Raw genomic sequence first — 71,416 nt, 5'->3', positions numbered from 1 at the left:
AAATCCTTCCCTGGAAGAAGATGAGGAGGAAGAAAAAAGATTTTTTCTCAATTTCAAAACCTGAACTTTTGATTAAAAATTTAGAGGGGAAAAAAGATTTTTCAAAAAATTCTTGCAGAAAACAATCATTTTCAAAAGGCCCTAGTTTGTATCAGGCCCCTGTGGTGATGTGGGTGCCCTCTGGTGGAATGTTACCCGGGTTTAAAGGAACCCAAAGCAGTGGTAACTAACTGTTTCTCTCCAGCCAGCGTCAGGAATAAATCAATGGGGGAACAGCTCCTCTGGCTGATAGATGATTGATGCAAACCAGAGTGCTTTCACCTAAAACTACACACACATGCTGTAGCAGTAGGTTCAGAGCATCTTAAATCTTTATATTTACCAAATTTAAGATGGTTTTGAGGAATCAGCAGCCAGGCTTCTGCTGGGGGAGGAGGAGGCACCTTCCATCTAGTTGCTGGGGAACTTAGGTGTCAGATCCTTGCCTGACGAAAAGTTCCTTCAGACTGCTACAAAGCACACTTTCTAACTAAACTTTTTACACATTTTCTCTCAACAAAGCACATAACTCATAATAGCTCCCAATAGGCTAACAATTTCCCTAGCAAGAGCCCGTAACAATTCACTATTCTCCTTATCAACAAAACATTTCTAATCATAACAACAATAAACCTTACATGTCAGAGGTGCCTAAAACCAAGGCCAGCTGTCCAAACATTCTTTCTGTTTTCAGGGAACCGCAATCCCCTGTCATAGAATCATAGAATATCAGGGTTAGAAGGGACTTCAGGAGGTCATCTAGTCCAACCCCCTGCTCAAAGCGGACCAATCCCCAACTAAATCAACCCAGCCAGGGCTTTGTCAAGCCTGACCTTAAAAATATCTAAGGAAGGAGATTCCACCACCTCCCTAGGCAACGCATTCCAGTGCTTCACCACCCTCCTAGTGAAAAAGTTTTTCCTAATAGCCAACCTAAACCTCCCACACTGCAACTTGAGACCATTACTCCTCGTTTTGTCATCTGCTACCACTGAGAACAGTCTAGATCCATCCTCTTTGGAATGCCCTTTCAGGTAGTTGAAAGCAGCTATCAAATCCCCCCTCATTCTTCTCTTCCGCAGACTAAACAATCCCAGTTCCCTCAGCCTCTCCTCATAAGTCATGTGTTCCAGTCCTCTAATCATTTTTGTTGCCCTCCGCTGGACTTTTTCCAATTTTTCCACATCCTTCTTATAGTGTGGGGCCCAAAACTGGACACAGTAATCCAGATGAGGCCTCACCAATGTCGAATAGAGGGGAACGATCACATCCATCGATCTGCTGGCTATGCCCCTACGTATACATCCCAAAATGCCATGGCCTTCTTGGCAACAAGGGCACACTGTTGAGTCATATCCAGCTTCTCGTCCACTGTAACCCCTAGCTCCTTTTCTGCAGAACTGCTGCCGAGCCATTTGGTCCTTAGTCTGTAGCGGTACATGGGATTCTTCCATCCTAAGTGCAGGACTCTGCACTTGTCCTTGTTGAACCTCATCAGATTTCTTTTGGCCCAATCCTCTAATTTGTCTAGGGCCCTCTGTATCCTATCCCTACCCTCCAATGTATCTACCTCTCCTCCCAGTTTAGTGTCATCTGCAAACTTGCTGAGGGTGCAATCCACACCATCCTCCAGATCATTTATGAAGATATTGAACAAAACCGGCCCCAGGACCAACCCCTGGGGCACTCCACTTGATACCGGCTGCCAACTAGACATGGAGCCATTGATCACTACCCATTGAGCCCGACAATCTAGCCAACTTTCTATCCACCTTATAGTCCATTCATCCAGCCCATACTTCTTTCACTTGCTGGAAAGAATACTGTGGGACACCGTGTCAAAAGCTTTGCTAACGTCAAGGAACAACACGTCCACCACTTTCCCCTCATCCACAGATCCAGTAATCTCGTCATAGAAGGCAATTAGATTAGTCAGGCATGACTTGCCCTTGGTGAATCCACGCTGACTGTTCCTGATCACTTTCCTCTCCTCTAAGTGCTTCAGAATTGATTCCTTGAACACCTGCTCCATGATTTTTCCAGGGACTGAGGTGAGGCTGACTGGCCTGTAGTTCCCAGGATCCTCCTCCTTCCCTTTTTTAAAGATGGGCACTACATTAGCCTTTTTCCAGTCATCCGGGACTTCCCCCGATCGCCATGAGTTTTCAAAGATAATGGCCAATGGCTCTGCAATCACATCCGCCAACTCCTTTAGCACTCTTGGATGCAGCGCATCCGGCCCCATGGACTTGTGCTTGTCCAGCTTTTCTAAATAGTCCCGAACCACTTCTTTCTCCAGAGAGGGCTGGTCACCTCCTCCCCATGCTGTACTGTCCAGTGCAGTAGTCTGTCCCAACCTCCCAGTCTGATTGGCAGAGCTGCAAATGTGCAGCTGCATGGCCTTGCCCCTCAGGGTCCTAAAACTATTTCTAGCTGTGTCTAGTCCTTAGCCGGTATCAAGCAGAGTGCCCCAAGGGTCGGTCCTGGGGCTGGTTTTGTTCAATATCTTCATTAATGATCTGGAGGATGGCGTGGACTGCACCCTCAGCAAGTTTGCAGATGACACCAAACAGGGAGGAGTGGTAGATACACTGGAGGGTAGGGGTAGGATACAGAGGGACCTAGACAAATTAGAGGATTGGGCCAAAAGAAATCTGATGAGGTTCAACAAAGACAAGTGCAGAGTCCTGCACTTAGGACGGAAGAATCCCATGCACAGCTACAGACTAGGGGCTGAATGGCTAGGCAGCAGTTCTGCAGAAAAGGAGCTAGGGGTTACAGTGGACGAGAAGCTGGATATGAGTCAACAGTGTGCCCTTGTTGCCAAGAAAGCTAACGACATTTTGGGCTGTATAAGTAGGAGCATTTCCAGGAGATCGAGTGACATGGTCGTTCCCCTCTATTCGGCATTGGTGAGGCCCCATCTGGAGTACTATGACCAGTTTTGGGCCCCACAGTACAAGAAGGATGTGGAAAAATTGGAAAGAGTCCAGCAGAGGGCAACAAAAATGATTAGGGGGCTGGAGCACAGTATTTACGACGAGAGGCTGAGGGAACTGGGATTATTTATTCTGCAGAGGAGAAGAATGAGGGGGACATTTGATAGCTGCTTTCAGCTACCTGAAAGGGGGTTTCAAAGAGGATCAATCTAAACTGTTCTCAGTGGTAGCAGATGACAAAAAGAGGAGTAATGGTCTCAAGTTGCAGTGTGGGAGGTTTAGGTTGGCTATTAGGAAAAACTTTTTCATTAGGAGGGTGGTGAAGCACTGCAATGCGTTACCTACGGAGGTGGTGGAATCTCCTTCCTTTGAGACTTCTAAGGTCAGGCTTGACAAAGCCCTGGCTAGGATGATTTAGTTGGGGATTGGTTCTGCTTTGAGCAGGGGGTTGGACTAGATGACCTCCTGAGGTCCCTTCCAACCCTGATATTCTATGATTCTATGATGTTTGGGTTTCATCTGGCAGTGGTTGAACACACTGTGAGAGGTTCCCCGGGGTGCAACCTGGAACTGGGGTACCGCTGAGCCCTTTGCCTCACCATCTTGGGCTCCCTCTCACACTGTGATGCTGTGAGAAGCTGCAAATCTTTCCAGGTTCTCACTTGTACAGACATCCACAGGCAGGGACACACCCAGCTGAGTTAAATGAATGCTTCTCATGAAACAACAATAGAGAGGCTCCAGCCAATTCCCCCAGCTCCCCAGCCTAAGACCCCAGAGCTGTATCGTCTTGCCCTGGTCAGAAGCCTGAGCATGGTAAATGTATTACCTAGTCTGTCCCTCCCTTAATGTGGAGAGGACAATGCACTAGCTTTTGTTCCTGAGCAGATTCCCCAATCACTTCAAGCAAAACACACCGTTTAAGGTAAAATATAAAACAGATTTATTAACTACGGAAAGATAGATTTTAAGTGATTGTAAGTAATAATAGCACAGATCAAAGTTGGTCACCTAAGAAATAAAAGTAAAATCTCAATCTGACTTCTAAAACTAGACAGGATTTGAATCAAGCAGTGTCTCACCCTGATGGTGTAGCTCCTTCATACACAGGCTGGGATTCCTCTTTTCAGCCTGGGACCCCCCCCATTCAAAGTCTTTGTTCTCCAGACATGTTTCCAGGTGTCGAGTTGTGAGGGGAGTGAGAACAAGCGATGATGTCACTTGCCCCTTTTATAGCTTCTTCCAGCTTGCTGAAAAGATCTTTTGCTATGAGGTGAGTTAAGCAGTCTCCATTGTCTATGTGCTCTCTCTGAGACGTCTCCATTGTACACAGTTCCTGGGGTAGTCATTGTGAGTGTGTAGTCCCCTTAATGGGACATCATCAGTGTCTGCCTGCCCCACTGTTGTACCTGAAAAGCTGGTTGTGGGTGTTCCCAACCTTACAACACATTTCAGTAACACACACATAGCAAAACTTCATAACTTCCCATCCAATGACAGCATATCAATCCAACAGATCAAGATTTTTAAAATAATAGAATCATAGAATATCCGGGTTGGAAGGGACCTCAGGAGGTCATCTAGTCCAACCCGCTGCTCAAAGCAGGACCAATCCCCAATTTTTGCCCCAAATGGCCCCCTCAAGGATTGAACTCACAACCCTGGGTTTAGCAGGCCAATGCTCAAACCACTGAGCTATCCCTCCCCCCGAAAACAAATCATAATCATATCACCATGGTAAATGTGGGGTGCCAGGGTGTTGCTTTGGGGTACAAAGTGTCACATACAAAACAGCTGATGCAGTACTGTCAAATTCTGGGGTACATGCAGAAATGTCAAATTAGGTGCCTACAGCAGAACCCTGCATGGTCCATTACTTTGTCTTTCACCAACGGCTACCTGGCCTACTCCCACAGCTTCTGACAGCGATAATTCAACCAATCATCATAATTCCTCATTTGTTAATTTACATGCCTCAATTCTATTGGTTAAAGTGAGACAGTGGACTGAGAGACCCTGTACGCACCCACGATGTGATCACAGGAAGATGACTTACTTGATTGTCTTGACATAAAATGCCCTGGGATGTCTTCAGAGTTTGAGGAAAGGGGAAATAATCTTTAGTCTCCTGAAGCGGAGAGGCTAGCAACAGCAGAATGCAGGGAACTTTGCTTCCTTCTCCCCCTCCTCCCCCACCCCGCCCCCAACACACAGGCACCATGGGGTAGACAGCTGGATGCTCATAGCTACACAGGATGCAAGTGATAGACTCTTCTCCAGGGTAACAGAATGTTTTTGATCAAAATGGGGAGGAGGAAATGAAGCTAAATTTAGAGGGATGGGGAGGAATCACACTTTACTTTAGGGTATACAGGTCTGCAAATTCTGGCCTCTTTAAGTGAGCACAAAGAGACAAGCAAGCGTAAAGATTCTATGTTCTATGATTCTAAAGGGAGACGTTCAAACAGCTGACAACTCATTCCATGGGAACACACTTTGCAACAAAAGAGATATATTTGCAAAGTAGGGTTTGTAGATGACAGCATTTCAACAAGCTGCCTCAATAATAACGCATGCTTCTCTTGTGAAAGATTTCCTTTTTACAACCGGCTAATTAAACACTTGCACACAGGAAACCATATGAGCAGAAATGTTATCCTGCCATATGAGCAGAAATGTTATCCTGAACACTAGCTCCTTAAATGTAAGTGGCTAAAGACATTAGAATTGCCAGGTATGCTGATATTTATGTCTGCCACCTTTCATCAGAGAACATGCCACATATAAGCAAAAAGCTAGGAAATTCAAAGGAAAAACAAAATATCCCCCCTCCAATCCCCCCACGCCCTATATTGTGAGAAAGCTGCGGGCTGCTAACCCCTCAGTACACCCCAAAGAGGAATGTTAAAAACTAGGGAAGTGAACATCAGACCAGACTGACAGTAGAAATCTCAGACCTCCTGACAGCACAAATTCCCTATGGCTCTGCAAGACAACAGTGGACAGAAATCACAACCTTAACACCAAACAACAGTGGCATGGAGGAGGCACAACTGTGGTCTACTTAAAGAGATACAATGTACTGCAGCCTGCGGGCAGATGTCCCCCTCAAGTGGCCAGTCCATGCTAAAAGCTGCATGTTTCTCCTAAATCAGGGGTAGGCAAACTTTTTGGCCCGAGGACCACATCGGGGTTGCGCAACTGGATGGCCCCCCTGGCTCCTTGACCCCGACTGCCCCCTCCCAGGACCCTCTGCCCTAACTGCCCCCAGGACCCCACCCCCTATCCAACTCCCCCTGCTCCCTGTCCCCTGACTGCCCCTGAGGACCCCCTGCCCCTTATCCAACCCCCCCACTCCCCACCCCCTTACTATGCCGGAGTCAGCCATGCCGCCGCGCTGCCCAACAGGAGTGGCGGGCTAGAGCTCTGCCCGTGTGGCGGTGTGGCTTCAGGGGAGGGGCCGGGGGCTAGCCTCCCTGGCCAGGAGCTCAGAGGCCAGGCAGGATGATCTCGCCTGCTGGATGTGGCCCATGGGCTGTAGTTTGCCCACCTCTGTGCTAAATGCAAACAATATGTGACTCAACCCTTCTAATGATCCCTGGGCCTCTAACACAAATGGTCAACATCTGCTAATAATTTATTAACCCTTTCTAAGCTATTAATAAATGGAAATGTAATATGAATTTTTTTGCAAGTCTACAACAAAAGCAGATCCAGGTGGCAAAGCTGCTGTCTACAGCTCGCACCTGATGAGCAGCCAGCCATAGGTTTGACAAGACAAGAATGTCTCTAAAGTTTGGTCTACACTAGACCTTACTTTGGAATAATGTACATCACACCCCTGAGCGACATAAGTTACACTGACCTAAGCGCCAGTGTGGATGCACTACGTTGGCAGGAGAGCTTCTCCCACCGACATAGCTCCCCCTCTCACCTAGGTGGATTTCTTATGCTGCCGACGGGAGACAGCTCTCCCATCGGCATAGAGCATCTTCACCTGATGCGCTACATCTGGATCAATGCAGCTGCGCTGATGTATCACTTCTAGTGTAGACAAGCCCTAAGTCTGTTGCCGACCTGGAGAAGATCTCTGTGTAGCTCAAAAGCTTGTCTCTCTCATCAGCAGAAGTTGGTCCAGTAAAAGGTATCCCCTCCCCCACCTTGTTGCTCTGATATCCAGGGGCCAACATGGCTACAACACTGCATGTGGCAAGTCCTCCAAGCAGCTTATGAGTCTGCATTAGAAAAGCAGCTAAGGGATTTATGTAGCCTCCATTACTGCAAAATCTGAGCATCTCACCATATTTAACAGATTTATCCTCACACCGCCTGCGAAGCAAGACAGGGCTGTTATCTCCATTGTACAGATGGAAGAAACTGAGGCACAAAGCAGCGAAGTACCTTACTCACGCTCCCACAGGAGAGCTGTGGCAAAGCAGGGATTTGAACCATGGTCTCCCTAGTCCTATGCTAGAGCCTCTCTGAGTCTGTCATCAATTTATAAATGCCATGGAGTCCAACCAGGATGTTTGCCTGGTAAATTGCTGCCCGCAGATGAAGGGATTAAACCTGTCCTCTGGCACCCAGCACCCTCTGAAACCCAAGACACCCCAGAGCTCATGGCCATTGGAGGGGACAGTGCCTCTTGCTGGGATATTTCTGTCTCTCCCCACGCCCCTCCCCCACCCGCCGCCCCCCATTGCCTGGCCTCTCTGGAAGCACCAGGCACATGGTAACATGCTGGCTGTGTGAGCGAGTGGCTGGCCCACAGGCCGATCAAGGGAAGGCGGATCTCCCTAGCTCCAAGGGCCAAGGCCTCATTCCAGCCTCCTGTGGGCGTTGGGAGAACTTGTGATTTGACACAGGAACACCAGGCAGTGTCTGCAGCCGGGTGTCGTTACTCACCAGCAGGGCAGCCTGCTTAGCCTTTGGTTTGCTGGTTCCTTTCGCAGCTGCCTGGACCCGGGAAGGGGATTCTCAGGCCCCGCGTGCCCTCCTCCGACCTGCAATGCCAGAGGAGCAGGGTGAGTGAGACAGACTCCCACAGATGCTTCCCCTGCGAATAGGGAGGCTATTGGTAAGACAGAGCTGGGACTCCCCCGGGGAGGCACTGCCCAGCCAAGCCCTTGGGATCTTGGGTGCCAGGGTTGGGGAAGGGTGGCAGGATGCCAGGGGGGCCAGGGAGCCAGGCTGGATTTAGCGTGGGGGGCAGCTGGGCTGGGAGAGCGGCGTGTTGACAAGATGTCTCCTCTGCCCTTTCCAGAGCCAGCAGCCCCACGGCAGGACACAGCCACATTGCTGGGGGGTCGGGGGGAGCTACCTGCACAGGAATGCATGGGAGCTAGCTCCTCCCGGAGGCCATGAGTCTGCAGCACTTCCATGTCTGAGTTCATACTAAAGGCTGGGGCATGTGAGAATTCTCTGTGCAGGGGAAACTAGTGGATTTTAATAAAAACAATTATTTGCTGGTTGGAATAATAACTTGGGTGGTTGGAGATCCCTGAGGCCCAGAGTTGTTATCCCCTGGTTTAAACACAGAGTCAGTGGACAGAACAAGAGAAATTTTCAAAAATAAACTTGTTTTATATTCAAAAAGATATTCAAAAAGAAAACTGTTTTATCAATACAACAATATGTTTATTTTGCATATCACCTGGTCATAGCACTCATCCATTTGAAAAACACCTTACAGTCCAAATACTATTTGGGGTAACACCCCCACAGCTCCCCCCCCATAGTCTGGTGGTTAGGAACCCCCCCAACCCCACAGCTTGGTGGTCAGGACACTCATCTAGGATACCAGAGACCCAGGTTATTGCTCATCTCTAAGGCTCCGTGATTGTCACAGAGGTCACAGAAGTCACGGATTCCGTGACTTTCTGTGACCTCCGTGACTTCTGCAGCGGCTGGTGCAGCTGGCCTGGGGGCAGTCTGCTGGGGCAGTCTTGGCCTCCCTGCCCCACAGCAGCAGGAGTTTGGGGGTGTGTGTGGTCGGGGGGCTCAGGGCTGGGGGTTGGGCTGCCGGATGGTGCTTACCTGCAGGGAGCTCCCGACAAGCGCTCCCCTCCCTCATCTCCTAGCTCCACGGGCTGCCTCCTCCCACAGGCACCACCCCCGCAGCTCCCATTGGTAACGGTTCCCAGCCAATGGGAGCTGCAGAACCAGGGCCTGGGGCAGAGCAGAGGCAGCCGTGGCGCTAGGAGCTGCCGTAGTGTTGCCAACTTAGCGACTTTGTCACTACATTTAGTGACTTTTTGGTTTCCTCAGCGAGCAAAGAAGTGTCCAAGTGACCAGCGACAAATCTAGCGACTTTCACTGCCAATGACAGTGACGTTCAGAGAAAGTCGTCACCAACAGGCGTAGTCACCAAATCATTCACAAGCAGCTCAATAGTGTTAATAAAATCCATTCCATGCTCTTCTTACTATGTTCTGTTGCACCCAAAGTCAGTGTCATTATGTCTCAACTGAGCACGTCCTCGGAAGGAATCACATTCCAGGGCCGCTTGCGCTGAGATCACTCGAATCTGCAGGCGAGGAAATGAAGTTTGTGGAGACTAATTAAATATGTTGCTAAAGCCAGGCGCACATTGGAGAGAGCAGCACATTAGCCAGGGCTTGTTTTTACCCAGAGGTGTTCTTTGTTGCTGCTCCGTAGTACTGTAGGTAGCCCAGCCTGTGATGCAGGGGAAGATGGCTAATGAAGCAGGCTGGGTGTGGGAGGCAGGTTAGCCAACAAGGAGAGCTGCATGGATGGAAGATAAATTCATGGAGGTTAAGTCCATTAATGGCTATTAGCCAGGATGGGTAGAAGGGCTTGGCTACACTTGTGAGGTAGAGCACATTAAAGCAGCCCCGGGCGCCCTAGCTCACTCCCCGTCCACACTGGCAAGGCATGTAGAGTGCTCGGACTCCACGGCTCGAGCGCCGCTGGTACTCCACCTCGGCGAGAAGATTAACGCTTGTTGCGCCTCGGCTGAAACGCCCGGGTGTCAGTGTGAACGAGGTGTTGCATTACTGCACTCTGATCAGCCTCCGGAAACGTCCCATAATCCCCTTAAGTCACGTGGCCACTCTTGTCATTGTTTAGACTTCGCCTAGGAATGTGGATATGCCCTTTGAAAGCTCCGTTTCTGACAGCCGGCTCCGAGACGAAGCAAGCCGTTACTGTGGAATGCTGTGTGTGAGAGAGAGGGGGGAGCAGGGGGGTCTGCTGCTGTCTGAACTTACAAGACAGCATGCTGACGTGTTTCAGCCCCCCCAAAACCCACTCTCTCTCCCCCAACGTACACACAACACACTCCCTGTCACACTCCACCCCCATTTGAAAAGCACGTTGCAGTCAATTGCATGCTGGGATAGCTGCCCACAATGCACCGCTCCCAATACTGCTGCAAGTGCTGCAAATGTGGCCATGCCAGTGCACTTGCAGCTGTCAGTGTGGACAGGCTGCAGCACTTTCCCTGCTGCGCTCTCCGAAGGCTGGTTTAACTCACAGCGCTCTACATCTGCAAGTGTAGCCATACTCTAAGGAACGGTGTCCCTAGCCTCTGTCTGTCAGAGGGTGGAGATGGATGGCAGGAGAGAGATCACTGATCATTACCTGTTAGGTTCACCCCCTCTGGGGCACCTGGCATTGGCCACTGTCGGTAGACAGGATACATGTGCCCAGTGGGGCGGGGGGCACCAGGCCTCCAGGGATGAAGCCTTACTACAGGATCAAAGGTGGAGCTAGCTTGATTTCAGTTCCCCTTAACTCCTTTCCCTGGCTTGGACTGGGGTTAGCTGCCCAGAAAATGAAACCCTGGAAGTGGGGGGAAGGGGTCCAGCTAGTGGATTTTTGTTTTTAAATCTACTTTCTTGGCTCCCTGCAGCGCCGAGCTCAGGTCAGGTGGATGTCCGCTTCCCCCCGGCTCCGGGCTCCCCCTTTCACTCACCAGTCGGCTCAAATCCAGACGGGCAAGAAAGGGAGGCTGGGCTGAAATGAACCAACCCCAGCTGTACTGGGCTGCCCTGGACAGAGCACCCTGCCCAAAGCGCAGAGGGCGCCCTCCTGATGAGGACAGCGTCCTGGTGTAGTTGCTTCTGATGCGCAACAGAACATAGTAAGAAGAGCATGGAATGGATTTTATCGACACTATTGATCAGCTTGTGAATAATTTTGTGACTATACTCGCCTGTGTGTGTGTGTGTGTGTGTGTAATTCTCTGTTGAATTCTCTGGAAATTTTGTTCAGTGACATTTCTGACTCCTTTTAAGTGCTTAAACAGCTGCATGTAGTGACTTTTCAGGGTTTGACTGGTGACTTCCTGCTATGTAGAGTCGCGGCTCCCCAGGAGCCGGGTAGGGAACCTGTCCCAGCCCCACCACCACCACCCCCAGTCCCAGCACCTGCGGCGCCCCCCAAGCCGTGCCCCGCCCCACCACCTGCGGCGCCCCCCGAGCCACGCTTCCCCAAGCACTTGCGATGCTTCCCCGGCCGCGCCCCTCATCAGCACCCGCAGCATCCCCTGGGCTGCCCTCCCAGCAACCATGGCACCCTCCCATCTATCCAACTTTTAGTCAGGGGTATATAGTAAAAGTCATGGACAGGTCCTGGGCCATGAATTTTTGTTTACTGCCCCTGACCTGTCCATGACTTTTACTAAAAATACCCGTGACTAAACCGTAGCCTTACTCATATCACATTTGCAGCAAACTAAAATATGAGATTCCAAAATAAATAACTGCAAAATTAATTAAAATTAAATAATTAAAATAAAACATAGCCAAACAATACATTAAATGAATGTAAAAGTAAAGTAATTACACTGAATTGAATTAATTTGAAGCTAACAAACCATAGATAAAGGATTCAGATTCCACATTTCTTGTAATAGCTAACTTGGTTTCACATTTTATTCATGTGCTTTGTTGTATCGCCATGTGGCCTCCTTTGCTGGTTTTATAACTTCCTTTGGTGGCTCAAACTTGAAACGTGGCTCAGGATTTGCCAGCTTCACTTGCATAATAGAGCACAGTGTCCCGCTTCGTCCAGGGCTGGGCTGAAAGGTGTCTCTCGAACAAGACAGAACACTCTTCTCCTGCATTGGAGAGGGGTAACGCTAAGACAAGCCTGGCACCCCTGGACAGGAATGGGAACTTGAGACGACCATGAGGGCTTTTGACATTGCTCAGACATGCCCACACCGTGGCCATCCTGCACTGCACAGCAGCGTTGGCTCTCAGTAGTGCTGCTGTGACGTCATGAAGGTAAACCAGCATCTCATTGACAGGTGACAGGGCCAGAAAGGGTTAATGAGCTCCCCGACTGCCCTGACCCAGGGCCGGACTGCAGAGACGGGTTAGGAGAGATGGACAAGGAGAGCAGCCGGCATGGTGAGTGACAGACGGGGAGCTGTGTGCTCAGGTCTTGTGACGTCAGCACACACGTCTTGTCTATGGCCGTAGCTTTGATTCAAAGATCAAAAAGGGATATTAACATAGACTCGAGTGACACAGGTTTACGTCTCTGGCTCTTTGAAGGTTGTGATACCCTGTATCCAGGGGCAGCTCGTGGTGCCCGGGCTCCAGCAATATTCAGTGCCCGGGTGCCCGGCTCCACAATGTTTGGGGCCGGGTCTCTCCCCCAGCCCTGCCGCCCCACCCCTGCACCTCCCCTGAGTGTCCCCCGGCCCCCACTTGCTGCCCCGCTCACCTCCCCCGGCCCCGAGCCTGCAGCTCACCCTGACTCTGCTCTGCTGGCTCCCCGCATCAACTGCTGCTGCAGCATCTTAGTGCCCCCCTTTCACTAATGGCGGGGCAGGCTGCCCTTACCCTGCCCTTCCGCCCTAGCCCTGAGCCTCTCCAACGCCCCAACCCCCTCAGCCCCAGCCCCAGCCAGAGCCCTCATCCCCCCGCACCCTAATCCTCTGTTCCAGCTCTGAGCCTCTTCCCACACCCCAAACCTCTCGTCCTCAGCCCCACAGCCCTCACCCCTGCACCCCCTCCTATCCCCAAACTCCCTCCCAGAGCCTGCACCCCCTCCCCCTTCCCACACACCCCCTCCTGCCCCCAAACTCCCTCCCAGAGCCTGCTCCCCTCACCCCTCCTACACCCCCACCCCCTGCCCCAGCACCCAAACTCCATCCCAGAGCCTGTATCCCAGACCCCCTCCCCCACCCAAATTCCCTCCCAGAGCCTGCACCTGCACCCCTCCTGCACCCTAATCCCCAGCCCAGGGCCTGCACCCCAGACCTCCTCCCCCCACCCAAACTCCCTCCCAGAGCCTTAGGCAGATGGGGGGTGGAGTTTGGGGGCGGGGGCAGGTTCTGGGCACCACCAAAATTTCTACAAACTTGCCACCCCTTCCTATATCTGAACTGTTTAATGGATAAATTTTCCTGTGCTAATTGCCATGATGTCTGGAAGAAGGAAAGTTAAGCCTATTGTTTTCTCAGGCCAAGAGGCTGCAGGAAATGTATAAAACTTTGGGACACGATCCTTCTTCATCTCAGATCTGCTTTGGGTTTCAAGAGGGGGAAACCTTAAGCCATAAGGATTGAGATCCCCAGTCACTGACTAAAGTCACCCTGAATATGGACATTGGACTATAACCTGTGGACTATTTCTGAAAGGACTTTTGGCAACTACAAGCTCAGCTCTGCTCTGTTTCTGAACCTCAAGAATTGAATTCAAGTCTGTCTGTATATTGATCTTTTAACCAACTCTCTCTCTTTTCTTTTTTAATAAATTTTATCTTAGATAACAAGAATTGGCCATAAGCGTATATTTGGGGTAAGATCTGAGTTATCATTTGACCTGGGTCTGGGGCTTGGTCCTTTGGGGTCAGGAGAACCTTTTCTTTTCTATCATGAAATAAGATTTTCAGAATTTATCATCCTATGTTTGACGTGTGTGTCTGGAGGGAGGCCGGAGACTGGGCACTTTAAGGGAACTGCATTATTTGGACATCTGAGTACCCAGGGAGGTGCTACAGAAGCTGGTTTGGGCTAGCTGGGCAAATCTCAGTACTGGAATAGCCACCAGCGTGTGGGGTTTGTCTGCCCCGCTCTGTCTGCAGTTCACCCTGATTGAGTGACCTCAGCTGGCTCCCACAGTCAGCACCGTCACAGCTGCCTCATCCCATACACACGGAGGGCTAGCTGATTGCTGCTGCAACTGGTAATCAACAAACTCCTCTTGCAGCTTCTCTATCTCAGGTGGGGAGAGATTGAACCTGTGCTGGAATCTGCCAGCAAACTGCTCAACCTGTTTAAAAGTGCCATTCCCCCTAATCTCAAAGGTCACAAACGCTGCCATCTAGAACAGTTCCAAGGGAGCGGAGCATCTCCCAGGCAGCCCTGGCGACACAGAAGAATGTCCGGTTAGCAGCACCGATGCCCCTGGCTCTTCCCACTTCCGTGCACCCTGGTTTGTGTCCAAACCTACAAACACTGTTTGGCTCTTGCAGCACCAGAGCACAAATAATGTAAAGCTTTATGGACCCTGGACTTCAGGAAAGCAGACTTTGACAACCTCAGGGAACTGAGGGGCAGGATCCCCTGGGAGAATAACATGAGGGGGAAAGGAGTGCAGGAGAGCTGGCTGTATTGTAAAGAATCCTTATTGAGGTTACAGGGACAAACCATCCCGATGTGTAGAAAGAATAGTAAATATGGCAGGCGACCAGCTTGGCTTCACAGTGAAATCCTTGCTGATCTTAAACACAAAAAAGAAGCTTACAAGAAGTGGAAGTTTGGACAAATGACCAGGGAAGAGTATAAAAATATTTCTCAGGCATGCAGGAGTGAAATCAGGAAGGCCAAATCACACCTGGAGTTGCAGCTAGCAAGAGATGTTAAGAGTAACAAGAAGGGTTTCTTCAGGTATGTTAGCAACAAGAAGAAAGTCAAGGAAAGTGTGGGCCCCTGACAGAATGAGGGAGGCAACCTAGTGACAGAGGATGTGGAAAAAGCTAATGTACTCAATGCTTTTTTTGCCTCTGTCTTCACGAACAAGGTTAGCTCCCAGACTACTGCACTGGGCAACACAGCATGGGGAGGAGGTGACCAGCCCTCTGTGGAGAAAGAAGTGGTTCGGGACTATTTAGAAAAGCTGGACGAGCGCAAGTCCATGGGACCGGATGCGCTGCATCTGAGAGTGCTAAAGGAGTTGGCAGATGTGATTGCAGAGCCATTGGCCATTATCTTTGAAAACTCATGGCGATCGGGGGAGGCCCCACATGACGGGAAAAAGGCTAATGTAGTGCCCATCTTTAAAAAAGGGAAGAAGGAGGATCCTGGGAACTACAGGCCAGTCAGCCTCACCTCAGTCCCTGGAAAAATCATGGAGCAGGTGTTCAAGGAATCAATTCTGAAGCACTTAGAGGAGAGGAAAGTGATCAGGAACAGCCAGCATGGATTCACCAAGGGCAAGTCATGCCTGACTAATCTAACTGCCTTCTATGACGAGATTACTGGATCTGTGGATGAGGGGAAAGCAGTGGACGTGTTGTTCCTTGACTTTAGCAAAGCTTTTGACACGGTCTCCCACCGTATTCTTGCCAGCAAGTTAAAGAAGTATGGGCTGGATGAATGGACGATAAGGTGGATAGAAAGCTGGCTAGATTGTCAGGCTCATCAGGTAGAGATCAATGGCTCCATGTCTAGCTGGCAGGCGGTATCAAGTGGAGTGCCCCAAGGGTCGGTTCTGGGACCGGTTTTCTTCAATATCTTCATGAATGATCTGGAGGATGGTGTGGATTGCACTCTCAGCAAGTTTGCAGATGACACTAAACTGGGAGGAGAGGTAGATATGCTGGAGGGTAGGGATAGGATACAGAGGGCCCTAGACAAATTAGAGGATCGGGCCAAAAGAAATCTGATGAGGTTCAACAAGGACAAGTGCAGAGTCCTGCCTTTAGGACGGAAGAATCCCATGTATCGCTACAGACTAGGGACCGAATGGCTAGGCAGCAGTTCTGCAGAAAAGGAGCTAGGGGTTACAGTGGACGAGAAGCTGGATATGAGTCAACAGTGTGGCCTTGTGGCCAAGAAGGCCAATGGCATTTTGGGCTGTGTAAGTAGGAGCATTGCCAGGAGATCGAGTGACGTGATCGTTCCCCTCTATTTGGCATTGGTGAGTTTTTAAGGTCAGACTTGACAAAGCCGTGGCTGGGATGATTTAGTTGGGGATTGGTCCTGCTTTGAGCAGGGGGTTGGACTAGATGACCTCCTGAGGTCCTTTCCAACCCTGATATTCTATGATTCTGTGATTCACTGCAAATGAGTGAGCTGAATTTAGGAATGAGAGTGGGAGTGAGATAGCAGGCTGAGGAGTGAGTCTCGCACCCAGTGAGACCTGACATGGTTGGGCATCAGGAAGGCAAGCAGCTGGGGCAACAGGGGGAGCTCAGTCTTTGGGTCTGTGCCCAGGGAGGGAGAAAGGGGGCCAGCTGCACTGTGGACATTAGGACACTGGAAACGAGGCTGAGCACCCTGCCATGGCCACCTTACACACCTCACCCAACAGTCACCAAATGCCAGAAGAATCCCACATCTTCCAGGTGCCTTGGCCAGGGAGTGGCAGAAGCAGGGAAGGGAGTGCAGGGGGCTTGAGAAATTGGTGAATAATTCCATCACCACTGGAGGGCACTCCACAGGGCCCAGGGAAGAGCACCCGCGAGGCTGATGGGCACCTTGGCTGCCAGCTCAGGGTGTTCCAGGCCAGGACATGCTGCTGGCAAGCTCATGGGGATGGCACTGAAATGTATCTGTGCCCCCTTCACACCAGCTGCCCCTGCAGAAATGTGGATCCCCCCCAGGAAAATAATGTACTGGTGATTAAACGATGCTGCCTGGGCCCCCCATTCCCCTCCTGGCAGTGAGAGCAGCACCATTATCATCTGTTTATAAAGCAAACAGGGCAGCATGGTGCACAGGCCTCCCCACGCCAGCACTGCTGATAGCCAGCCAGGGCATAGGGCTCTGGCACGCACAGGTGTGGCTGGTATTCACCAGCAGCAACTCTACCCCATGCTTCCAGTGAGCCCCTCCCCACCCAGGGCAAAACTGCCCCAGGCAGCACAGGGCCATCAGTGGTTAAACAGCACCATGGCCCAGGGCTGGGCCCTCTGCTGAGGGGTGAGTGTCACTCCCTGTATTTCCTCCCCATTAATCCCTGGGCATCGCTCCCCTTTTGCCCACCCTGCAGGCATGTCTGAGCTCCCTCCAATTCACCCCCTCCTTGGCTTCTTCTGCCAGCACCAGGGTCAGTGGGGCAGGACACGCCAGACACAGCCCTGACTTAGGGCATCTGGCCTGAGCTGCTGTGGAACTGCTACTGGCCTGTGGTGCGAGGAGGCAGCTTTGCTCAGACGCTCCGGGCTCATCCGCATGAGAAAGCTGCAGTTTGGACACCCACTGGGGCAGCCCCACGCAGGCCCCTGGGCACAGGGATTTCAGGCAGGGTGGGGCTTGGGGCTTGCTGGAAAACAACAATTCCACTGCAGGAAAACATTGGAGGTTTCAAACTCTGGTGTAATTCCACATCAGATCAAATCCCACTGGCTTGACATTTTTCCTGAAAAGCAGGACACTCCTCCCCAACCTGATCCTCCTGGCCGCCCGGTGGTCAGGACAACCGCCAAGGCCAGGGCACCCTCCCCAGCCTGGTGGTCAGGACAACCCTCCAAGGCCAGGGCACACCTCCATGCCCAGGACACTCACCTAGGATACTAGAGACCCAGTGTGACATTCTATATCTTGGGGGAGCATCCTGGAACCCCCATAGTCCTCATTTTATATAATCGTGATTTTACATATAAAACATGCCTTGTAAGGTATCGGGGAAAGGTTATGAACTGCTGAAAGTCATTTCTCTATCCATATATGTATAGCAGGAGTATTGTATGTATTAGCAGGAGTGTTGTAAGCAAGACACAAGAAGTAATTTTTCCACTCTACTCCATGCTGACGAGGCCTCATCTGGAGTATTTTGTCCAGTTCTGGGCACCACATTTCAGGAAAGATGTGGACAAATTGGAGAAAGTCCAGAGAAGAGCAACAAAAATTATTAAAGTTCTAGAAAACATGACCGATGAGGGAAGATTGAAAAAATTGGGTTTGTTTAGCCTGGAGAAGAGAAGACTGAGAGGGGACATGATAACAGTTTTCAAGTATGTAAAAGGTTGTTACAAGGAGGAGGGAGAAAAATTGTTCTTCTTAACCTCTGAGGATAGGACAAGAAGCAATGGGCTTAAATTGCAGCAAGGGAGGTTTAGGTTGGACATTAGGAAAAACTTTCTAACTGTCAAGAGTGGTTAAGCACTGGAATAAATTGCTGAGGGAGGTTGTGGAATCTCCATCATTGGGGATTTTTAAGAGCAGGTTGGACAAACACCTGTCAGGGATGGTCGAGCTCAGTGCTACTCAAGCTATCTCATGTGGGGGACCGGCAATTTTTTCCCCCAATGTGCGCACAGACCGGCAGCCGATGGCTCGCGGACCAGCATCGGTCCGCGGACCACCACTTTGAGTAGCACTGGTCTAGATAATACTTAGTCCTGCCTTGAGTGCAGGGGACTGGATAGGATGACCTCTCGAGATCCTTTCCAGTTCTATGATTCTATCATTAATGCATATGAAGTTATGAGAATTGTGCTGTATGGTGGTCACTAAAACATGCTGTAAGTTGGGGAATCAGCCAGCTTTTAGATCCCCAGGGGTAACAGCAAGGAAAGTAACCAACGCCCAGGCGGGGTGTCAAACAAACAACCCATCAACAGCCATTGTCCAGCAAGGGAGCTACAATTCAGTGACTCACCGGCATGAGGTCACACCAGGGGAATTGCTCAACCTTTCCTGGACACTCAGCAATGCCCCAGACATGCCTGGACTTGTGTTCTACAAGCACATGGACTGAGGGTATAAACCAGACACAGTGGCCACGTGCTGGGCCTTTCTCCTGCTCCCACCTATGCTGCAAGCAACAAAGACACTCAGAAGAAGATTGAAGACTGTAACTGAGGGGACTGGCCCAGATTTAAGGGACTGTATATTAAGGACTGCAATATCCAGTCTGGTGAGAAAAACTGCTTAATCTAGATGTTGCCATGTCTAATAGGGTTCAGAATTTAGACTGTGTGCTTGTATTTTATTTCCTTAGGCAAAAAGTCAGTTAGTTACCAATCACTTAATATCACTTAAAATCTATCTTTTGTAGTCAATAAATCTGTTTTACTGTTGATCTTTACCAGTGAATTTGTATGAAGTGTGTGGCAAATCTGCTCAGGTTTACAAAGGCTGGTGTATGTCCACTTTCCATTGATGAAGTGGTGCACCAATTAATAAATCTGCATTGCTCATCTTGAGCAGTGCAAGATGGTATATTCCTGAGGTACAGTGCTGGGAGCTGGGGGGATTTGGCTCTAGGGCCTTTCTCTGCGTGATTCGTGAGTGGCTCTGGGAGCATCCGTGCAATCGAGCTGGCTGTGGGGCTCCACATGCGGTTGTGTTGAGTGATGATAGCGCCTGGAGGGGTTGCTGCTGGTCCCTAGTGAGGCATTGTGAGACACAGCCCAGGCTGAAGAGAGTTCAGGGGGCACAGCAGTCCCACAGTCCCAGGCTATACCCCAGGGAGCTCGTCACACCCAGGTCAAGTTGCTACTCTGAATCTAGCAGAGGAGGGGCTTGAACTATGACTTCCACACCCTGGGGAGGGCCTGAGCCCTTGGGATGCAGCTGGGGGCCTCTCTCTCTCTCTCTCTCGCTCTCTCTCTCTCCTTCCCGCTTCCAGAATCTGGCTGTGGGAAACCTTCGTGACAAAGCCTGTGTCCAGACCAGCCCATTTCCAGAGCCCTGTCTGTATTCACAAGGGAACGTGGTGTGGGAAGTTTTCCAATCCGCTCTAGTTGAGAGCAGCTTGTAGCCCTTTAGCTTAACCCTGCTCCTTCATCGACGTAAACTAAACCAAAATAAGCCTCGCTTTAAACCAAATTCAGCATGTCCACATGGGGGTTTGCACCAGTGCAGTTAAACCCTCGTAAAGTCACACCTAAAGTTCAACTGATGCAGCTTTCCCTCCCCCCCGCAGATGGGCCTTTATTGCGCCTGACTCACCGGCCAAAGCTGAGCAGGGGCTGGGGAGGAAGGGGGCTGGGCATTCTTGGCTTCCCAACATGCTCCCATGCACGGGTATGGGTCAGTGTCTCCTATTCGGCACAGCTACAGTAATGGAGCCCCTTGGTTTGGCTGCCTGGGTGGTTTCCCCCTGAGGAACCAGGGGCCAGATGGACATATCACTGACGAGGAGATAAAGGGTGGAGGCCTGTCAGGGCTGTGCCAGTGATAAACAAGACACAAAAATCACGTGTTCCCTTCAGAGGACATCAGTCCTGGAAAGGCAGCAAAGACCTAGGGCTGGAGGGGACCCCCTGGCTCTTCAAATTCAGGCCCCTGCTCACACAGACAACCCAACAATATCCTCCCATGCACAATGCTAAAAGGAAACCTGAAAGGGGCTGCCTTGTTCCCCAGGGCTCACCCTCCTTTACTGTGGTCCTCAACCCATCTTCAGATCAATGCCCCCCTCCACCTCATCTTCATTTCTCATAGGCCACAAGGCCATCACTATCTGCCATCAACTGGCCTGTGCCCACCAAACCAGCATAAAGCCAGAAACTCAACCCGCTCCCCAGAAATGCTCTCATTAGTGGCCTGAGATCATACCATGTGCTCCAGAAACCACCCTCCCACCCACTGTCTTGCCATGAGCTGGGGAACTCCAGCTGCCTCCTCAACCCTCCCATTGACTGGAAGCCAGATGGTGCCAATCCCATTTACCATCTCATTCCAGAGACAAGCCTAGGCTCCCTTGCATCCTGTGCTCTCCCTGTCTGTGCGATCCTCCCAGGAGCTCCAGGCAGACAAACAGGAAGAGCACATGTGCCAGTTCTACTTTGCTGCCCCTCCCATTTTTGAAACTTCAGTTTCAGACACTCTTCTCTTACATGTTTCAGAGTAGCAGCCGTGTTAGTCTGTATTCGCAAAAAGAAAAGGAGGACTTGTGGCACCTTAGAGACTAACCAATTTATTTGAGCATAGGCTTTCATGAGCTACAGCTCACTTCATCGGATGCATCCGATGAAGTGAGCTGTAGCTCACGAAAGCTTATGCGCAAATAAATTGGTTAGTCTCTAAGGTGCCACAAGTCCTCCTTTATTTTTCTTACATGTGGATGATCAGCTCCTTGGGGCAGGAACCGCTTTGACTTCAGTGTCTGCAGCACCTGGCTAACAGGACCCTTGGCCATGACCTGTTCCTTGGCGTTCACACAGCACAGATCATCAATGTCACTGAAAAATGACTACACTAATGGAGATCTGTATTCGTGAGTGGCATCAACTAGGGACATCAATGCTGCAGTCCCAGTAAAATGGCCCTCGGGGTCCCACAGCAAGACAACACATCACTCCGTCGTGCTAGTTGGAAAACAAGTTTCCATTTTGCAAACAATGTTGAGGTTCCAAACTTTATTTTTGTTCCCCATCAGAAAAAAAGCAAGACCTTCCAAAGCGTTCCTGTAAATCACCTGGGAGAGAGAGCCCCCATCCAGAACAGCCAATCCCACAGCAGTTAGGGCTCTTGTGAGAAAGTGAGGTTCAGGTCCCTGCTTTGAAGCAGGTAGAGAAAGGACTTGAACCTGGTGTGCTCTCTCTTTCTCTCTCTCTCTCTCATTTTGATCAGAAATCCCATCCTGTACCTAAGGAACCTTCCCAACAGACGTGACAGCAAAACCTTGGGGTTTCGGTAAAACGTTTAGGTTTCAATGAAAACACATTTTGCTGAAAAATTCCCAGCCAGCTCTATGTCCCCGTTCAACCCAACCAGACGTAATTGGCATGACAAGCTACATAGGTCTGGGCAAGGTGTAACAGAGTCAGACCCATCAAGTATTCATTCCCCAAGGCACGTAAGATCTGCCATGGAGATGGCTGCCTGGGGACTCGGGGGTTCAGCCCCTGGGCCCGTTTGTCACTAATGTCCATGCCTGAGTCAGAGCGCTTAAGGCCAGAAGGGACCATTAACTCATCTAGTCTGACCATCTGCTTAACACAGGCCAGGGAATTAACCCACTTATTCCTGTAATGAGCCCCACCCATCCATGGCAGGGAGATTGCTGCATAACACAATATTGTCTCTCTCCTGCCCCCGCCCCCAGAGTGGGGCATGGTCTGTTGCCATTACTTTCTGATGAGAAGTCTCACAGTTCTGGACCATTTGATGAAGTCTTTCTTGTGCTCGCCAGGTGACTTTTCTCCCCAGGTTCTATGGCTCAGCTTAGCTAGCCCTCCCCAAAACCAACACTCGCACTTTGGTTTTAGTTTTGGCTGGTTCAGTGGTTTGAGCATTGGCCTGCTAAAAACAGGGTTGTGAGTTCAATCCTTGAGGGGCCCATTTAGGGATCTGGGGCAAAAATTGGGGATTGGTCCTGCTTTGAGCAGGGAGTTGGACTAGATGATCTCCTGAGGTCCCTTCCAGCCCTGATATTCTATGGCCTTGTCTACACTATGAAATTAGGTCAAATTTATAGAAGTCGGTTTTATAGAAAGCGTTTTTATACAGTTGATTGTGTGTGTCCCCACACAAATGCTCTAAGTTAATGTAGTCGGCGGAGTGTGTCCACAGTACTGAGGCAACCATCGACTTCCGCAGCGTTGCACAGTGGGTAGCTATCCCACAGTTCCCGCAGTCTCCGCCGCCCATTTGAATTCTGGGTAGAAATCCCAGTGCCTGATGGGTCTAAAGCATTGTCGCGGGTAGTTCTGGGTACATATCGTCAGGCCCCCCCTTCCCTCCCTCCCTCCCTCCGTGAAAGCAACAACAGACAATCGTTTCGCGGGTTACCCATGCAGACACCATACCACGGCAAGCATAAAGCCCGCTCAGCTCATCGTCACCGTATGTCTCTTGGGTGCTGGGAACGCAGTACTGCATTGCTACACAGCAACAGTTTATTGCCTTTTGGCAGCAGACAGTGCAGTGTGACTGGTAGCCGTCATCGACGTAATCCAGGGTGCTCTTTTAACCAACCTCAATGAAGTCAGGGGCGCCTGGGCAAACATGGGAGTGAATCAGCCAAGTCATTTCCCTTTTAAGTTTCGTCTCATGGCAATTCAGTCCTACCGGCAGTGCACTGTCTTTTAATCTGCAGCCAGCAGAAGATGATGGCCAGGAGTCATACTGCACCATCTTCTGCTGAGCACCCAGGAGATAACAATGGCTAGCAGTCGTACTGCACAGTCTGCTGCCAGCAAGATGTATAAAGATAGATGAAGTGGATCAAAACAAGAAATAGACCAGATTTGTTTTGTACTCATTTTCTTCTCCCTCCCTCCGTGAAATCAACGGCCCGCTAAACTCAGTTTTGAGTTCTATCCTTGAGGTTTTGAGTTCTATCCTTGAGGGGGCCATTCTGTTTCTTGCAAAGCCACCCCCTTTGTTGATTTTAATTCCCTGTAAGCCAACCCTGTAAGCCATATTGTCAGTCGCCCCTCCCTCCTCCAGAGCAACGGCAGACAATCATTTCACGCCCTTTTCCCTGGATTGCCCGAGCAGACGCCATAGCACAGCAAGCATGGAGTCCGTTCAGCTCACCGCAGCAGTTATGACCATTGTAAACACCTCACGCATTATCGTGCAGCTTATGCAGAACCAGCACCTGTAAAACCAGGCGAGGAGGCGATGGCAGCGCGGTGATGAGGACATGAACACACTTTTCTCTAAAACCGTGTTCCCCCGCAATTTGGAGATCATGGTGTTAATGGGGCAGGCTCATGCGGTGGAACGCTGATTTTGGGCCCGGGAAACAAGCACAGAGTGGTGGGATGTGTTGCAGGTCTGGGGTGATTCCCAGTGGCTCCAAAACTTTTGCATGCGTAAGGGCACTTTCATGGAACCTTGTGACTTGCTTTCCCCTGCCCTAAAGCGCCAGAATACAAAGATGAGAGCAGCTCTCACAGTTCACAAGTGAGTGGCAATAGCCTTGTGGAAGCTTGCAATGCCAGACAGCTACCGGTCAGTCGGGAATCAATTTGGAGTGGGCAAATATACTGTGGGGGTTGCTGTGATGCAAGTAGCCAACGCAATCACTGAGCTGCTGCTATCAAGGGTAGTGACTCTGGGAAATGTGCAGGTCATAGTGGATGGCTTTGCTGCAATGGGATTCCCTAACTGTGGTGGGGCTATAGACGGAACGCATATCCCTACCTTAGGACCGGACCACCAGGGCAGCCAGTACATAAACTGCAAGGGGTACTTTTCAATAGTGCTGCAAGCACTGGTGGATCACAAGGGATGTTTCACCAACATCAACGTGGGATGGCTGGGAAAGGTTCATGACACTCGCGTCTTCAGGAACTCTGGTCTGTTTGAACAGCTGCAGGAAGGGACTTACTTCCCAGACCAGAAAATAACCATTGGGGATGTTGAAATGCCTATAGTTATCCTTGGGGATCCAGCCTACCCCTTAATGCCACGGCTCATGAAGCCGTACACAGGCAGCCTGGACAGTAGTCAGGAGCTGTTCAACTACAGGCTGAGCAAGTGCAGAATGGTGGTAGAATGTGCATTTGGATGTTTAAAGGGTCGCTGGCGCAGTTTACTGACTCGCTCAGACCTCAGTGAAACCAATATTCCCATTGTTACTGCTGCTTGTTGTGTGCTCCACAGTCTCTGTGAGAGTAAGGGGGAGACGTATATGGTGGGGTGGGAGGTTGATGCAAATCGCCTGGCCGCTGAATACGCGCAGCCAGATACCAGGGCAGTTAGAAGAGCACAGCAGGGTGCGCTGCGCATCAGAGAAGCTTTGAAAACCAGTTTCATGACTGGCCAGGGTACTGTGTGACACTTCTGTTTGTTTCTCCTTGATGAAAACCCGCCCCCTTGGTTGATTCTAATTCCCTGTAAGCCACCCGCCCTCCCGCCTTCGATCACAGCTTGCTTGCAAAGGAAATAAAGTCACTACCATTTAAAAAACATGTATTCTTTATTAATTGATTATAAAAATAGGGAGATAACTCACAAGGTAGCCTGGGTGGGGTGTGGGTGGAGCCTAGGAGGGAAGGAAAAGGCCACTTTAAAACTTGCTGAATGACAGCCTTCTGTTGTTTGGGCTGTCCACTGGGGTGGAGTGGTTGGGTGCCCGGAGCCTCCCACCCCGTGTTCTTGGGCGTCTGGGCGAGGAGGCGATGGAACTTGGGGAGGAGGGAGGGCGGTTAAGCAGGGGCTGCAGCAGCAGTCTGTGATCCTGCTGCCGTTCATGAACCTCCACCAGACGCCGGAGCGTGTCCATTTGATCCCGCAGTATCCCCAGCGTTGCCTCCTGCCTCCTCTGATCTTCCTGCCACCACCTCTCCTCACGTTCATCGGCCACTGTCCTGTACTCTGCTATTGTGATCCTCCACACATTCTGCTGAGCTCTGACAGTGCCGGACGACTGCATGAGCTCAGAGAACATTTCATCGCGGGTGCGTTTTTTTCACCGCCTTATCTGAGATAGCCTCTGGGGTGGAGGAGGGAGGCTTGAAACATTTGCAGCTGCTGGAGGAAAAAAAGGGAGCGAAGTATTTTAGAAGATACATTTTACAGAACAATGGCTATACTCTTTCACGGTGAACAGCACGATTCACATCACAGAGCACGTGTGATTTTGGTACAAGGTCGCATTTTGCATCTTATAGTGAGTGCCTGCGGCGTTGGGGTTGGAGATCACACTCGCAGGGCCGGGCAGCAGAATTCGGCTTGCAGGCGGCCATGGTAAGCCACAGTCTTTCGGCTTCTGCAGCCTTCATAACCGCAGCGCCCTCCTCTCCCATACCAAGCAAAGCCCGTTGAGTTGGCCATTTGGTGCTGTGATTTTCCTGTTAAAGTGCAGCAGCAGAAACCAAACTAACCCCCTCCCCCCGTCCAATTCTCTGGGATGATTGCTTTACCCCTCCCCCCACCGCATGGCTGGTATCAGGGAAGATCCCTGCTAGCCAAACGCGAACAGCTCAGCGCCAGTGGCCCCCCCGCCCCCACCGCGTGGCTAACTGCAGGGAGGATTTATTTTCAGCCACAGGCGAACAGCCCAGTAGGAACGGCCACCTCTGAGTGTCCCCTTAATCAAATTCCCCTATTTCAACCAGGTTACCATGAACGATGTTACTCTCCTGAGGATAACACAGAGAGATAAAGAACGGATGTTGCTTGAATGCCAGCAAACACCAGGACCATACACAGCCAGGCTTTGTCATGCAATGATACCAGATTACTTACTACTAGCATGGCATGGTAAAGTGTCCTACCATAGAGGACGGAATAAGGCTGCTCTCCCCAGAAACCTTCTGCAAAGGCTTTTAGAGTACCTCCAGGAGAGCTTCATGGAGATGTCCCTGGAGGATTTCCGTTCCATCCCCAGACACGTTAACAGACTTTTCCAGTAGCAGCACTGGCCACGAATGCATCCCAAGTCCTCAGGACTACTTAATCATTAAAAAATGCTTGCTTTTATAACATGTATTATATTTAAAAAGGTACTCTCACCAGAGGTCCCTTCTCCGGCTTTTTTGGGTTAGGAGGGTATTTCAGTCAGGGTGATAAAAAGATCCTGGCTGTTGGAGAGAACGGTGTGCTGTGTGCTCTCCCCAAGCTCCTCCTCTTCCTCCTCATCTTCCCCATCTGCAAAATCCTCAGCCATGGCAGATAGTATCCCATTCTCGGAGTCCACGGACAGGGGTGGGGTAGTGGTGGCGGCCCCCCCTAGCATTGCATGTAGCTCAGCGTAGAAGTGGCATGTCTGGGGCTCTGTCCCGGAGCGTCCGTTTGATTCTCTGGTTTTCTGGTTTGTCTGAGCTCCTTAAGTTTCACGCGGCACTGTGTTGTGTCCCTGCTGTAGCCTCTGTCCCTCATGGCCTCGGAGATTTTTTGAAATGTTTTGGCATTTTGTCTTTTGGAACGTAGTTCTGATAGCACGGATTCCTCTCCCCATACAGCGATCAGACCCAGTACCGCCCGTTCGGTCCTGATGAGCTCTGCGCTAATGAGCTCTGCATGGTCACCTGTGCTGATGAGCTCGCCTGGCCAAACAGAAAATGAGATTCAAAAGTTCCAGGGGCTTTTCCTGTACACGAGGCCAGTGCATCCGAGCTCAGAGTGCTGTCCAGAGCGGTCACAATGGTGCACTGTGGGATAGCTACCGGAGGCCAATACCTTCTAATCGCGTCCACACCAACCGTAATTCAAAACAGTGATGTCGATTTCAGCGCTAATCCCCTCTTTGGGGAGGAGTACAGAAATCGGTTTTAAGAGCCCTTTATGTCGAAAAAATGGCTTCATTGTGTGGATGGGTGCAGGGTTAATTCGGATTTAACGCTGCTAAATTCGACATAAACTCGTAGTGTAGACCAGGCCTATGGTTCTACGGGTTTTGGTAGGAGACAGAACATCGAAAAAGAAGACTGGGTGTAAATAAGGAGCTCAATAGAAGCAGGGAAAAGCTGTACTGTATGAGAGGGCAAAGTGGCTGCTTTGTCTGACTTGCATGGGGCCTTTGCCTTTTCTGTTCATAAAACCTATTTGCTATTAAAAGCTTTTGGGGGCGGGGAAAGGTAGGAAATAACTTAGCAATATAACGTGAAAGCTAACAAAGGTTTCATCTAGGATTTGTTTTTTTAAATACTATGATCATGACATCAATACAAGCACATAGCTTATGGTGAACAAACAGATTTTATTTTCTAGGTAAGTAGTGATGACACCCAAAGTTTCAAAGTCAAAGTGTGTTTTTATTTTGTCCGCGAGAAGCAAGGACAATTGTACATCTGAAGCTCTGTTCTCTCGCCAGGTGACATCAATCATGCTGGCAACCCAAAGGCACAGAGAGTACTGCAGTCTCTCTGAAAAAAACAAACATGATTTTGGTCAGGAATTGCTGGTGCTTATTCTTCTCATTGCCACAGTCGTTCAGCAATATCTAGTTTGACATTTATTCCCACTAAGCTCATTTCACTGCAAGCTCCTTGAAGATAAATCATTCCATTGTAAACGGATGCAGAGTAATTTCTCCAGACTCACAGGAGATATACATTCAATAACATTTTTATCAATAAAACCAACCCCAGTTCATTTCAGATTGCAACCCAACCTTGTTCAAGATGAATCATTTTTCACAAGTTGTACTTACAGTCCTTGTTGAAAACCTTTTCTTTTTGGAAGAAAGCTCAATAAAATACATGCTTTGTTCATCAGGAAATTATGTCGCCTTGCTGTTTCTCAAGAGGAACCTGAGGCCTCTTTTATTGCAAATTTGTTCACGGTTAATCATTTCAGTGCACACTTAAGAGGAATTGTTTCATTGGTAGGTGTCCGATATAAAAGATCAGTTTGGTTCAAAACGATCCTATCCATTAACTCTTAGGAAGGGAACTTCAGGCTAGATTCACAAAAGGACTAAGGTGCCTAAGAGTACGTCTACACTGCAATACAAGACCCACGGCGTGGCTGCGGCTGGCCTGGCTCAGCTGACTCAGGCTCACTATAAAATCGCCATGTTCAGGCTCTGGCTGGAACCCAGGTTCTGAGGCCCTGTGAGGGGGGAGGGTCTCAGAGCCCAGGCTCCAGTCCCAGCCCAAATGTCTACACTGCAATATTATACCCCACTGACCCAGTTCTGAGACTGAGTGCTGCAGGGCTTTTATCACAGTGTAGACGTTCCCTAAGTCCCAGAATCAGGCCTCCTGGGGATTTGCATGATCCTTGCCCAGCTTTACCCAAACCATGTAGGTGCCTAAAAATCACTCAGCGCCAAAACGTTCGCAATAGGAGCTCTCTAGGCACCTGTGTTTCTGCCTCTGGGCACGTGCCCCAGCCCCACAGACAGCTGAGCCCCAGCACCCGGGGGGGGATAGCTCTGTGGTTTGAGCATTGGCCTGCTAAACCCCAGGTTGTGAGTTCAATCCCTGAGGGGGCCATTGAGGGATCTGGGGCAAAAGTTGGGGATTGGTCCTGCTTTGCGCAGGGGGTGGGACTAGATGACCTCCTGAGGTCCCTTCCCACCCTGAGATTCTATGATTCTATGAAGCCAGTGAAGATGGACATGCCTCCAACTACCTCACCTGCAGGGTAAGCCTGCTGGATCGGGCTCCTATAGGTGAGCTCACACAATGGCTGGGGAGGGCCTCCTACACAACGTTTACCCCACTGGTTAGGGTATTCCTCAGGGACATGGCAAACCCTGGAACAAGTCCCCGCCACCTGCGGGGGAGAAGCAATCTGAACAGGGATCTGCCACTTCAGGCATCAAGCTATGAGGTATTCGGCTGTGGGGCTCCCTCAGTCCCTCCTGAGGATAAATAACGACAGAACCATTTTGCCAGAGTGAGTGAGAGCATGCGCACGCAAGCATGAGAAGGGCTCTGCAGCCAGGTGGCTGGAGCACTCCACTGGCAGCCCCTGGATCCAGTCCCCTGTTCCAGTCCCTCTTCCATTATTTATCCCCAGGGGACCAGCTTACCAGGAGGGACTGAGGGAGCCCCCCAGCAGAATACCTGCAGCCCAGTGGTTAGAGCACCCTTCTGAGAGCTGGCAGCTCCCCGTTCAAATCTTCTCTCCTCCTCGGCTGGAGGGGGAACTTGAACAGGGGCTTCCCGTGTCCCAGGCATATGCCCTAACCACAGGACTAAGAGCTATGGGCAGAGGGAGCTCCCTTTCCCCTGCCTAATGCCGAGACAGGGTTCAGCTGAGGCAGTCGGTGCCTTCCTGCAACCTGGACTTTAAGGTGCGTCGCTCCAGGAAAGGAACAAGGCTCAGCAGTTAGCACAGACCCCTCAGCTTGGCACCTCCCATTTAGGTCAGGCACTGCCTACCATGCTGGCCATTGTGAATCCCACTCGGAGGCCCTGGTCTCTCCCCAGTCACGGCACAGGGTGCCTGGGCCCTTAACTCTGGCTTTGTAAGTCCCAGCGATTTTCTAGGCACTGGAAAGGCTGAGTGCTGCCATGCCTATGGTTGTGTGTGAAGCCAGCCCTTCGGGCACTAGCTGCGAAGAGTCTGGGAGTTCAGGCTTCCCAGATCAGACACTCTGGCCACATTTCCACTGGGGTTGGTCAGCTCGCTGGGGGAGGGGCCATCTTGTTGTTCTGTGTTTGCACAGCACAAGTGCAATGGGCCCATGGCTGGGGCACACACCAAAGAAATAATAACAACCCCTTTTGGAGCCAAGAATGAAATTCACGCCCTCCACCCCCCCCAAGAAATCCAGATAACTGAGGATTTAGACCAGTTCTGAAAGCAACGTACCTGAGAAGACTTTAGCAGCAGATCTCACCTCCTGGAGCCCAGAGAAAGTCCCAGTGGGCGTCAGGTGTAGCTTGATGGGGAGTCCATGCAGTGAGACAGTGAGTTTGTCTGCTGGGTTATTGTTACATCACACAGGCTGGGAACTCAAGGAGACAGGCAAAATGCCCTAGAAAGCTGGTGTCTGGCCATGTGGGAATATATTTACACAAGGCGGGTTTTTTTCCAGGTTTACACCTAAAAAATAGGGTTATTGAGCCAAATTCACAGCTGGTGTAACTCTGTTAAATCAGTCAAATTTCTCCCGGGAGAACAGAGATTCTTAGAGATGAGACATGGAGAGCAGACAAGTCAAGAACCGTGTGCTCTGTGTATTGCATGTATCACCGTAGTAACTACAGCTCCCGCCCTAGGCCTGTTCTACGCTGGCTCAGTAAATTCTGGGGACACAGAATCTGGGGTCAGAGGGAGGAAGGCAAGTGGGTTTGGGCAAGAGCTTCTCATCTCTGGAGAGCTACATTCAATCCCTGGTCTAAGCCAAGTTCAATGAGACCGATGGGTCACTGGCTAGTCCAGGTCACAACCCCCCTGAGTTTGGTTCCCAGGCAGCATGGCAATGAGCTTGCCCGGTGGCATAGGCGCCGACTTCTACTGGAGCCGGTGGGTGCTCGACCCCCCTCTGCCCCCAGCCCCAGTCTGACTCCACCCCTGCCCCGCCCTCTCCCACCCCCATTCCAACCCCTTCCCCAAAGTCCCCGACCTGGCCCCGCCTCTTCCCCGCCTCCTCCCCTGAGCGCACCACATTCGCGCTCCTCCCCTCTCCCTCCCGGAGCCTGCTACAGCTGTTTGGCGGCGGCAAGCGCTGGGAGGTAGGCGGAGGAGCGGGGACGCGGCGCGCTCAGGGGAGGAGGCGGAGGTGAGGGGGGGCGGGGAGCTTGGGTGCTGGTGGGTGCAGAGCACCCACTAATTTTTCTCTGTGAGTGCTCCAGCCCCGGAGCACCCATGGAGTCGGCGCCTATGCCCGGTGGCTATTAGCACATTATCTGCCCTGCCTTTCCTCTGTGTGCCACGTGCTACTGACAGCTACAGCAAGAGAGTGGAGGGGCTGCGTGAGCCCCACGCGATCTCTGCAGGCGGGTGCAGAGATTACTTGGCAGGCCCCCAAGGCTGCCACAGCATTGGGAGCTCTCCAGGGCATCCTCCCTCTTTATAATTATTTCCTGCCTGCAGAGAAAGAGGAAAGAAACAACAAGAGGCTACAAAGTACTAAACTTGATGCTGCTCCCCTGGAAGCCAATGGAAGTTTCCCAGAGTTCAATGGGGGCTGGATCAGGCCTGCCATAGACTAGAGACAACAAATAAAAGAGTTAAATAGCACATGGAGTCCTTGAACTTGAGCCCAATACCCAAGTGCCACATCTGCAATCATAAAACCGCCTGCTCTTAAACCTTTGCCCAGTGCTTCACGTCGTAACCTACCCACCAAGGCATCTGCATGTGGGAGAGGGCTCCCAGGTTACCTGAGCAGCTGGAGAAGAGAGGGAAGTGGCCAGGCCCTGTAGCATTACAGGGCACCCAGTTCCCTTCGCTGACACACACTTGCCTTTCCTGCTAGGAGCCCTGGAGCTGGGGCAGGCTGAGCCACACTGGTTGGAGTTCTACACTCTCCAACGGGAAGCCAGCACCCTCACTGCAACTTCTCCAGTGGAGATTATCTCTGCAGTAAATCCTGTACACTTCCTCTTGTCTAGGCTTCTTTGGGGTGTTCTCTGTGCATAGTCCTAATCTGTCTAGGCCTATCACCGAGCAATGGCAGCCACTCCAGAGCAAAGTTGGAAGCTAGCTTCCCATTAGATCCACGTACCAAACTCCACTCCTAACTTCCTCAAAAAGAAACCGGATCCCCTGATGGCACATGCCACCTCTCAGCCCAGGGGAGAGCTTGTCTGGGAAGTTTTGGGAAAAAATATCAAAGTTGTGGTGTTTAAATCTTTACACCAAGTCACAACAGGGAAACGTGACCTAATTTTTGTTTTTCTTTTGGTTCATCACATCTTTAAACACCCTATTTTGTGCTTGGGTCACAAACACCCTATTACTAGTAATTATGTGTTACAATAACTTTCTAAGTGATTCTAAATGGAAACTGATACTTCGCTGCCTCGAGCCTGTGCTCCTTCCTCCCAGTGCTGTACAGAGGAAAGGCAAAGGGGCTGGAGCCAGGAACAGAAAATCTGGAGGGAGCAATGAGATGGGGAAGGGGAGAATACTGGGGGGCAAATGGAGGGGTGGTTTCAGAATGATCTCTAAAGGGGGAATTGGCGGGGCATGGGGGTCAGTGAAGGGGCAAGAGCAGAGCTGGCTGGAAAAAAAACAAGAACATTTTCAAAAGTTGGAGAGTTTTAATACCAAGGATTTTATGGTTTTCTTTCTTTCCCCCTGAAAAAGAAGAAGGGAAGGAAAATAACCAGAAGGTCTGAACATTTTTCAGAGTTTAATAGAAACATTTCAAAATCAAAACACAAAAAAGTAACAACATTTTCATTTTTGAGAAAAGGCCAATTTGTGATGAAAAAAAAATTGTTCCAAATGTGTTGCTCAAGTGTTGGTACAAGACCCAGCGGTGGGGCAGAAAGGAGAGGGGGCATGGAGAGACAGGGGCTTTTATCCCGGTTTGAAAACCAGAAGCCTTTTAAACCATTGACGGCTTAAAGAGCTTCTCTCCCTTCCATTTGCCACAGTCCACCCAGAGAGTGGGTCACTAATGTTTGCAGGTGGAGAGTCCTTTGGAGGGCTCATGATATCAGACAGCGCAGAACTGGCTGGCTTTATCATCAGCCATAGAATCATAGAATCATAGAATCATAGAATATCAGGGTTGGAAGGGACCCCTGAAGGTCATCTAGTCCAACCCCCTGCTCGAAGCAGGACCAATTCCCAGTTAAATCATCCCAGCCAGGGCTTTGTCAAGCCTGACCTTAAAAACTTCCAAGGAAGGAGATTCCACCACCTCCCTAGGCAACGCATTCCAGTGTTTCACCACCCTCTTAGTGAAAAAGTTTTTCCTAATATCCAATCTAAACCTCCCCCACTGCAACTTGAGACCATTACTCCTCGTTCTGTCATCTGCTACCATTGAGAACAGTCTAGAGCCATCCTCTTTGGAACCCCCTTTCAGGTAGTTGAAAGCAGCTATCAAATCCCCCCTCATTCTTCTCTTCTGCAGGCTAAACAATCCCAGCTCCCTCAGCCTCTCCTCAGAAGTCATGTGTTCTAGACCCCTAATCATTTTTGTTGCCCTTCGCTGGACTCTCTCCAATTTATCCACATCCTTCTTGTAGTGTGGGGCCCAAAACTGGACACAGTACTCCAGATGAGGCCTCACCAATGTCGAATAGAGGGGGACGATCACGTCCCTCGATCTGCTCGCTATGCCCCTACTTATACATCCCAAAATGCCATTGGCCTTCTTGGCAACAAGGGCACACTGCTGACTCATATCCAGCTTCTCGTCCACTGTCACCCCTAGGTCCTTTTCCGCAGAACTGCTGCCTAGCCATTCGGTCCCTAGTCTGTAGCGGTGCATTGGATTCTTCCGTCCTAAGTGCAGGACCCTGTCTTTTACACAAACAAGGAAATTCCTAATCCAATAACTTGGTTATGAGAGGAGTTAATGCTGAAGACATATTTTATCCTCAGCTCATGCCCCACTTACGAGAATGTTATACATTTAAAAACAAAATTAAGTGTGGCAATGAACAGTCACTCCCCACCCCAGCCCACGTCCCCTCCCCTCCCCTTCAGGCAGTCCAGCTATCACCATGACCACACCCCATTTATATACCTCACTCTCAACTTGAATTTTGCCCCCTTGTATTTGCAGAGTGAACATGCCAAGGTCAAAATAATGAGTTACTAGATTATAAAATCCCATTCCCTACTCAAAGGCTACGTCTGCAATGCACTCTAACACTAGCGTAATTTGCAGTGCGACACTCTGCACACTACCTTTAGTTGGTACACAATAGAGCTGAAATAGTTCAAAATACAAACGTGCAAGCTCTGTGTACCTTATCCAGCCCTATGGCATCACACACTTGTAAGCAGTGTCAGGATGAGCTCCACCCTGACATCTGGTGGTGAGGTGTGGCAAGTTGTGGAAAAGAACTTCAGGGGCTGATCTCATTTGCATAGGCACACCCACCCCGCCTAGAATGAGACCCTAGCTGCCCAAATGGTCACTTTGGCTGCTGTGGGATCCCCAGTGTCTCTGTTATTGGGGCAGGAAGAATAAATTGTTATTACCCTGATTATGGGAACTGTGCTTCGAACTGTACGTGGCCTTTTGTTATGATGGAGGGATTCACCATCAACTAAGTAGCACTCGCTAGGCAAGGGTCATGGGTTCCAAAACTGTGTGAAGGGAGAGAGGCTGGGGACAAGTATTAATACTTGGTGGCATGGGCCCCTTGGTGAGGGCCTTACATGCTAATTGCACTTCCTCCTCTCTCCACTGTGGAATATCAGAGCTAATTTTGATTTCATTAGAAGTCTAGTTATAGGCTGCTGAGCTCACTTTGGGCTGACAGTGCACCAGCACTGGGGCTCCCCTACTACAAGCTGAATGTACCTAAGAGCTGAAATCACTGAGTGTTGTGTTAAGTAGTGGGGGAGCCTGAAGATATATTGTGGAGCAGTTTGCGGGACGGCTGGAGTGCCTTGCGGACGGGCTGGTGAAGCAGTTCGACGCGGAGCAGTCTGTGGATGGCAGGAGCTGCTTGTGGGCCGTGGAGCTGAGCGAAGGAGTTCGTGGGGCGGCTGGCGGAGCGGAGCTGAGCGAAGGAGTTCGTGGGGCGGCTGGCGGAGCGGAGCGCAGCTGAGCGAAGGAGTTCGTGGGGCGGCTGGCGGAGCGGAGCGCCGCTATGGAGCTATGGGGCGGTCAGCTTCAGATCATGTAAGGTGCCTCTTACCCCCGTCCCATTTCCACCCAGGTTGGGAGGTAAAGCTCCGCAGATAAACTTTCGAACTCTGGGGCTGCCCTGACCAGGGACAGAGACTTTTGGGGGCATTGGACTTTTGGGGCTTTGGGTGATTTGGGGTTGCTGGACTCAAGAACCAAAGGGAAAAGGGCATGCCCCAATTTGCTTGGGGTGGGTTTTTTTTGCTCATGGGTTGTGTTATGAATCCTGTTGGTGGTGTTTCCCCAACATAATGCCACATTGTTTCTCTCTGTTATTAAAAGGCTTTTGCTACACTCAGACTATGTGCTTGCGAGAGGGGAAGTATTGCCTCTTGGAGGCGCCCAGCGGGGGTGGTATATATTTGTCCCAGGTCACTGGGTGGGGGCTCGAGCCGGTTTGCATTGTGTTATTGGAATGGATCCCCTAGATATTGAACCCGGCCCTTGTTGCTGCCAACTCTGACGGGCAGAAGGGTTACATTTTTGGGGGCTCGTCCGGGATCGCCTGGGTCAGTACCCCTCGCAAGCACCTGTTGAGTGATCCACTACATTGGAAAACAATTTATATTTTTTTTTGTTTGTGCTTATATTTTGAGGAAATTACTGTTTGTATAATGGCTAATATGTCAGGTTTGTTGGGCCCTGGCTCAGCAGCTTCTAGCTCAGAGGCTGCAGCCTTGGCTGATGATTGGACAAAAGCTCTGGGGCAAACATTGGAAAAGGTTGTGCTGTCCCATGCTGAGTCAGACTCTTGTCGTAAGTTAAGATTATTTGCTGGGGAGGAGGAGTTTGAACCCTGGTTAGAGCATACCACTGAAATGCTGCAAGAGTGGGCTGTACCAGACGCAGAAAAGCGAAGATGCCTTATAGAGAGCCTTGGCGGCCCAGCATTAGATGTGATTCGCACCCTGAAGCTCATTGACCCTGGGGTCAGTGTTAAGGACTGCCTAGAGGCCCTTGAACACAACTTTGGGAGCGTAGAGGGCCCTGAAGACAGCTACTGTAAGTTCCTTAATTCCCGACAACAAAAGGGCGAGAAGGCTTCAGCCTACATACAGAGACTGGAGAGACTGCTTCAGAGAGCTGTCATGAGGGGAGCAGTGACTGCTGAGCAGATGGATCAGACCAGACTGGCTCAAATTGTAAGAGGAACTCAGTATCAGAACCCGATTCTACTTCATCTCCAGCTAAGAGAACGACGGGAACATCCCCCAAGTTACTCCCAGCTGATAAAAGAGGTCCGAGAGGAGGAAGAAAGGCAGGCTGCCAGTGAGTTTTGGGAAGCACAAACATCGGAGCCAGCCAGCACAACACCACTGCAAACAGCCAGTGTACTGATGGTGAGCACCAGAGAGCAACTTGCCCAACAAATGCAGGTCCTGACGGAACGGATAGCTGAGCTGCAAAGTACCGTTGACCGAGTTAAGACTTCCAGGAATAAGAAGCCTCAAACTGTGGCGATTGAGAAGCCCGCACTTAGAGCCACCATCCACCCCAGGCGAAGGGGGAAAGGTCAATTCTTCTGCTACCGATGTGGTCAGGATGGACACAGTGCTGCCAAGTGCCATAATGAAGAAAACCCCTCCTTAGTGTATGGAAAGCTGAGGATCAGTTGGGAGAGATCCGGTAGCTGCCAGAGGGTCTGGGGACGGGGACCCCTCAGGTCTGCAGGATTTGAAGATTCCCCCAGAAAAGACTGTCCAGCTGGGATCCCTGCAGGACTGATAGGGCCTCGAGCAGAGGTCATGGCGAGGATCGAAGGGGTGGAGTGTAAAGCAGTGCTTGACACTGGATCTCAAGTGACTATTATATTTCAGTCATTCTACCAACAGATGCTTAGGCACCTGCCTATACAGCCACTGACTGGCCTTGGCCTGTGTGGCCTCAGCATGGATGAATACCCCTACCAAGGGTATGTCATCGTGCACCTGGAATTCCCAGAGGAGGTTGCTGGGGTAAGAGAAGAGGTAGACACAGCTGCCTTAATATGCCCTGACCCTAAAGGGACCTCTGATGTGTCTGTGCTGATAGGGACCAACTCCAGTCTCTTCAAGGTACTCGCGGATTACTGCAGAAGGCGGGCTGGAGACCAGTACCTGAATACCCTGATGATCCATACGCTTTGTGCTGAAGCCTATAGGAAAATTGAGAGAGCTAAAAGGGACACATCTGAGCTACCGCTTGGGGCACTGAAGTACGCGGGCACAACCCCCTTAGTAGTGCCTGCAAGGACGGAGCAAGAAGTGCTTGTCATGAGTACCTGGCTGAAAGGCAGTAAAGGGACGTTAGCAATGATAGAGCAGCCGATGGGAGGAGAGCTCCCTGAAGGAGTGCTGGTCCCCAGTGGAGTCATAACCCTACCTGCTGAAGCCCAGGAAAGGGTGACTATACTGATTGCTAATGAAACGAGTCGTGATGTTGTTGTGAAGCAAGGACAAAAGATAGCAGACCTCTTTGAGCCTGAGTCGATTGTAAAACCCCAGTGTGAAACTCAAGTTCCGACAATAGACCCAGCAAAGTTTGACTTTGGAGATTCACCAGTGTCCGAGGACTGGAAAGATCGCCTGAGGAAGAAACTTTGTGAAAGATCCAAGGTGTTCTCACTGCATGAGTGGGATGTGGGATGTGCAAAAGGAGTAGAGCACAATATCAGACTACATGACTCTTGACCTTTCAGGGAGAGATCTAGGAAGATTGCTCTCTCTGAGATGGAAGATGTGCGACATCATCTTCAGGAGCTGGCTGCGAATGGCATCATTACAGAGTCCCGCAGCCCATACGCCTCACCCATTGTGGTAGTCCGCAAAAAGAATGGGAAAATCCGGATGTGTATTGACTACCGCACCCTAAACAGCCGTACTGTGGTCGACCAGTACACTATGCCTCGAGTGCAAGATGCTTTAGACTGTTTGCTGGGAAGCCAGTGGTTCTCTGTGTTGGATCTTCGAAGTGGATACTACCAGATCCCTCTGGGAGAAGAAGATAAGGAGAAGACAGCCTTCATCTGCCCGTTAGGGTTTTATCAGTTCGAACGCATGCCCCAAGGGATTTCTGGAGCACCTGCCACCTTTCAACGTCTCATGGAGAAAGTTGTGGGAGACATGAATTTACTGCAAGTGTTAGTTTATTTGGATGACCTGATTGTGTTTGGAAGAACCTTAGAGGAGCATGAAGAAAGACTTCTTAAAGTGCTTGATAGGTTGGAGGATTATGGTCTGAAGCTTTCAATTGACAAATGCCAGTTCTGCAGAACCTCAGTGAAGTATGTGGGTCACATTGTGTCCCAAGAAGGTGTGAGTACTGATCCTGATAAAATAGAAGCACTCACTACATGGCCACGTCCAAGTAACTACAGAGAACTCAAGACCTTTCTTGGATTTAGTGGCTACTACCGCAGATTTGTGAAAAACTATGCTACGATTGTAAAGCCTCTGAATGATCTTACCAGGGGACATCAGTCCAGCAAGAACAAATCTAAGTCCAAGAATAAGGGGAGGTCCCCAAAGCCTCCTGTGCAGAGACACAATGGCCCCTTTGCACCATTTGGGCCACGGTGGGATGAGAGATGTGAAAGGGCTTTTCAAGAAATCATTACTTGCCTAACTCATGCTCCAGTCCTAGTTTTTGCTGACCCAAGCAAACCATTTATCCTGCATACTGATGCCAGTTTGGAGGGTCTGGGAGCAGTCCTGTACCAGGAAGTGGAATGCAAATGTAAACCTGTAGCCTTTGCCAGCCGAGGATTGTCTGATAGTGAAACTCGCTATCCCACCCACAAGCTGGAATTTTTGGCCTTGAAATGGGCCATCACTGAGAAATTTCGAGACTACTTGTATGGTGCTCAGTTCCAGGTGTGAACAGACAACAATCCACTGACTTATGTGTTAACAAGTGCTAAGCTGGATGCTACAGGGCAGAGATGGGTGGCCGCCTTGGCTAGCTATGAGTTCAGCATTCAGTACCGATCAGGGAGAAGCAATGTAGATGCAGATGCATTGTCCAGGCGTCCGCAGGCTCCAGAAGTTGCTGTGATACCCACAGATGAAGTGAGAGCTATTTGCAGTGTGAGTCGCCGAGAGCCAGAGGCCCGTGAGGGCCTTCAGGGATGTGTTGCAGAAGCTTTGGGCCTGCCCCCTGAATGCATGCCTTCTGCTTCAGTGAACTATATTGCATTAGACCAATCTCCTTTGCCCATGCTCAATGCGGCTGACTGGCAAGAAGCCCAGCGGCAAGATATTGACATTCGTGATACACTACTTGCCAAAAGGGAGGGGCGAAGCCCAGCTGCGGTTGTCCCACCTAACCCGGAGGGTAAACTACTATTGAGAGAATGGACCAAACTAAAACTGATTCAGGGAGTGCTACACCGAATGACCACTGACCCTTTACAAAAACAACGAGCACAACTAGTACTGCCAAAAAAGTACAGAGCCCTGGCCATGAGGGCCCTGCATGATGACTTTGGGCATTTAGGGATGGAGAGGACCCTGGAACTTATTCGTAGTAGGTTCTATTGGCCCCGAATGGCTGAAGATGTTCGCAGGAAATGTGCGACTTGCGCTCGATGTGTTCAAAGGAAAACTCTGCCCACGAGGGCTGCATATCTCAAGAACATCACCAGTAACAAACCTTTGGAGTTGGTATGCATTGATTTCTTGTCTGTAGAGGTAGACAAGAGGAATGTTGGAAACATTCTAGTAGTGACTGACCATTTTACACGGTATGCACAAGCATATCCCACACGTGATCAGAGGGCCACCACAGTTGCTCGAGTATTGTGGGACAAATATTTCTCAGTCTATGGATTCCCGGCTCGGATACACTCTGATCAGGGGCGGGATTTTGAGAGTCACCTTCTGAAGGAGGTGCTGAAGATAGCAGGAATTAAAAAGTCTAGAGCAACGCCTTATCACCCCCAAGGTGACCCTCAGCCAGAGAGGTTCAATCGAACCCTATTAGATATGTTGGGAACTTTGCGACCAGAGCAGAAGGCAACCTGGAGCCAGCATGTCGCATTTCTGGTTCATGCCTACAATGCTACAAAGAACGATGCTACGGGAGTCACCCCATATCTCTTGATGTTTGGGCGAGAACCAAGATTACCCATAGACTTGTGCTTTGGTGTATCAGAGGATGGAGATAGCTATGAAACTCATCAGCAATATGCATCCCGACTAAGAGAAAAGCTGCGGGATGCTTATCGCTTAGCTACCGCTGCGGCTCGGAAGAACGCAGACCGCAACAAACATCGATATGATGCTAGAGTGCGTTCGCAGGAGCTCCAGCCGGGGGACAGAGTCCTGCTGCGAAATTTGGGTATTGCTGGCAAACACAAGATAGCTGACAGATGGAAGGCAATACCTTACCTGGTGATGGAAAAGCTGGGAGATCTGCCGGTCTACAAGATCAAACCTGAAGACGGTCCAGGGCAAATAAAGATGGTGCATAGAAACCTTTTGCTCCCTGTGGGGGAATTGGTAAGCACCCCTTATGAGATGGACCACGGCAGGGCCACCGGGCAGAACAGAGGTGCTAGACCAAAGCCGCCATCCAACACAGACAGTGGGCCCCCTGCAGCTAACTTACCCCTATTCTGCACATCTGAGAGTGAGTCTGAGGAGGAAGACACAACCCTGGTGTATCCTGGGATGGAGACAAGATTTCAGTCTCGATCAGCTGAACCAAACGAGAGTTTTCCCTCTTCCGCCCTAAACCCAATGGCGGAACTATTTAGGCCCCTTTCTGATACCCCGGTGCTGCTGATGAGACCCCCTTGTGATGACACACACAGGTTATTGGACAATGGGGACAGACAGGTAGAGGATGTCCTGGGCACCTTGGACCCTCCAGCGTTAGAACTAGGGGTGCAGGGGCCTACGCCAGTAGCCGAGGGACCCTCCAGGGAAGCCTCTCCATCCGTCACTCAAGAGGATGTTCCCCCTACCTCGGCAACAGAGATTTTCAATAGAAGAGACAGGGTGATAAGACCAGTGAAACGGTTAACTTATGATGCACCTGGGGTGACTAGTGAGGAGCCAATACATTTAGCACACAGGCTTGTGGAAGCTAAAGTGGGCTTCCTGAGGCCCTTTGGAGGAAACCAATGAGTTGGTATAAAGGGAGTGTGATTTGTCGGGACGACAAAGTCTCGGCTGGGGGGAGGATGTAAGCAGTGTCAGGATGAGCTCCACCCTGACATCTGGTGGTGAGGTGTGGCAAGTTGTGGAAAAGAACTTCAGGGGCCGATCTCATTTGCATAGGCACACCCACCACGCCTAGAATGAGACCCTAGCTGCCCAAATGGTCACTTTGGCTGCTGTGGGATCCCCAGTGTCTCTGTTATTGGGGCAGGAAGAATAAATTGTTATTACCCTGATTATGGGAACTGTGCTTGGAACTGTACGTGGCCTTTTGTTATGATGGAGGGATTCACCATCAACTAAGTAGCACTCGCTAGGCAAGGGTCATGGGTTCCAAAACTGTGTGAAGGGAGAGAGGCTGGGGACAAGTATTAATACTTGGTGGCATGGGCCCCTTGGTGAGGGCCTTACATGCTAATTGCACTTCCTCCTCTCTCCACTGTGGAATATCAGAGCTAATTTTGATTTCATTAGAAGTCTAGTTATAGGCTGCTGAGCTCACTTTGGGCTGACAGTGCACCAGCACTGGGGCTCCCCTACTACAAGCTGAACGTACCTAAGAGCTGAAATCACTGAGTGTTGTGTTAAGTAGTGGGGGAGCCTGAAGATATAGCTGAAGCCAGCAATGCCCCTCTGCCATGTACATTGGTCAAACTGGACAGTCTCTACATAAAAGAATAAATGGACACAAATCAGATGTCAAGAATTATAACATTCATAAACCAGTCGGAGAACACTTCAATCTCTCTGGTCACGCAATCACAGACATGAAGGTCGCTATCTTAAAACAAAAAAACTTCAAATCCAGACTCCAGCGAGAAACTGCTGAATTGGAATTCATTTGCAAATTGGATACTATTAATTTAGGCTTAAATAGAGACTGGGAGTGGCTAAGTCATTATGCAAGGTAGCCTATTTCCTCTTGTTTTTTCCTACCCCGCCCTCCCCCCAGATGTTCTGGTTTAACTTGGATTTAAACTTGGAGAGTGGTCAGTTTGGACGAGCTATTACCAGCAGGAGAGTGAGTCTGTGTGTGTATGGGGGTGGGTTTTTGGAGGGGGGTGAGGGAGTGAGAGAACCTGGATTTGTGCAGGAAATGGCCTAACTTCATTATCATGCACATTGTGTAAAGAGTTGTCACTTTGGATGGGCTATCACCAGCAGGAGAGTGAATTTGTGTGGGGGGGTGGAGGGTGAGAAAACCTGGATTTGTGCTGGAAATGGCCTAACCTGACGATTACTTTAGATAAGCTATTACCAGCAGGACAGTGGGGTGGGAGGAGGTACTGTTTCATATTCTCTGTGTATATATAAAGTCTGCTGCAGTTTCCACGGTATGCATCTGATGAAGTGAGCTGTAGCTCACGAAAGCTCATGCTCAAATAAATTGGTTAGTCTCTAAGGTGCCACAAGTACTCCTTTTCTTTTTGCGAATACAGACTAACACGGCTGTTACTCTGAAACCTGAAGATATATTGTGGAGCAGTTTGCGGGACGGCTGGAGTGCCTTGCGGACTGGCTGGTGAAGCAGTTCGACGCGGAGCAGTTTGTGGATGGCAGGAGCTGCTTGTGGGCCATGGAGCTGAGCGAAGGAGTTCGTGGGGCGGCTGGCGGAGCGGAGCGGAGCTGAGCGAAGGAGTTCGTGGGGTGGCTGGCGGAGCGGAGCGCAGCTGAGCGAAGGAGTTCGTGGGGCGGCTGGCGGAGCGGAGCGCAGCTGAGCGAAGGAGTTCGTGGGGCGGCTGGCAGAGCGGAGCGCCGCTATGGAGCTATGGGGCGGTCAGCTTCAGATCATGTAAGGTGCCTCTTACCCCCGTCCCATTTCCACCCAGGTTGGGAGGTAAAGCTCCGCAGATAAACTTTCGAACTCTGGGGCTGCCCTGACCAGGGACAGAGACTTTTGGGGGCATTGGACTTTTGGGGCTTTGGGTGATTTGGGGTTGCTGGACTCAAGAACCAAAGGGAAAAGGGCATGCCCCAATTTGCTTGGGGTGGGTTTTTTTTGCTCATGGGTTGTGTTATGAATCCTGTTGGTGGTGTTTCCCCAACATAATGCCACATTGTTTCTCTCTGTTATTAAAAGGCTTTTGCTACACTCAGACTATGTGCTTGCGAGAGGGGAAGTATTGCCTCTTGGAGGCGCCCAGCGGGGGTGGTATATATTTGTCCCAGGTCACTGGGTGGGGGCTCGAGCCGGTTTGCATTGTGTTATTGGAATGGATCCCCTAGATATTGAACCCGGCCCTTGTTGCTGCCAACTCTGACGGGCAGAAGGGTTACACACTCAACACACATCACAACACCAAGCGAAGCAACCGTGCATTGCATTCCTACAGGCCCCCTGCTGTCCCACCCACACATCACACTGAGAACACGGAGGATAAACTCCTGCCCTACTGAAATCATTGACAAAGGCCCCATTGACTTCCCTGGCAGCAGGATCTCACCCATACAACCCAGTATTGCCATGCACAAGCATGGAAAAACAGGAGAGTTTTTAAAATACTGACACACCTGGAGTTGAGTTTGGCCTGCACTTCTGAGCCTTTTGGTTGCACTCAGGTCACATTCTCAAGATCTCCTCTGCAACCATGAGGCCTAAATGAAAGCTGAGATTCTCCTGCAATCTCCTGCTTTCAGCAGCTGCGCTGGTAAGAAACACACCCAAGATCGCTAGATGTTTAATAAAATCGTTTGAGTGGGGCAGCATAGACACCCCATCATCACCTAGGAGACTGCACTGTGGGAGTCTATGGAACTGCACTACACATTCAGGGTCTGATATTCAAGAGCTCCACACTCACAACTGAAGCCTGGTTTTTAGGAGCACTCGGACCCCGATCTTCAAAGGTATTTAGGCACCTAACTCCCAGTGAGGATCTGGGCCTCCGCTCCCAGCAGCTGCCCCTGTGAGGACACAGATGGCCAGAATTGTCAAGGGTTCCCCACTCTGAACACTGTGTGCTAAGCTCTCTTGTGGAAAATATCCGGCCTTAATAAACAATACATAAAAAAACCTCAGCAGTCCCCTGCCAGCAGCAGCTCCCATAAGAGAATGCTACAAGAGGGCTGCTTGAAGGTTAGCTGGATGGCAGAAGTCGGGGATATTTGGATGCAGGGGGTTAGACTTGGGCCATCTGGATTTTCCTCCAGTGAAGAAAAGCCACTAGAATGACTCTTCAGTCTGACACGTCACCTTGGAGGTGGGTTTCCCCTCTTGAGTCTGATTATTTTCTTCCTGGATATTTTCTCCTTTTGCCCTCCAGAAGTCTTTCAAATGATCAATTTCCCTCCCATTCCTGTGTCCCATCTCAGAAGAGCAAGCAGTAGAGGAGAGCGGCACTGGCTTGAGCAAACAGTCTCTTTAGTCTCCCATTCAGGAGACACTTGCTGAGAAAAAGCTTTGCTCTGGGAATCTTTCAGCTCCTCAGCACTCAGATAGGAGGAATCCGAACAGGTACTCCAGCCAAATGGCCTCTTCAGAGCAACCGCTGATTGGTTCTATGAGACTTACAGGGCCAGCCCTGGAAGTCATGCAGGAAAGGGATTTCTGTAAGACGGCAGGTGCTATGGAGAGTGGTAGATACTTTAGAAGAGGAAGAAGAAGAAGAAGAAGGTGATTCTGGGGGAGAGCCTCAATGGATCATGCACCGTTTTCATCTGCTCTCAAGAGCGTGGTGAGCTGTGTGAGTCATAGTTAGGTCCTTCGCTTTGGAAAACTCATTTGGGAGGAGGAGGATGGTGTCTGTTGCTTTCTATCTGGTTAAGGGGGCAGCCTGAGACACGTCTCTTCCCAAGAAATACCCTTGCTAGTCCATCTTAAAAGTAGTCCATTGCATTCCAGTCCAGGACTGGGGGGGAGGGGGGAATGCCAACAGCTGGGGTGTAACTATAGTCAAAGCAGGGTTGTCAAGTTCCAGTGCACTGCACCCAGCCGGGGGCTGGGGCACATGACTTACGAGGAGAGGCTGAGAGAACTGGAGTTATTTAGTCTGCAGAAGAGAAGAGTGAGGGGGGATTTTATAGCAGCCTTCAACTACCTGAAGGGGGGTTCCAAAGAGGATGGAGCTCGGCTGTTCTCAGTGGTGGCAGATGACAGAACAAGGAGTAATGGTCTCAAGTTGCAGTGGGGGAGGTCTAGGTTGGATATTAGGAAACACTATTTCACTAGGAGGGTGGTGAAACACTGGAATGCGTTACCTAGGGAGGTGATGGAATCTCCATCCTTAGAGGTTTTTAAGGCCCGGCTTGACAAAGCCCTGGCTGGGCTGATTTAGTTGGTGTTGGTCCTGCTTTGAGCAGGGGGTTGGACTAGATGACCTCCTGAGGTCTCTTCCAACCCTAATCTTCTATGATTCTTTCTCTAAGCCCTGGTCTACACTACGAGTTTAGGTCGAATTTAGCAGCATTAGATCGATTTAACCCTCCACCCGTCCACACGACGAAGCCATTTTTGTCGACTTAAAGGGCTCTTAAAATTGATTTCTGTACTCCTCCCCAACGAGGGGATTAGTGCTGAAATTGACATTGCTGGTTCGAATTTGGCATAGTGTGGACACAATTCAACGGTATTGGCCTCCGGGAACTATCCCAGAGTGCTCCATTGTGACCACTCTGGACAGCACTCTCAACTCTGATGCACTAGCAAGGTACACAGGAAAAGCCCCGGGGAACTTTTGAATTTCATTTCTTGTTTGGCCAGCGTGGCCAGGGTGGCAAGCATGCAGTCCCAGAATCGCAAAAGAGCTCCAGCATGGACCGAATGGGAGATACTGGATCTGATCACTGTATGGGGAGACAAATCCATGCTATCAGAACTCTGTTCCAAAAGATAAAATGCCAAAATATTTGCAAAAATCTCCAAGGGCATGAAGGACAGAGGCTACAACAGGGACTCACAGCAGTGCCGTGTGAAAATTAAGGAGCTCAGGCAAGCCTACCAAAAAACCAAAGAGGCAAATGGCCGCTCTGGGTCAGAGCCCAAGACATGTCGCTGTTATGATGAGCTGCATGCAATTCTAGGGGGCCCCCCCTACCACTACCCCACCCTGTCCGTGGACACCTGCAAGGGGGGAGTCTCATGCAACAGGAATGAGGATTTTGGGGATGAGGAAGAGGAGGAGGAGGAGGAGGAGAAGGATAGCGCACAGCAGGCAAGCAGAGAAACCATTCTCCCCGACAGCCAGGAACTGTTTATCACCCTGGAGCCAATACCCTCCCAACCCTCCCAAGGCGGGCTCCCGGACCATGAAGCTGGAGAAAGCACCTCTGGTGAGTGTACCTTTGTAAATATAATACAGGGTTTAAAAGCAAGTGTGTTTAATTATTAATTTGCCCTGAAGACTTGGGATGCATTCGCGGCCAGTACAGCTTCTGGAAAAGTCTGTTAATGTGTCTGGGGATGGAGCAGAAATGCTCCAGGGACATCTCCATGAAGCTCTTCTGGAGGTACTCCCAAAGCATTTGCAAAAGGTTTCTGGGGAGGGCAGCCTTATTCCATCCTCCATGGTAGGACACTTTACCACGCTAGGCCAGTAGCACATAGTCTGGAATCATTGCATAACAAAGCACGGCAGCGTATGGTCCCGGTGTTTGCTGGCATTCAAGCAACATCAGTTCTTTATCTCTCTGTGTTATCCTCAGGAGAGTGATCGTCCCAGAGAATTGGGTGGTGGTGGGGGTTTAGTTGGGTTTGTGCTGCACGTTAACCTGAAAATCGCAGCCCCTCCTTTTAAATGGCCAACCCAACGGGTGCTTGGTATGGGAAAGGAGGGTGCTGCTGTTTGAAACCATTCCCACATCTTATGAAGGTTGAAGAAGCCGAAAGACTGTGGCTTACTATGGCTGCCTGCAAGGCAAATTCTGTTGCCCGGCCCTGCGTGTGTGATCTCTCACACCAAACCAGCAGGCCCTCAATATAAGAGGCAAAATGCGACCTTGTACCGAAAGCACATGTGCTGTGTAATGTTAACAGCCTGGTTCACCATGAAAGAGTCTACCCATTGTTCTCTAAAATGTGTCTTTTAAAATACTACTCTCCCTTTTTTCCCTCCCACAGCTGCAAATGTTTCAACACTCTCCCTATCATCTCCATCCCAGAGGCTAGCGTAGATAAGAAGGCGAAAAAAACGCACTCGTGATGAAATGTTCTCTGAGCTCATGCAGTCCACCCAAACTGAAAGATCCCAGCAGAATGCGTGGAGGCAAGCAATGGCAGAGTCCAGAAAAGCACAAAATGAACGCAAGGACAGGAGGGACACGTGAGAGAAGTGGTGGGAGCAAGAGGAGAGGTGGTGGCAGTGTGGTAAGAGGAGGCAGGAGGCAATGCTGAGGATCCTCCCTCCTCCCAAACCCCACCTGGTGCTTCCCTCCTCCCCCACCCCTCCCGGCTACCTTGGCAGTTATCCCCCTATTTGTGTGACAAATTAACAAAGAATGCATGAATTTGAAACAACAATGACTTTATTGCCTCTGCAAGTGGTGATCGAAGGGGGGAGGGGAGGGTGGTTGGCTTGCAGGGAAGTAGAGTGAACCAAGGGGCGGGGGGTTTTCATCAAGGAGAAACAAACAGAACTTTCACACCGTAGCCTGGTCAGCCATGAAACTGGTTTTCAAACCTTCTCTGATGTGCAGCGCATCCTGCTGTGCTCTTCTAATCGCCCTGGTGTCTGGCTGCGCGTAATCAGTGGCCAGGCGATTTGCCTCAAGTTCCCACCCCGCCATAAACATCTCCCCCTTACTCTCACAGATATTGTGGAGCGCACAGCAAGCAGTAATAACAGTGGGAATATTGGTTTCGTTGAGGTCTAACCGAGTCAGTAAATTGTGCCAGAGTGCTTTTAAACGTCCAAATGCACATTCTACCACCATTCTGCACTTGCTCAGCCTGTAGTTGAACAGCTCCTGACAACTGTCCAGGCTGCCTGTGTATGGCTTCATGAGCAATGGTATTAAGGGGTAGGCTGGGTCCCCCAGGATAGTATAGTCATTTCAACATCTCCAATAATTATTTTCTGGTCTGGGAAGTAAGTCCCTTCCTGCAGCTGTTCAAACAGACCAGAGTTCCTGAAGATGCGAGCGTCATGAACCTTTCTCGGCCATCCCACGTTGATGTTGGTGAAACATCCCTTGTGATCCACCAGTGCTTACAGCACCATTGAAAAATACCCCTTGCGGTTTATGTACTCACTGCCTTAGTGCTCTGGTGCCAAGATAGGGATATGGGTTCCGTCTATCGCCCCGTCGCAGTTAGGGAATCCCATTGCAGCAAAGCCATCCACTATGACTTGCACATTTCCCAGAGTCACTACCCTTGATAGCAGCAGCTCAGTGATTGCGTTGGCTACTTGCATCACAGCAGCCCCCATAGTAGATTTGCCCACTCTAAATTGATTCCCAACTGACTGGTAGCTGTCTGGAGTTGCAAGCTTCCACAGGGCTATTGCCACTCGCTTGTGAACTGTGAGGCCTGCTCTCATCTTTGTATTCTGGCGCTTCAGGGCAGGGGAAAGCAAGTCACAAGGTTCCATGAAAGTGCCCTTACGCATGCGAAAGTTTCTCAGCCACTGGGATTCATCCCAGACCTGCAACACTATGTGGTCCCACCAGTCTGTGCTTGTTTCCCTGGCCCAGAATCGGCATTCCACGGCATGAGCCTGCCCCATTGCCACCAGGATGTCCAAATTGCCAGGGCCCGTGCTTTGAGAGAAGTCTGTGTCCATGTCCTTATCACTCTCGCCACCGCACTGCCTCCTCGCCTGCTTTTGCAGGTTCTAGTTCTGCACATACTGTACGATAATGTGCGAGGTGTTTACAATGCTCATAACTGCCGTGGTGATCTGAGCGGGCTCCATGCTTGCCGTGGTACGGCATCTGCAGGAGAGCAGAGTGCGAGCGGAAGCGGTGGCTGACGACGGATGCCACGAGAGTAGATATTTATAGAATACGACGAGAGGACCTGCGAGGCGGATTCGTGAGAGCAGGAGAGCAGAGTTGCAGTGGAAGTGGTGGGGGACGACGGTTAGCACCGCACACATTTCCCGAGGAAGAACACAAGTACCCGGAAGCCCATGACAGACAACATGGAGAAATTCGCCATTGAGACAATAGCAGCAGAGCAGAGTTGCAGTGGAAGCGGTGGAGGACGACGGTTAGCAGTCCTACTGCACCGTCTGCTGCCAGCAGCACCCAGGACACAACAGCGGCGATGGGGGTGAGCTGAGTTGAGCAGGCTGCACGCTTGCTGTGATATGGTGTCTGCGCGGAAGAAAGGCACAAAACGATTGTCTGCCGTTGCTTTCACAGAGGGAGGTGGCGACTGACGACATGTACCCAAAACCACCCACAACAATGTTTTTGCCCCATCAGGCATTGGGAGCTTAACCCAGAATTCTAATGGGCGGCGGAGAGTGCAGGAACTGTGGGATAGCTACCCACAGTGCAACACTCCGTAAGTCGATGCTAGCCACGGTAGTGAGGACGCACTCCGCTGACTTAATGCGCTTTGTGGTACATATGCAATCAACTGTATAAAATCGATTTATAAAAATTGACTTCTATAATATTGACCTAATTTCGTAGTGTAGACAGACCCTGTGTGTGTACCTGGAGTGACGAGTACAATGGGGCCTTGGTCTTGTTTGGGAGCTCTAGGCATCACTGCAATATAAATAATAATACTATTTTCCACAATAATAATAAATAATAACACACATCAATAAACCTGAATTTCTAACCTAAAAAAGAAACAAGGGGGGAGAAAAAACTTTAAACACACTCTCAAGCCTTCTGTATGCCTCATAAGGAAGCAAAAAAATCCCAAACCCGTTTTTCTGGGTTGGAGGTCATCTTTAGTACTGGGACATCATCATTAGCCCTGGTCTACACTAGACAGTTAGATTGACATAAGGCAGCTTATATTGACCTAACTATGTCAGTGTGCACACTACAGCCTTGCTCCTGCTGATGTGCCTTCCTACACCAACATCATAACTCCATCTCCAGTTTAACAGTGAGAGTAAATAACCACTGGAACAATTTACCCAGGGTTGTGGTGGATTCTCCATCACTGTCCATTTTTAAACAAAGAAAAGTCTGCTCTAGTTCAAACAGGAGCTATTGTGGGGCAGGTCTCTGGCTGGTGCTCTCCAGGGGTCAGGCTAGAATGATCACAATGGTTTCACCTGGCCCTGGAATCTAGGAATCAGTTGAGGCTTCAGCGCTGATAAAATCTGGCCTCCCTCAAATTGCCCTTTTCTGGAAAATATTGAATCTCTGTGACCATCAGACACTAGGAAGTTTTCTTTCTTCCAACTTCCCCAGCCATGTACCGGTGAGCGTACTCCAGCAAACCACCATAGCCCTCCTGGCTACTCACTGCTAGAGCAAAGTGACAGCCCTTGTTCCCCTCTGATAAGTGGACTCTCAGCATGCCTGCTACTTTTCAATCGCCCCCAACTGCTTTCTGGGAGCTGTAATAGTGGCTGCAGCATGTGTGGGTGGGTGGCCGGTGGCCTGCGTGGAGTGGTGTGGGTTGTTGGTTTTGTTTTTAAGTTAAAAGGGAGGTAGCATTAAGTAGCAGTTAGACCACAGGCCTGGGAATCAAGAGACCTGGGCTCTGATCCCAGCTGTGCCACTGATCTGCTGGACAGAGATTTAGGCAAGTCCCTTCTCCCCTCCATCCCTAGTGCCTCAGTTTCCCAATCTGTAAAATGGGGTAATGCCACTGACCTGCTTTAGTGAAGCCCGTTGACACCTGTGGGTGAAAACTGCTGCAGAAGTGCTACATCTGATTGGCAAGGGATGAAGTGTTTGGCAGCATGAGAGTGGTTTGCACTTGCCATGATCCGCCTGCTCCAGGGGAATGGGGCAGGCAGGGGTGTAATAGGGTACGTTTGTACGAGACAGATAACCCACAAGGGAACACAGCTCTTCCACTGGAATGGAGGGGCATTTCCCCCCAAAACAACTTTCCTCTAAGGCAGGGGTGACAAGCACATACCCACGCTAGCTGTGATGAAGCTAGTCACTAAAAATAGCAGCATAGCTGCAGCTGCCTGTGTGGTGGGATGGCTGAGCAGCCCTGAGTACGTACGGTCCCATGTGTGGCTGTGCACCTCCAGCTCCAGGGCAGATGGGCCCCGAGGTCTCGTACATGGGATGCACTGTGAGGCCCTGAGAATCTGTTGAGCAGCCCTGACTCCTGAAGAGAAGGGTGAGAAAGGGCCTGACAGCCTCTCTGTCTCCATCTTATCAGGGTGCCTGAGGCCAATCAGACTCAAGCCAATGGCATCTCCTTAGAGGCCAAGCAGGGATGTGCTGGGCCATAGGGTCCGACTCCTTGCCCAGCCTTTGTACCGTCGGCCATTGCACCTAGCTCCTTGGGACTGACTGGGAGCTGCCAAGGGCTCCTTGCCAGCGCCGAGAGGGTCATCTCTAGCATCTCCCCTGGTTCTTTGTTGCAGATGAAAATGGGGTGTGGCACGCAGTGGTCGTTATCCCCTCCTTCCTGGCCTCCTCCACACTGCTGGCGGTGGCAGCCATTGTCTGGAAGATGTGTCGGAGAGGGCAGGATGCTGAGAGGGAACCCATCGTCTTGCTGGAAGGTAAGGACACGAGCTCTGCAGCTTTGGGTCTCACTCCCCAAACAGGCCTTTGCCCATCTCCAGCCCCAGCGCCTGGATCTCTCCAAGATCCTCCAGTGAGCATGTCAGCAAAGCTTACTAGGTGAGTCCGAGTTAGGAGAGTTTTCAAGCCCTAATGAGCCTCACAGCTCCCAAATGGCTTGTCTGGATCCCCTCCCGAAGCGACAGAACGTTGCCAGCTGCACACATGGCCTGCACCCAGGATGGGACGTGGAAAGGAGTGAAAAGGGGGTGCCTGTAAATCTCACAATGGTGCCTGTAAATCTCAGCCAAACCTTTGGAGTGGCTGCTGCTGTGTAATTCAGCTGCACAACCCCTCTGAGAAGTAGGTCAAGATGATCAGTGCACGCAGGAGTTGTGAGTCCGAGCCCTCTTTTCTGACCATTATGTCGCACTTCCTGCTGGCTAGAGATTGGTCAAAGTCAGCCAGTCATTGAGGGTGTAAGCTGAGCAATAGAGGAATTTCCCCCAGGTTACAGTCCTGTTCAGTTGCAGAGGTTCAGCCTGTGTAGCGCACTGAAACAGGAAGCAAAGATTCTGCTAGACTGTATTCAGAGTAACAGCCGTGTTAGTCTGTATTCGCAAAAAGAAAAGGAGTACTTGTGGCACAAGCTACACGAAAGCTTATGCTCAAATAAATTGGTTAGTCTCTAAGGTGCCACAAGTACTCCTTTTCTTTTTGCTAGACTGTAGAGATTCAGCCCGGTTTCCGTTGCGTCGGTCAGGGAGATGCCATGGCAGCAGGGATCCCAGCCCTCCCCTCACAGGGCTCTTGTGTGGCACCAAGACTGATTTAGTTCCAGGCCACAATCATTTCTGGGGACAGCTCTCTTGGCAGCACCGGCCCTGGAGCCTCTGCAGTGGCAACATACAGTCCAAGCAGAGAGGATCTGGATCCTGAAGTAGCAGCCAGCGTGGAGGGAGCTCGTCAGTCCTGCCAGGGTTGAACATTTCCACTGAAGGTCATGTGTGTCAGCTCCTCTTGTAGACAGAGATCAGCCTACAGCCCAACCCTGCTGAGTGCCAGCTGAAAGAACATCCATGAAAATACAGCACTGGAGACAGCCTGGCGTTTTAGCATGTCCCTTCCTCCCTCCAACTAAAGGTTGCATTATCATCACATTTCATACCTCACCAGGCACAGCCCACGAGAACAGCATTACAGAGCCCTTTGCGCTAAATCACAAACGTAAGGGGAAAAGAAAGAGAAATACAAAGAACTGAAGCAAGGCCCAGAGCCATTCCACCTCCTCTACACCTCTCTCAGATCTGTGGTGCTCAGGGCTATTGAGGTACCAGGAATTCTCCCAGATTTAAGTGGTAATTTTATTTATGTCTGTTATTGTCCCAGGGGTTTGTTGCCATGTTAACAAACACCAACCAAAAGCAAACAAATTATTTGAGGAACAGATATTGCGATCATATCCAGATGGTATGCAAAGGTAATGGTAATACTACATTGCATCATTAGTTAATAGCCAATATAATTGAGTGGTTAGTTGATTTTTTCAGTTCAGTGGCCAACCTGAAAACCCCGGGGAAAAAATGGTTTGTTCGAAACAAAAATTGTGGTTTTTTTCCCCTTGCCAAAGTGAAAATCCCCCCAAAATATTTTCAGGTCAAACAAAACATTTTGAATGTCGATTTGAAAATTATATTTGCAAAAGAATTTGTTTGCATTTTCAAAAGAAAATGTCAAAACCATTCGTTTAGAAAATGTCAAAATCAAACATTGTGACATTTCCCCAAAAAACATTTTCAGAGTTGGAGGGAGGGGATTGGCCTAAACAATTTGACCTAGATTGGTGAGTAGTTTTGGTGTCTCAAAAATGCATTTTTCAATAAATCTACTGTGACCCGAGGTGCCTAGGGCAGCCTACACTGAAAATGCCGAGGGCAAGGCAGACTGCAAAGGGAGAGCAGATTCTCCCAGAACTGGAGGTTAACACTGTAGTTAGATTCACCAACCAAGCACAAACTGTGTTCCTGATTCCCCACATTGGTTATCAAGAAGCTAAACAAAAAAATAAATAAATCACCCAGCCCTCTTTATTGCATTCCAGTTCCCTGACTAGGTCCAGTAAGATGAGGAGTTATTTAAAACTCTGCTCACTATACAAAATGTTCTTCTGATCATAGAATTGTAGAATATCAGGGTTGGAAGGGACCTCAGGAGGTCATCTAGTCCAACCCCCTGCTCAAAGCAGGACCAATCCCCAACTAAATCATCCCAGCCAGGGCTTTGTCAAGCCTGACCTTAAAAACCTCTAAGGAAGGAGATTCCACCACCTCCCAAGGTAACGCATTCCAGTGTTCACCATCCTCCTAGTAAAAAGCTTTTCCTAATATCCAACCTAAACCTCCCCCACTGCAACTTGAGACCATTACTCCTTGTTCTGTCAAAGGGACAGAAATCCCCAAAGGGATCCAAAATACCATGCTGCCAGCCAGTCCTTTAGTAACTAAAACTAAAGGTTTATTAGAAAAGAACAAGAAGAGAGTTGTTAAATGGTCAAAGCCATCAGATACATACATAAGACTTCAGAGTCCATATATCAGGTTCTTAGCAGCATTGGTGAGTTTGCTGGCTTGTAGAGTCCCTCTGGAACACATCCAAAGCTTGGATGGGTCATTCAGTCCTTTTTTCAAAGCTTCAGTTTGTAGAGAAGTTGCTCCAGAGGTAAGAAGCCGGATTGAAGACAAAATGGAGATAGAAAAAAGAAAAGGAGTACTTGTGGCACCTTAGAGACTAACCAATTTATTTGAGCATGAGCTTTCGTGAACTACAGTTCACTTCATCGGATGCATACCGTGGAAACTGCAGCAGACTTTATATACACACAGAGAATATGAAAAAATACCTCCTCCCACCCCACTGTCCTGCTGGTAATAGCTTATCTAAAGTGATCATCAAGTTGGGCCATTTCCAGCACAAATCCAGATTTTCTCACCCACCTAGCAATATTGTTAACCTATCCAACTATACTGTCAGCCCAGCAGAAGCAGCTGTTCTATCTCGGGGCCTCTTCTTCTGCCCCTCCACCCCCACGAACATGATACAGTTCTGTGGTGACCTAGAATCCTATTTTCGACATCTCCGACTCAAGGAATATTTCCAAAATACCTCTGAACAACATACTAATCCACAGAGGTCTCCCTACCAACACTACAGAAAGAGGGATTCTAGGTGGACTCCTCCTGAAGGTCGAAACAGCAGACTGGACTTCTACATAGAGTGCTTTCGCCGACGTGCACGGGCTGAAATTGTGGAAAAGCAGCATCACTTGCCCCATAACCTCAGCCATGCGGAACGCAATGCCATCCACAGCCTCAGAAACAACTCTGACATCATAATCAAAAAGGCTGACAAAGGAGGTGCTGTTGTCATCATGAATAGGTCGGAATATGAACAAGAGGCTGCTCGGCAGCTCTCCAACACGAGTTTCTACAAGCCATTACCCTATGATCCCACTGAGAGTTACCAAAAGCAACTACACCATTTGCTCAAGAAACTTCCTGAAAAAGCACAAGATCAAATCCGCACAGACACACCCCTGGAACCCCGACCTGGGATATTCTATCTACTACCCAAGATCCATAAACCTGGAAATCCTGGGCGCCCCATCATCTCAGGGATTGGCACCCTGACAGCAGGATTGTCTGGCTATGTAGACTCCCTCCTCAGGCCCTATGCTACCAGCACTCCCAGCTACCTTCGAGACACCACTGACTTCCTGAGGAAACGTCAATCCATCGGTGATCTTCCTGATAACACCATCCTGGCCACTATGGATGTAGAAGCCCTCGACACCAACATTCCACACAAAGATGGACTACAAGCCGTCAAGAACACTATCCCCGATAATGTCACGGCTAACCTGGTGGCTGAACTTTGTGACTTTGTCCTTACCCATAACTATTTTACATTTGGGGACAATGTATACCTTCAGATCAGCGGCACTGCTATGGGTACCCGCATGGCCCCACAGTATGCCAACATTTTTATGGCTGATTTAGAACAACGCTTCCTCAGCTCTCATCCCCTAAAGCCCCTACTCTACTTGCGCTATATTGATGACATCTTCATCATCTGGACCCATGGAAAAGGAGCCCTTGAGGAATTCCACCATGATTTCAACAATTTCCATCCCACCATCAACCTCAGCCTGGTCCAGTCCACACAAGAGATCCACTTCCTGGACACTACAGTGCTCATAAACAATGGTCACATAAACACCACCCTATACCGGAAACCTACTGACCGCTATTCCTACCTGCATGCCTCCAGCTTTCACCCTGACCACACAATCCATCGTCTACAGCCAAGCTCTGCGATACAACCGTATTTGCTCCAACCCCTCAGACAGAGACAAACACCTACAAGATCTCTGTCAAGCTTTCTTACAACTACAATACCCACCTGCGGAAGTAAAGAAACAGATTGATAGAGCCAGAAGAGTTCCCAGAAATTACCTACTACAGGACAGGCCTAACAAAGAAAATAACAGAACGCCACTAGCCGTCACCTTCAGCCCCCAACTAAAACCCCTCCAACGCATTATTAAGGATCTACAACCTATCCTAAAGGATGACCCAACACTCTCACAAATCTTGGGAGACAGGCCAGTCCTTGCCTACAGACAGCCCCGCAACCTGAAGCAAATACTCACCAACAACCACATACCACACAACAGAACCACTAACCCAGGAACTTATCCTTGCAACAAAGCCCGTTGCCAACTGTGCCCACATATCTATTCAGGGGACACCATCACAGGGCCTAATAACATCAGCCACACTATCAGAGGCTCGTTCACCTGCACATCCACCAATGTGATACATGCCATCATGTGCCAGCAATGCCCCTCTGCCATTTACATTGGTCAAACTGGACAGTCTCTACGTAAAAGAATAAATGGACACAAATCAGATGTCAAGAATTATAACATTCATAAACCAGTCGGAGAACACTTCAATCTCTCTGGTCACGCAATCACAGACATGAAGGTCGCTATCTTAAAACAAAAAAACTTCAAATCCAGACTCCAGCGAGAAACTGCTGAATTGGAATTCATTTGCAAATTGGATACTATTAATTTAGGCTTAAATAGAGACTGGGAGTGGCTAAGTCATTATGCAAGGTAGCCTATTTCCCCTTGTTTTTTCCTACCCCCCCCCCCCCGATGTTCTGGTTTAACTTGGATTTAAACTTGGAGAGTGGTCAGTTTGGATGAGCTATTACCAGCAGGAGAGTGAGTTTGTGTGTGTATGGGGATGGGGGGGTGAGAAAACCTGGATTTGTGCTGGAAATGGCCCACCTTGATTATCATGCACATTGTAGGGAGAGTGGTCACTTTGGATGAGCTATTACCAGCAGGATAGTGAGTTTGTGTGTGTGCTTTTTGGGAGGGGGGTGAGGGGGTGAGAGAACCTGGATCTGTGCAGGAAATGGCCCAACTTGATTATCATGCACATTGTGTAGAGAGTTGTCACTTTGGATGGGCTATCACCAGCAGGAGTGTGAATTTGTGTGGGGGGGTGGAGGGTGAGAAAACCTGGATTTGTGCTGGAAATGGCCCAACTTGATAATCACTTTAGATAAGCTATTACCAGCAGGACAGTGGGGTGGGAGAAGGTATTTTTTCATATTCTCTGTGTGTATATAAAGTCTGCTGCAGTTTCCACGGTATGCATCCGATGAAGTGAGCTGTAGTTCACGAAAGCTCATGCTCAAATAAATTGGTTAGTCTCTAAGGTGCCACAAGTACTCCTTTTCTTTTTGCGAATACAGACTAACACGGCTGTTACTCTGAAACCTGTCAAAATGGAGATGGTGCAGCTGCCTTTTCTGTCCTTTGTCATGTGGCTTGTACATTCTCTGTCCCAAACACAAGCTCACAACACATGGGCCTGGAAAAACACTTGGAGTCCCCTGTCCACAGGCATGTCCCTACTTGTCCTGCTGACTCATTGTTGTAGCCCCTGGCTTCTCTCAATAGGTTCATTGTACAGCTGATTGCCATCAAGCAGGCCATCAAGAAGGCTGGATAGTGCTGATGCCAATCTGTCTGGGTGTGTGTGACGTTACTGACATAAGCTGGGACCGTATAGATCATTGTTGCAACCAAGGTCCTGTAGTGGCCCCAAATCTTGTATAAAGGGGGTCAAATAAGGTGTCTAAGATGAGGTTACGGTTTGCTGGTTAGGATTATGCTATCTGTATATGTGTATCATTTTTGTAGTTGAAGTTATGAATATTGGCTCTATACTGTCTGTAGTTCAAACTTATGCTGTGCTTCTGGGTGACACCCCAGACAAGTTGGGGTCAGCTCTGCCTAGCCTGCTTGATGGCCCATTAAGGACCATCAGCGATACAAGTGACCCATTGAGAGAAGGCAGACACACCTTGGGACTCAGTCAGGTAGGCAGGGACCTGCCTAGGACAGAACTCTGAGGTGTTTCCAGGCCATGGGATGGACAGCGTGTCTTTGGGACGAAGAAAGACAGTCCACATGGCAAGAGAATATAAAAAAGCTGCTGCAACTCCTCCATCTGGTCTTCAGTCCTGCTTCCTGCCTCTGGAGGGACTTTGCTACACTGAAGCTTTGAACCAAGGACTGAACGACCCCTCCCCGCTGTGGATGTTCTCCAGAGACTTGATTTGAACCTGCAGTTTGTTCTATCACTGCTGCAAGTCTGAACCAAGAACTTGGCCATCACTGTATGTCATTGATTCCATTGAACCAATTCTAGCTCTCGTCTCTATCCTTTTCCTTTTATGAATAAACCTTTAGATTTTAGATTCTAAAGGATTGGCAACAGCGTGATTTGTGGGTAAGATCTGATTTGTAGATTGACCTGGGTCTGGGGCTTGGTCCTTTGGGATCGAGAGAACCTTTTTTCTTTTACTGGGATATTGGTTTTCATAGCCATTTGTCCCCATAACGAGGGGCACTGGTGGAGATACTGGGAAATTGGAGTGTCTAAGGGAATTGCTTGTGTGACTTGTGGTTAGCTAGTGAGGTGAGACCAAAGTCTGCTCCATTTGGCTGGTTTGGTTTGCCTTAGAGGTGGAAAACCCCAGCCTTGGGCTGTCAGTGCCCTGCTTGAAGTAATTTGTCCTGACTCTCAGTTGGGTCCCGCCAGAACCAGCATCATTACAGGGTGTCACCCAGAAACACAGCACAAGTTTGATATACAAATATACCACACATTTATAACTCGCAGTACAAAGATGATATATACATATAAACGTGATTATCATATTTAGCCAATCATAATTTTCCCACTAATACCTTACATGCAGTGATGAGCTGAACCCAGTTTGCACTGGTTCACTAGAACTGGTTGTTAAATTTAGAAGCCCTTTTAGAACCGGTTGTTCTGCAAGGGAGAACTGGTTCTAAAAGGGCTTCTAAATTTAACCGGCCAAAAGTGGCGCCTTAGGCGCCGACTCCACGGGTGCTCCAGCCCTGGAGCATCCAAGGGAAAATGTGATGGGTGCAGAACCCCCACCGGCAGCTCCCCGCCCCACCCCTGGCCCCAGCTCACCTCCGCCTCCGCCTCCTCCCCTGAACGTGCCGCCCCGCCCTGCTTCTCCGCCCCCCCAGCTTCCCGCGAATCAGCTGTTTGCATGGGAAGCTGGGGCGGGCTGAGAAGCAGGCCATGGCTTCCCGCTCAGGCCCAGGGAGGTGGACGGGAGCTGGGGTGGGGGGGGGGGGGCGAGGAGGGCCGCCTGTGCTGCAGCAGGTAACCCGGTGGGGGGTGCAGGGGAACCGCTCCCTGCCCCAGCTTGCCTCCACCTCCCTGGGCCTGAGCGCGAAGCCGCCGCCTGCTTCTCGGCCCTCCCAGGCTTCCCGCCGAACAGCTGATTCGCGGGAAACCAGGGGTGGGGAGGGGGCGGAGAAGCAGAGCAGGGCGGCGTGCTCAGCGGAGGAGGCCGAGTGGAGGTGATCTGGGGCCAGGCACAGGGTGGGGAGCTGCCAGTGGGGGCGCTGCACCCACCAAACTTTCCCCGTGGGGGCTCCTGCGCCGGAGCACCCAGGGAGTCGGCGCCATTTTCTATGTGATCAGTGGGGGAGCGGCCGCTCCCCCTGCTCGCTATGCTCCCCCGCCCCTAGGAGCCCCTAGGAGCCAGAGGGACCTGCCAGATACTTCCTGGGAGCTGCCCCAGGTAAGCACCTCCAGGACTCCCCACCTCGCCCCCCGGCAGGTGCCTCTGGCTCTTAGGGGTGGGCACCCACTACGGTGGCCCATGAGACCCTCCTGCCTGGTTCTGGGGACCGTCGGGACAGGGGAGGGGGGTGGATGAGGCAGGGGTCCGGGGGGGGCATCAAGGAACGCTACGGGGGTTGGATGGGGCAGGAGTCCCGGGGGGCGGGGGTGGGCAACGACCCTGTCATGGGGTGAGGAGGGAACCCATTGTTAAGATTTTGGCAGCTCATCACTGCTTACATGGCATACATTGTAAGAGTCAATGCAATTTTGTCATATTGGTGTCAATCGTGTTATAAATGGTCACCCATATTCCGTACGGCATCACATCTACAATTGGCCAGAACAATTTCACCGAGCTCTATAGTTGCAGTCCTGTATTTGGTGCCCACCACCGCAGTAACCTGTCACCTTAAAAGACTTAAATTCAAACTCTCAGGTCTAGAAACCAGACTCCATGCAGCAGAACTAGTCGGCTTGGGAAGCAGGATTTAAGCAGCTTAATCCAGCTGGGCAAAGAGGCATGTCTAAGAGCTGCTACATTCCTTCTGGTCGTATTTCAGCAGGGAGTGGATCCCAGAGGTCACTGCCAAGGAATCTCTGTTGCCAGCCTTTATAGGGTTATAACAGCACCGTTCCTTTGAAGACAGGGCTTTGCGTCTGCCCACCACCTTCCACTGGAGACCTCGGAGTGCTTGACCAACAATAACACAATCCCTGTGTGAGACGGGGCAATAACTTCCTCCTCCTGTCACTGGGGGGAAAGTATGGATAGGAATGGTGGCCTAGTGGTTAGGATGCTCGTTTTGCCCTTTGGAGAGCTGGGTTCAACTCCCTGCTCTACTGCAGACTCCACGTGGGACTTTGGCAAAGTCTCTCTGGGTCTCAGATCCCATGTGTACACTAGCAATACTAGTCCTGCCCTGCCTTGGGGGAGGGTGTGAATATACACACTGAAGGAGGTGAGGTGCTCCGATACTCTGGTAATGACAAGTACCCAAGCTAGATGTGCTGTGTCTGAAGTTACACAGTGAGTGTGTGCTGGAGCTGGGAATAGAACTCAGGCTCCCTGCCCTCAGTGCTGGCTGATGTCTCTTACTGTGTTCCCACGTATGCTGATTCTTTTTTGGCAGACGATGTTCCAGGGCAAGACGGGAAGGAATATGACTCCCTACCCACTGCCACTTCAGCAGAGAGAACACTGGAGTTTAAGGATTCCCCCCTTGCAAAGTGGGAGCTGCCTAAGGACTGGCGCACCCAGGAGGAGGAGTTTTTGTGCATGGGGCAATATGGACAGATTTCCCGGGCCACCCTCATCCAAACAGGTTCTTTGGGGCCTTCACTGTCTGTGATTCTGAGGAAACTACCAGGTGAGCAAGTTGGGGAGAGGAGCTTTCTCTCACTGCCAGGTCTGGGCTGTCTGGTGCGTGATAGCCCGGATGGGATGCCTAGAACAGGAGACGGGTCTAAAAGGAAAGTAGCAGGCATTAGCTAGAATTATACTTTAGCCATCTAAGTAAATGTCACAGCAGCCAACTTGGCCAACATAACAGGGCTTGAACCAGGGACCTCCAGAGCAAATGCATAAGCTACTACACCTTGAGTGAAGCCTCTTGCGGGGGGCTGCAACAGACTCGGGTCCTCTGTGACTCAGGCACCACGGGGAGAGGAGAGGGGGTCCTGTACACCACTTATTAAATAAGAGCATGTGACCAGGGAACCCTAAGCAGCTTTAGAAATTCCTCCCTCAGTGTCTCTAGCTCCAGGATTCTTTGGAGACCACCAACAGCAGCAGCGACAATCTGATGGTGCAGGGGAAAGGCTCAGGCAATGCAGCTCCTATTGCGTGCATGACGGAAGCCGGAGACTTTCAGGGCAAAACATTCATAAACAGAGGCCTACAAAAATGCATGTGTACAAGTGCAATTATTCCAATTTGCACACACGTGACCCCTTTTAACCCAGTAAAGGTCTTTGTCTCCCTCTAGTGGCTGGACAGGTAAAATGTTTGAGTCCACTACAGCCCCAAGATGCCTGTATCAGCTCCGATGGGTCAAAGAGTAGACATGCTTTTAGAGCCAGAGGTCCCTGGTTGAGTCACTGCAGATGCCTGAGCCGGAGGCAGGGGGCACAGTGGATAACTGTGTGCACAGTAAGGGGCATTTTTGTCCACCAGCCTGGCTGCCTACAGTTTGAAAATCAGCCCCTCCAGTTTGTTGTGGGATAAACTCTGTTACTATTTAAAGGTAAGGCGGGTGAGAGGTTAGGTGCAATGGCTGAGTGGTTAAGGTGCTCAGCTACAATCTAGACGGGTGTGGGTTCAAGTTTGGTTGATCTCCCACTGAAAGCCTGCTTCCAGTTCACCCAGCTACAGCATGGGTAGCTGCTCTGCTGGGTCAGGGTAGCCCAAGGTGGTTGGCTGTTTCACATCCTCGGGTACTGTTGGCTATGAACCTTTTGTGTCTTAGCCATGGCAGCCCAATGAGCTGTTGGGTTAGGAGACCTTTGACTGTCAAAAGCAATAGATTCATGTTGGTACATTCTTTCTGTAGCCTGGCTATTGTGCTCTAGTTCTGGGCCACAGCCAACACACCTTGTCCAAATCAAGAGCAGATAATCTTGATATCACTAGAATGGGGAGAACCAAAATCATGGATTTAAACAGGGCATGTGATAGACCAAGGCTCATGTAGCAAACCTGGCTCTGTGCTGCAAATCCAACCCATATCTAGTCCCTGTTGAGCCCCATTTTGCTCCTCAAGGGATAGTCCCCTTTCTTGTAGGCCATTAGCTTTCCTCCTCTTAGTGCCCATGCTTGGTATTAACGTTGCTTTTGGTTCCTTTCCATTAATGGCCACCAGCCCTCAGGAAATGAAGGATTTTATAGAAGTGATGAAGTTTCACATCAAGATCTGTAAACATGACAGCCTGGTGAAGGTCCTGTGGTGTCAGAGCCAAGCTCTGCCCCTCTGCCTCATCCTGGAGGCCATGAGCCTAGGAAATTTACTGCACTTCCTTTGGCAAGCTTGTCAGGTGAGAGGAGCTGTTTGGTTTTGACGTGGGCAAGCTGTAATGGGGGAAATGCCAAGCACTGCGTCACCCTCAGCCCCCTTCCACTTCTCTCTGCATTGCGGCCTTTTTAGGGTTAATGTAATTCTCCAAGCAGAAATGGGAAAACATTTGACTTTAGCAAATGCACTCCAAGCTGTGTTGGGATAAAGTCAGGAGAGTTGGAAAGTCTCATGATATCTGAAGTTTGTGTGAAAGTCCCAATTTGATAGAGTTCAAGGCCAGAAGGGATCATTGGATCACCTAGTCTGACCTCATGGATAGCCCAAGCCATTGCATTTCACCCAGTTACCCCTGTGTTGAGCCCAAAGACTTTAGTTAGACTAAAGAATTTCAGTCCTGGAGACCAAACTTGTGAGGCAGAGAACGGTAGTCTGAGGTGCCACCAATGCTTGAGGCCCCGGGATTGATATGTGAGATTTGCCCTGATGATTCCAGCAGGCGACCCATGCTCCATGCTGCAGAGGAAGGTGAAAACCCCCAAGTCCCCTGCCAATCTGATCTGTGGAAATCTGTCCTGACCTGGAGTCATGTTATTCCATAAGAAGTTTGCTTTCGTTTTTTTTAAAGTGCATCTTTAGCCCGCTTGGTGTAGAGAAAAGTGGGAAAATGCAACTCGTGTGACCTACAGGCTCTGACACAAGAAGGGGAAGGAGAAAACAATTCTTTAATCTCATGATTTTTGAACACTTGGAGTTGGCGACTCTGCAGCTGTACTCTGAGAACAGCCTGTAAATCTGACAATGTGAGGGCTCATTTATTCTCTCTGCTTCTGAGTGGAACTTGCTCACTTTACAGCGTAAGTCAGGACTCATGCTAGCTGCGAGCACCACAAATTCCAACTGGGATTTCAAATCCCATTTTTGTGTAACCCTTCTGCCCGTCAGAGTTGGCAGCAACAAGGGCCGGGTTCAATATCTAGGGGATCCATTCCAATAACACAATGCAAAACCGGCTCGAGCCCCCACCCAGTGACCTGGGACAAATATATACCACCCCCGCTGGGTGCTTCCAATAGGCAATACTTCCCCTCTCACAAGCACATAGTCTGAGTGTAGCAAAAGCCTTTTAATAACAGAGAGAAACAATGTGGCATTATGTTGGGGAAACACCACCAACAGGATTCATAACACAACCCATGAGCAAAAAAAACCCACCCCAAGCAAATTGGGGCGTGCCCTTTTCCCTTTGGTTCTTGAGTCCAGCAACCCCAAATCACCCAAAGTCCCAAAAGTCCAATGCCCCAAAAAGTCTCTGTCCCTGGTCAGGGCAGCCCCAGAGTTCGAAAGTTTATCGGCAGAGCTTTACCTCCCAACCTGGGTGGAAATGGGACGGGGGTAAGAGGCACCTTACATGATCTGAAGCTGACCGCCCCATAGCTCCATAGCGGCGCTCCGCTCTGCCAGCCGCCCCACGAACTCCTTCACTCAGCTGCGCTCCACTCCGCCAGCTGCCCCACGAACTCCTTTACTCAGCTCCACGGCCCACAAGCAGCTCCTGCCATCCACAAACTGCTCCGCGTCGAACTGCTTCACCAGCCGGTCCGCAAGGCACTCCAGCCGCCCCGCAAACTGCTCCACAATATATCTTCAGGCTCCCCCACTACTTAACACAACACTCAGTGATTTCAGCTCTTAGGTAAATTCAGCTTGTAATAGGGGAGCCCCAGTGCTGGTGCACTGTCAGCCCAAAGTGAGCTCAGCAGCCTATAACTAGACTTCTAATGAAATCAAAATTAGTTATGATATTCCACAGTGGAGAGAGGAGGAAGTGCAATTAGCATGTAAGGCCCTCACCAAGGGGCCCATGCCACCAAGTATTAATACTTGTCCCCAGCCTCTCTCCCTTCACACAGTTTTGGAACCCATGACCCTTGCCTAGCGAGTGCTACTTAGTTGATGGTGAATCCCTCCATCATAACAAAAGGCCACGTACAGTTCGAAGCACAGTTCCCATAATCAGGGTAATAACAATTTATTCTTCCTGCCCCAATAACAGAGACACTGGGGATCCCACAGCAGCCAAAGTGACCATTTGGGCAGCTAGGGTCTCATTCTAGGCGGGGTGGGTGTGCCTATGCAAATGAGATCAGCCCCTGAAGTTCTTTTCCACAACTTGCCACACCTCACCACCAGATGTCAGGGTGGAGCTCATCCTGACACTGCTTACATTTGCTTTGTGGATTCTTATTCCACCTCATCACCATAGTTTCTGAATGCCTTGTGCTTTCTGCCTCTGCACGATCACCAGTAAGAAAGCTTCTGCTGTCAGGGCTTAGCTGACAGTTCTGTTCATACATGAGATCAAATAGAATCCAGGTCTCTTTCAAATAACTGCAATGTGAAAATGAGTAACAACTTAATTGTGTCAGTAAAGTGAACAGATATCACTAAAATTCTACAGAGCATAAGATACGATTTTTACCATAGTTACACCTATAAATGCGCTTTACAGGAGATGGGAATTCATGTTAAACATACTCAAGACTAGATGTGATTATTCCTAAATACTATGTGGTGACTGGTGCCCTAGCGAGACCTAAGATACCATAGATATCGGGAACTCTTTAGGAATAATCAAATCTCTCCTAGTCCTACCACAAAGCAGAGAGTAGGAACTAGACCAAAGGTGGGCAAACTACGGCCCATGGGCCACATCTGGCCCGCAGGACCCTCCTGCCCGGCCCCTGAGCCCCTGGCCTGGGAGGCTGTCCCCTGGCCCCTCCCCCGCTGTCCCCCTCCCCCGCAGCCTCAGCTCACTGTGCTGCTGGCGCGATGCTCCGGGCAGGGGGCTGCGAGCTCCTGGGGCAGAGCAGCTGCAGAGCCCGGCCTGACCCTGGGCTCTGCGCTGCGTGGTGAGGGGGCAGGAGAAGGGCGGGCTGGCTAGAGGGCAGGGGAGTTCGGGGTGGGGGGGTGGATGGGGTCAAGGTGGTCAGAGGGCGGAGAACAGGGGGATTGAATGGGGGCAGGGGTTCCGGGGGGGGCAGTCAAGAAGGGGGGGGTTGGAAGGGGCAGGGGTCCCAGTGGGGGAGTCAAGAAGGAAAGGGGGGATTGGATGGGGCGGCGGGGGGGCAGTCAGGGGACAGAGGGAAGGGGTGGTTGGATGGGGCAGGGGTCCCGGGGGGGGCCATCAGGGAACAGGGGGGTTGGATGGGGCAGGAGTCTCGGGGGTGGGCTGTCAGGGGGCGAGAAGAGGGTGGGCCACGCCCCCCTCCCCTAACCGGCCCTCCATACAATTTCCGAAACCCAGTGTGGCCCTCCGTCCAAAAAGTTTGCCCGCCCCTGATCTAGACGACTTACTCGAGGTCCCAACTGCCTTCGAACCCAAATGGCTCTATTTTGTACTGCAGCATATAGAAGAGAGTTTTGAGCAGAGCAAAGAAATCACTATTAATACCCAACAAGGAACTATAACCAGAGGATTATTGTATTTAGGTATTTTGCCTGTTTTCTGGTTAACCAATAAATTGTGCCTTGAGGTGACAGCCTGAGTCAAACTCTGGTGTGATGCTTCCCAGGCTGGTGGGCTACCCACCTGGAATTCTGACACTCAAATTTGGCGGGGAGAGGGGGGAGTCTAAAACTGAGAGGGTCCTGATCTTTAGTCTTCCCCATCTTGTCCGCAGTTTGAATTGGATTAGGATGTAATTATTGCGATCCCAAGCGGAAGATGTCGTGGAACATGGCAGTGTTTGTGGGGAGGCGGAGGCTGCCTGAGTGAGCTGTCTCTTCCTCTTTTGACTTGGTAGGGGGACTTACCCGATAAGGGACGTGTTTATGAGCTAACAGAGAAGAGCGTGTTCACCATGGCAATCCAAATTGCACGCGGACTGGTAAGTGTTGTGTATTTGGTGGAGGAGATTGGGTCAAATACACTGGTTTGTTTATTTCAAGGTCAATTCATTAATCTTTAGAGAATAAAGCATGGCTTGTTCCTGCGGTGATCTCAGTCCTGGAGGACAATCAATGGGCAAAACCTTGCCACAGCTGTTGCTTTATTTAGCTGATCCTACAGGAAGTTCCTGAGCTCACTTTCCAGCTGGGAGAGCACATAGATCATACTGGGAACAAAAGGAATCTCTTGGAGCGTTATTGCCCCTTCCCTACAAGACAAATGTAGGATTCAGCTAAGTAATGCTCCCAGAAAGGGGACTGGAACTTACACAGACATGCCCATGGCTAGGCCAACGCCTTAACCTCTCAGCCATTTTAGATTACAGGCAGGATCCTCATTTGGGAGAGCACAGTTGCAGTAGTTAACTCTGTGGCTGCTGAGACCAGGGGTGGCAGACCACTTGCTACTCACGCAGTCCCAAAGTCTCCTTTGCAAATGTGAATGTGGCTCTTCTCATTTCAGGAATATCTGACAGCGAGCCAGAAGCTGATCCATGGCGACGTAGCAGCTCGAAATGTCCTGATCCACCAGGATATGACAGTTCGGCTCTGCGGCCTGGGGCTGGCGGGAGAGGTCTACTGCAGGGGCATGCTGCCATCTAGGAAAGCAGCTGAGGTGCCCATCAAGTGGCTGCCACCAGAAAGGATCCTGAAGCGCCCAGTCACAGCCAAGGGCGATGTGTGAGTTACTAAGGCCGGCTAGAGCACACCCAAAAGCAAGTTGTTCTCCAGAGCTGACTGGGGCATAACAGAGGGGCAGCCTAGGAAACGCATGCTGGCTTTTAGGGGAAACCTGGGCACTAAAGCCTAGATGTTTGGGCTAGATTAAGGCCTTACAGGAGGGTTCCTGATGGGCTGCCGAGCCCTGGTCCTGTGTGCTGTGAGGAGCGTGTTAGAAAACAGGCTCTCTGGGGAGCGCACACCCCGGCCAGCATCTAGGGAGATCTCACAAGCCCCTTCCAGCTCCTAGCAGCACTCTTCCCTCTTCCTGGCAGTGATTTGAATCCGCAGTGGTGCATCCTCGCCTCCTCTCTGGTCTCGTGGGGCCCTTGTCTGTGGTGCACCCTACTGAGCTTCCCCTCAGCCCTGCAATGGCCTTTCCAAGCCTTCATCTTCTCCTGGCTCCTCCTCTGGGTACTCTGGTTTGGCCCACCAGCCCAATCATATGAAAGTCAAAACCGCTCCAGCGTAAGGGGAACAAGTCCAAATGAAAGTCCAAACAAATCTTCAAACTCAGAACCCTTCCACCCTGTTCAGACTCCACTGCAGATCCCTTGTTGGCCCTGCCTCAGGGCTCCCTGCAAGGGCCAGACCTGCACCCGTAGAGTTCTTCCCCATTGTTTCCTGTCTGTTAAACCCAATCCTGGGGCTTCTCTCCAGCAGAGACCTGTCTCCTCTGAGCTCCCTTGGTCCACTTACAAGGCCCAACTCCACCTCCTCTGGCCAGGAGACAACTGGTTAACCACCCCTGCCCAGGTGCAGAGCATGACAAATTGGGGTTCTTTCCCTTGCCTTGCAGGTGATGGGGGTAAGACCCATCACAGAACCCTCTAACAATGACCTGCCACCTAAGCGTGCTCGAAGAGCACAGTTTGGTGCGATGGAGCTTCCTGCATGGGAAGCTGAGATAGGTCTGAGATAATGTTACTCTCCCGACCTCCACTTCTAGCTGCCTCAGCCCTTTGCTGTGCTTGGTATTCCCTCTCCCTTTCACAGTAGAAACCTACAGCTGCCGCTTGCTCTTCTGCAAGCAGTTTGACAATAGCCAGAAGGCCCCAGCTCTGCGATTACTGATGTATATGGCACGAACGCAGCTTCATTCTCAGCTGGGTTAAGCCTGAAGACTAGAAGGGGAACGAAGCTTCTAGGTGTGAGGAGAGAATGTTTGTTTGCAGGAGCTGTTTCTACCGGATTTAATGTGGCAAAGCTTTCAACAAGTGTTTTCTCTTGGAAAATTAATCATTAGACCATGAGCTCAGTCTCTGCCTAAGTGTAGCTCTTCTGAGAGTGAGTTTTATACCTCGCGAGCATGGGCGGTGGGTATCGTAGGCCAGGGGCGGCTAAGCCTCCCCTAACCCAGACCGTGGCCTCACCCATGCTCCATCCTGAAGCCCCACCCTCACTCCCCCTCTCCCCTGAAACTGACGGGTTCCTCCAGCCATGGCTGGGGGGGGGGGGTCCCTTGGAGCTGCAGTGGGCAGGGCCTCCGGTGGAAGGGGCGGGAGCTAACCTCCCCAAAGGGGAGGTTCACCCGCCGCCCATGCTTACGAGCCTCCTGCTTTGCTAAGGAGGCCCCAGACAGACAGGGTTCCTGCAGGTGTCCTGAAGTTTCAAACAGCAAAGTTATTCTCTCCCCCACGCCCTGTGCTCAGTGTTCTAACAACACACCTGGGGCTGGGGGAGCCTCAAAGCGTTCACAAGTTTGATTCCTTTGACCGGGAGGTGAGATTTTGATCAGTCCCTTCTCATGAGATTCCTCGGCTGTAATCAGGGTAGAATCACCCTGAAAATTGTATTTGTCTGGTTCTCCTGCATCTGATCCAAACCATCACATGTGGGTTAAGGCCAAGACTCATGTTACTTTTTACATCATTAGAAGGAGTTTATCCCATCCGTAACGGAGTATAATGACTGCCCGTGGTCTTCTCGGCGGCCTCAGAGCCCTGCTAAGGCACGAGCTCCCCACACACATATGACCTACCAGTCACAAAGCCACTGCTGTATTCATTTAGATGGAATACAGGGGCCCAAAGATGTTAACATAATCAGGTGACTGTCCAACATTAGACAGTGTTAAACAGGGTTCAGGGTTTGGTAGAAAGAGACCTCAGCCTGCTTGGTACCATGGCAAACAAAATTAAACATCTGTTAACCTTTTAGTAAAGATACAGAGATGAAGGAAAAACAGTTAAAGCATCTGAAATATAAAGTATTAAATAAGGCTTTCATTTTAACAACATCCATTGTTCTCTTTCCCTTTATCTGGAAAATTTTAGAAGGAAAACCGCCTTGACTGACAGTCTCCGAGATGGTAGCAAAGCTGGGGATAACTGTCTTTGGGGAGAAGAGAAGAAGTTAGCTGAGGTGGGTGGGGCTGGTTTGCTGCTAAAGTCCGATCCCATTTCATCTCAGGTGGTGGCTGGGATTCAGCTGGTAGAGGTGGAGGTATCTGGGTGCCTCTCTCTGGCCCTGTCTGGGCAGGACAATCCCTCTTGATTGGAGCAAAGAAGGACCAGGGTCTATGGAGGTGGTGGGGTGCCAGCCGTAATGGCAAAGCTTGCTTCAGCAGACTGTCTGTTCTTCCGTATTTCCCTCTCCCCACCAAATCTCTTTCTTTTAGGACCCAAAAAGGGAGTGGTGGGTGGAATAGCCCATCCCCTCATTATTTTGTCCACCAGTTGGGCCTAAAATCCAACTCACCAATTTTGGTTCATTAATTTCCGGATAACATTTTCTTGTTTACCAGGCATGGTCTTAACACAGTCCTTGAGATATACTAGTCGGCTTTTTTGTTTGGACTAATTCTGTCTGTCTCCCTTTCGTGTCTTCTCCCATCAACATTTGTTGTTATCGGTTATCATGACATTTTAGGAACTTGCACATACTTTTTACAGTTGAGCTCACAATTAGAGTAAATTTGTAGGCCCAGTTATCACAGCTCTACTAACAAGGCTCTCAGCTACTCCCATCCCACTTCCATTTCAGATCTGTGGGCTTACTTCTCTGCTGCTGCCTTGTACATCTTTTCCTGGAGCCTGTGTAGCTCACCACATGGCCTCACAAGCAATGGAAAGAGGGACACCACAGCCCAGGCAGAGCTGAAGCAGACAGGGTCTCAAGCCTCTATTTCTGGCTTTAAACTGGCTGCAGACAGAGCGACGTTGACAACTGATCATCGGTTCAAAACGACTCCCCAAACGCTAATTCTCGACCTGTACAGTGCTTCCAAACCACATGTTGCAAGTATTCAAAACTGAGCAGTCTTGACTGGACACATAGATGTCATGTACTAGGATTCCACTCCCTGACTGGATAAGTGTAACTCTGTGGCAATGCTCGCAATTCTGATTCTGAATTCAGACCTTCCACAAATTAGCACTAGACAATATCAGTGAAGGACATGTTAGACTAAGAACAGGCTAACTGATAGATCCCAAAGGCAGTCGTTCATGGGAAATAGTTATCAAATAGGGGGTGTTTCTAGAGGGG

The 71,416-nt window shown here is 50.2% G+C and overlaps 1 protein-coding gene across 1 annotated transcript; it reads left to right on the top strand.

Moving 5' to 3' along the window:
* The first annotated feature begins 12,330 nt into the window (after nucleotides 1–12,330).
* LOC144277038 (tyrosine-protein kinase STYK1-like) lies at nucleotides 12,331–67,892 on the top strand. The gene is made up of 6 exons (XM_077837564.1): nucleotides 12,331–12,355; nucleotides 51,852–51,992; nucleotides 61,379–61,615; nucleotides 63,052–63,278; nucleotides 67,063–67,146; nucleotides 67,671–67,892. The coding sequence occupies exons 1-6, from the start codon at nucleotides 12,331–12,333 to the stop codon at nucleotides 67,890–67,892; spliced, it is 936 nt and encodes a 311-aa protein (XP_077693690.1).
* Nucleotides 67,893–71,416: the final 3,524 nt, after the last annotated feature.

Source organism: Eretmochelys imbricata, chromosome 18 (genome assembly GCF_965152235.1).
Source record: "Eretmochelys imbricata isolate rEreImb1 chromosome 18, rEreImb1.hap1, whole genome shotgun sequence".
Taxonomy (NCBI): domain Eukaryota; kingdom Metazoa; phylum Chordata; order Testudines; family Cheloniidae; genus Eretmochelys; species Eretmochelys imbricata.
This window is presented reverse-complemented; position numbering and strand designations above follow the sequence as displayed.

Bases quoted from the DNA above. Each gene is read 5' to 3' on its own strand.
- LOC144277038 (XM_077837564.1), top strand. From the start codon at position 12,331: ATGGACAAGGAGAGCAGCCGGCATG. The intron at 51,993-61,378 runs GTAAGGACACGA...CTTTTTTGGCAG, and splicing joins ACCCATCGTCTTGCTGGAAG to ACGATGTTCCAGGGCAAGAC. The intron at 63,279-67,062 runs GTGAGAGGAGCT...TTGACTTGGTAG, and splicing joins TCCTTTGGCAAGCTTGTCAG to GGGGACTTACCCGATAAGGG.